Here is a 71,629-nt window from a genome sequence, read left to right on the forward strand (position 1 = left end):
TGCCACACTTAGTAGGACACGGCTACCATTTTTATGTTTCACATTTAGAAAACCACCCCTTATGCCAGCAGCCGAGCTCTGTAAGTCACCATACAATGAAGAAGAGACTGTCTTTGACTCCATGGATTTGCTACTGGGCATGCTGAACAGCTTGCATGTCAACCAACATCTCTCCCTCTCTCTGTGTTTTCTTGCAGCCTCAGGCAAAGAAATGCAAGGGAGGAAGGAAGAGATGTAAGGAGAAAACCAGTGATCCATCTTCCTTGTCGTCAGTCCCTGAGAGTTATCTGTCTGGAATGCACCAAGAAAACCTGATTGAAAGATATTTTCCCAGGGCCGGCGCCGTGGCTCACTTGGTTAATCCTCCGCCTATGGCACCGGCATCCCATATGGGCGCCGGGTTCTAGTCCCAGTTGCTCCTCTTCCAGTCCAGCTCTCTGCTGTGGCCCAGGAAGGCAGTGGAGGATGGCCCAAGTGCTTGGGCGCTGCACCCACATGGGAGACCAGGAGGAAGCACCTGGCTCCTGGTTTCGGATCAGTGCAGCTGGCCATAGCGGCCATTTGGGGAGTGAACCAACGGAAGACCTTTCTCTGTCTCTCTCTCTCACTAACTCTACCTGTCTAATAAAAAAAAAAATCTAAATGTATTATCCCATATTCCAAATCATTTCCACAAATAATGGAGGCTCTTACAAACATTAAATCATATATATATATATACACACTTTTTTTTTTTTTTTTTTTTTTTTTTTGCTTACAAGGTACTTCCTACAGCTGAAAAAGAGTCAGTTTTGACTGCAAAGGACACCAGTGACACTGGGGCATTATGGTGAAGAAAAGGAAAGGCGAACAGAAATCTCAGGTATGTCTCATTCCCACACAACACCATCCCAATCTTGATACCATGCTACCAACAGGGAGGCCTCAGATCCCTGGTTCCAAATGGCCTTTTGTTATATTCTTCCCAGGGCAAATCCAAGTCAATTTAGGAAGGAGTTCTGATTTGGGTCATTAACCATCAATTGTCCTTGAATTTGGGTCAATAACCATGAACTCTTCAACTAGACAAGGAAACCTCTCCGAAAGGGTGATGTTTTACTTCCCTTACATGCATGGAATGCCAATTCAGAACGACAATGAGACCCAGAAATTGGCTGTGATAAACATACCTTTTGAGAGAGCTCAATTTCTCCAAGGATGGGGAAATAATTCTTAAGATCCCAAAATAGAATGTCAATTTCTACCAGGTCTTAACTCTGTTCCCCCACAGCTTAGCAAAACAACCCACCACCTGGGGCCTTGTCATCCTATCAGCTCAGATCACTGTTCCTTTAGGTACCAAAGCCTCCTTTTCCTGGGAATCTACAAGGCACTCAAGGCTCCTTGAAGATTTCAGTGGGAGCCCCAGCCGCTGCTAAAAGAACTTCTCCAATCACAATAGAATCCCCTTAACTCTTTGATCTTCCTGTCCATTGATTCCGGACTTCTGACTCTAGGAATCATTAAGTGGTCTTTCCTCTCGCAGATGGCAAACTCTGTCATTCCTCATAATTGAGTGGGCACTCGATGAATGAATGCTACAGTGCCCTGAGAAAGAACACACTTCCTATTGGCAGCAAATCCAAGAGAAAGTTCCTAAGAAGAAAGGACTGTCAATTACCACTTAGCAAGCCTGAGTTGGCTCCACAGAAAGCGCAAACAAACCCTTAGCAACTTGCTCCCCCTACCCAGAGCAGCCACACTGCCCTCCAGTCACCTGGCACGCCGCTGGTCTCACAGAGGCGCTCCACAAGTCCTTGCTGGTAGATTGATTCCTTCGGGCATGAGACTGGTGATATGTAATCCATCACCTGATAGGTAGACGCCAGCTGGGTTCCTAACAGTCTGGCTGGTGCCCAGCTTCTGACCTCCCAGGATCCTTGGCTCTCTTACAGATGACAGATCAAGCTGAGCGTCAGATGCTGGGCCAGGAGCAGGATGCGCAGAGGCCCCTGGGGGCTATTCTGGAACACGCGGAGGGGATTTGCTTTTGCCTCTCCTGCAGGAACCACAGTAACATTCCTGAATCCCTAAGGGTGTAGCCATGTTCAGATTTCACTGTGCGGTTTTCCTTCTCTGCACCTCTGGGCCAGGGCTTCCAGTTTGACAGCGAGCGATTCACAATTCGAATGTACAGCAGACTGGTCTGGGCAGCCTACAAACGCTCATGCCCTGGTGCCGTGACCAAACATCACACTTAATGGCCCCAAGTGAGGTCCGGTGTTGATGCTTCTACAAGCTCTCTAGGGATACGTAAACTGCCTTGCAATCGGGGTTGAGAACCACTGCTTTTTTTTTTTTTTTTTTTTTTTTTTGACAGGCAGAGTTAGACAGTGAGAGAGAGAGACAGACAGAAAGGTCTTCCTTCCGTTGGAGAACCATTGCTTTTACATGGTCAACTCCTGGGCCTATTCTTATGCCTCTCTTCTATATTATCATCGCCCTCATCGTCATCACAATAAGAAAAACGTCATTAACAGTAGCTAACACTCACCGAGCATTTATCACATGCCTGGCACTGTTCTAAGTGCTTCATTTGTATGAATGCACTGAACCTGCCTAAGAAGCAGGTACTCCGGACATTCCCACTTTTTAGGTGAAAAATCTGAGGCATAGCGAGGCTAAATAATTTGCTGAAGATTTTACAGTAAATAGTAGAGCCAGGCTCTGAACCCAGGAAGCCTGGCTCTAGCACCCACTCTCCAAACCATTAACCCACATTGTCTCTCGCATTCACACAGTGCACATAGACTTTCAAGGGTCACCCGGGTGCCCTCTTGATCTTGGATGGTACAATCACCCTCTCGGATGGTCTTATTTCCAAATATGCACATTTGATCCCAGTGTCAAAAACCTTGAATGGCATACTAATTGCTTTGGGGACAAAAATATACAAATAAGAGGGTCTCTCCAAAAGCATCTTGAGGGGTGAGGTTTGGCCAAGGGGTTAAGACACCTCTTGAGACAGATTCCACATCAGAGTGCCGAGTTCAAATCCTGGCTCCTCTCTCAACTCCAGCTTCGTGCTCATGTGCACCCTGGAAGGCAGCAGGTGATCACTCAAGTGCTTGGATAATGTCACCCACATGTGAGACTCTGCTCCTGATCCAGCTTCCTGATAACGTGCCTGGGAAAGCACTGGAAGATGGCTCAAGCACCTGAGCCCCTGCCACCCATGTAGGAGACCCGGATGGAGTTCCAGACTCCTGTCTGATCTGGCCTGGCCCTAAATGTTGCAGCCGTTTGGGGAGTGAACTGTAAATATTTCAATTCCTTCCTTCAATGCCTGCCTGCCTGCCTGCCTGCCTTCCTTCCTTCCTTCCTTCCTCCCTCCCTCCCTCCCTCCCTCCCTCCCTCTCTCTCCCTCCCTCCCTCTCTCTTCCTCCCTCCTTCTCTCTCCCCCCACACACACCTTTCCTTTCAAATAAATAATTGAGAAGGGGAAGGAAACATATTCATTAAGATACTCAATCCTTCATGGAGCTCAAGCAGTAATGTAAGAATTTAAATCACAAGAAAATACTAGATACTCATGTTTAACTATGCACCAAACTACACATCTCCTAAAAGTTTAGAATGGAACCATCAGCAGCAGGCGAGGTGCTCAGCCCAGGCCAAGACACTGGCTAGGAAGCCTGTGCTGCCATACTAATTGCCCAGCTCTGGTGCTGCACCCCACCCCGACTCCAGTTTCTTGTTCCCGCAGACGCTGGGAATGCCTGGGTGATGGCTCAAGTACTTGGGGCCCTGCCACCACGTGGGAGACCTGGAGTGATTTCCACCTGGGGAGTGAGTCAGTGGATAAGAGGTCTCTCCCTGTCTCTGTCTTCTCTGTCCTCTCTGCCTCTGGAAACTTTTTAAATGCAATGATTACGACAAAATTGGACACACTTAAACAACTTGATGCATCATCACAACTCACAGATTAAAACTCTGAAGTCCTAATAAGCGAGGCACAGCTCGTTAGCTTAGTCCAGGGTACAAAGCTGCTAGTTCCACAGAAACTCCGGTCATAACAGTGTTTGAAATGCCATCAGCACTACACTCCAAAACCTCCTGTAAATCACATTTCTATTAAATGACAACAATCAAATTTAGGACCAGAATCATTGGAATTAATTATCTGAGTTCCCAGAAAGTTAAACGGTCCAGCATCTCATTTCTGAATTGAAAAACAAACTGAACTTGACCCTTAGCAAAAATAAAGGAGACCGATGAGTTCACAATGGATCCTGTATCGTGTCCTATATGATCTACTGCCAGTTAAAATGTAAACTACTTGTAATTGGCTTTATAGTGAGTTAGCTGAGGGCATAAGCTATGCTGATAGGCTTCTGCGTCCCCAGACTGCAAGCATCAGAAAGCCCCTGGGAACTTGTTAGAATTGCACATTCTTCCCATTGCATCATCTCCCTGCACACACACGTGCATTTTCATATAAAATATTAATTTTTTTCAATTACATGTGATGTTGGTATTTTCACTCAGCCTGTGGATTGTCTTTCATATTCATTGTGATGCTTTTAATCAAAAGAGATTCGGTTGGTGGTGGTGTGTTTTGTTTGGGATTAACCTGTTTAAATGATAACCTAGTCAAATTCATCATGTCTTATCTTCTGGCTTCTGCTTTTTACCTCGTTCAGTAACATTTGCCATTTTCAGAGGTCTTAATGGTATTGTATATATGAGTGCTTGTCAAATAAATGTGGCTTTTTTTCACATTTAGATCTTAATCAGTTTGAAATTTGTATTTCTAGGGCCAGCTTTATGGCATAGCACATTAAGTCACCACTTTCACCATCGGCATCCCATGTGGGCACCTGCTTGTGTCCACTCCACTTCCAAGCCAGCTCCCTGCTAATGGCCTGGGAAATGCAGGGGAGGATAGCCCAAGTGCGTGGGCCCCTGCTACCCATGTGGGAGACCCGGATGAAATCCCTGCCTCCTGGCTTCAGCCTCACCCAGTCCTGGCTGTTGTGGCTGTTTGGGGAGTGAACCAGCAAATGGAAGTTCTCAGTCTCTGTCTCTCTGTGACCCTCTCTCTGTAACCCTACCTTTCAAATAAGTAAATCTTCATTAAAAAAAAAAGAAGTTTGTATTTCCATATGGAATAGAATAGACATCCAATACCATTTCTTTGCTTTTTTTTAAAAGATTTATTCTATTGGGGTGGGCGCTGTGGCACAGCAGGTTAACGCCCTGGCCTGAAGTGCCGGCATCCCATATGGGCACCAGTTCAAGACCCAGCTGCTCCACTTCTGATCCAGCTCTCTGCTGTGGCCTGGGAAAGCAGTAGAAGATGGCCCAGATCCTTGTGCCCCTGCACCAACATGGGAGACCCAAAGGAGGCTCCTGGCTCCAGATCGGCGCAGCTCTGGCCACTGCGGCCAATTGGGGAGTGAACCATCGGATGGAAGACCTCTCTCTCTCTCTTTGGCTCTCCTCTCTCTGTATAACTCTGACGTTCAAATAAATAAATAAATCTTTAAAAAATTTATTCTATTTATTTGAAAGTCAGAGTTACAGATAGAGAGGGAGAGACAGAGAGAGATCTTCCTTCTGCTGGTTCACTCCCCAAATGACCACAGTGGCCAGGGCTGGGCCACACTGATGCCAGGAGCCTCTTCCAGGTCTCTCACATGGGTGCAGGGGCCCAAGCACTTGGGCTGTCTTCCACTGCCTCCCCAGGCACACCAGCAGGGAGCTGCATCTGAACTGGAGGAGCCAGGACTTGCACCGGAGCCCACATGAGATACTGGCATTGCAGACATTGGCTTTACCTGGGGTAACAATGCAGGTCTACCAACACCATTTCTTTCTCTATAGATAATCTATTTTCCTCCAGTATTATATTCAATGTAAAATTATTTAGTGACTGATTTGTAATACTACTCATATCCTATATTAAATTCTATATATGTAAAAAAAAAATTTCATGCACCACCCCAGAGCTAGTAAGTCAGAAACTCTCACAGTGGGACCCTGCACGCTGCTCTTTGAAAAGTCCTCCAGGAGGTTCTGATAGAAACTAAAAGTTGTGATGTACACCTGCTCGCCCTCCGGCTGGGACCTAGAGAGGGATGAATTGCCCATGCATCTTATTGGGTTGTCACGGTATTAGCAGATGGCGGGGCCCCGGGAAGTCACCATGACAATATCTGAGACGGGGTTAGCTCTTTTCACTTCTCACCTGCTAGGCTGAGGCTGCGGACCTTCAATGCTGCACGGCAGCCAAGTGGTCTGGAGGTTACTTCTGAGGCCCATGTCTATGCGTCCAAGGGTCCTGAACAAGGAAACGATACACATTAGCCTTAGCATTTCCTATGGGCCCTGAATCACGCCCTTCAGAGACACTGCACAAAGAACCTTACACACATGTCACAGAAGTGAAGCCACCGTGCAATTCAAACCTGCGTGGAAGCAGTCGTTCTTTGAAAGAGTTTCTTAATCAGTGCTAATGGCAAGAATCCACTGGAACAGGTAGTTCCCTGAGCTCCGCCCTGGACCTGCTCAATCAGGATCACCAAGGGAGGGCCCTGGCAATCTGTACTTTCATCAGACATCGCCAGTGATTTATATGGATCATATGTGTCTGGACAGCATTATTCAAAGAGATAAAGCCAGAGGACTGGGGAGAAGAATCTCCAGGATGAATTGTATGAGCGTGTCTAACTCTACAAACAGTAGCTTCTTCCTCTCTTTTCTTTAACATCCTCCCTTAATACCAGGGCCTCTAACTACTTTTTCTTCCTCTAGTTTTATTCTACTCTGCCCTCCACAAAATTCACCTTTCATACCATAGTCAGAGTGACCTTAAGAGGATGGCAGGCCTCCGCTCAAATTGCTCCCCAGTCTGCCATTGTTCACAGGGTAAAACGTCATGAGCGTGGTGTTCCAGGTCCGCTCAGTCTAGCCCTTGCCTTCCTCTACCTCACCTCCCACCTGAACTCCACCCTCAAGCCACTCCGAATCCCCAGAACTGATGGGAATACACGGCAGTGGGTTGGGTAGGATTTCAGTATGTCTGCAGATTCCTTGCTGGGAAGCTTGCGCCCAGTGTCAGCGCTGAGGTGTGGAACCGTTAACGGGTATAGTCTCGTGAAAGGAGGTTAGCTCACTGGGGCCAACTTGGGACTAGTGCAGTTCTCTCAGGAACCCATTTGGTTCTCACAAGAGCAGGGTACTAGGATAAGAGCCAGCCTGGCCTCCAAATCTCAGGGTTGCCTGCCTTGCCATGTGACTTCTCCCTTCTGCAAAGGACCTGTTCCCTTTTGGTTTCTCTTCTAATTTTAATGCAGTCAGTGGGGCCCTCCCCACAGGCCAGAGGGGGTCACCAACCTTACACTTTCAGCCTCCAAAGCTGTAAGGTAAATAAACCTCTTTTTTAAAATTTATTTATTTATTTTTATTTTTTGACAGGCAGAGTGGACAGTGAGAGAGAGAGACAGAGAGAAAGGTCTTCCTTTGCCTTTGGTTCACCTTCCAATGGCCACTGTGGCTGGTGCACTGCGGCCGGCGCACTGCGCTGATCCGATGGCAGGAGCCAGGTACTTCTCCTGGTCTGCCATGGGGTGCAGGGCCCAAGCACTTGGGCCATCCTCCACTGCACTCCCGGGCCACAGCAGAGAGTTGGCCTGGAAGAGGGGCAACCGGCACAGAATCCAGCGCCCCGACCGGGACTAGAACCCGGTGTGCCGGCGCCGCAAGGCGGAGGATTAGCCTAGTGAGCCGCGGCACTGGCCAATAAACCTCCTTTCTTGATAAAACACTTAGCCTCAAGGTGCTTTGTTAGAGCAACACCAAAGAGACCAAGACACACATGATACTCTTGCCTCTGCCCCCTCCACTCACCTTGGAACCCCTTTGTTCTCTACCCAGTGTATCATCCTGGTTCATGCCAGGATACCCTAAGGTAACAAAATCTCAGCAGATGAAGGTAACAAAGATTTATTTCCCACTCATCCCATGTCAAGGGTTGGCAAGTCTTTCCTGTAAAGGGCCAGATGATAAATATTCTAGGCTCCGTGAACAATATACAGTTGTATGTCCTCTGTTGCATGCCCTTCCTCCTTCCCATTGGTTTGTTTGGTATAACAATTGAAAAATGTAAAAACAACGCTTATTTGTAGGCCACACAAAAACAGGTCACTGACTAGATTTGGGCTGTGGGTCCGATTTGCCAGAGAACGTGTGGACAGCAGGGAACTATTCAGATGAGTAGTTCTGAAAGAATTTAGTCATTCACAATCCTGGGCCCACAGCATAGCCAACTTGAAGGTTTCTTGTCACAGGCAAAAAGATAGGGTCTCACACAGCCACAGAATACTCTAGAATGGAAGTGGCAGCTTGCACCTTCTGCTCAAAAAATAGACAAAGTTCATCTTCCTACCTACCCCACTACCAGTGGACCAGGAGGTGCAATCCTGCCGTGGAAGCAGGGAGAGTTGGAAGCACTTGGTGAAAACGATGAGCGCACTCAGCTCACAAACGCTCTGCAAGGCCTTCTGTGGGGTCCCCATCCTGCAGCCAGGTAAGCTGCTCTTTCCCGCTCATCTTACAGCACCTGAAGCAGCTTTCGACTACAACAGGCCACAGCAATTGCCCACTTCTCTGTCTCCACCGCATCCTGAGCTTCCCCAGAGAAACACCTCCAGATGGCCTCTGCCTCGTACAGTGTGTCTCCCACAGATGCTGTGCTGCTGCAACAAACACGGGAATACAATGCATGTGGAAATGAATGGATCGCCCATGCTTTTACCCAAAACCTTCCGGACTCCAGCAATAGCAGGCTCCTTGAGCCCAGGTGGTTCAACCAAGGCAACCTCTACTCATCATCAAGTTATCTTTTTGGTTACTCATTACTTATTGCATCAATCAGAGACATTCCTCCTCCAGACCCTTTTCTTCTGATAACCAGCACTTCACAGAGCTGCTTCTTGAAACCTCCAAGCCCAGTGATGTCATGTGTTGCTTTTGTTTTCCACCTATAAGTAGAGGCATCTCTGGCTCAGGTGGCCGTCGCAGACGGGCACTGTGATTTTTCCCAAGTTACACAGCCAGACGTGGAATCAATAGTTATGCTTCCTTTTGATTCAACCAAAAAGCTGCAGGACTGAACACAGGACTGCTGCTAAGTTCACCAGGAGTTTATTTACAGCTCTCAGAGAGCTGAAAAGTATAATGCATGCTTGTCAAAGATAAGTCTTACTACGTTCTATCAGTGTTTAGCTTGTCGGGTGCAGTTACCTGAAAAAATTTGAAAAATACTCAGACGACTGCTGAGTAGTGCTGTGCCCTTTTCGTACAGATTTCACCCAGCCCTTCTCCCTCCTGCCTCTTCTGCAAAGTGACTCAACATCACTGACCCTTCTGAACCCCAAGAATACTGAAGGCAGGGTGCACTGAAGGCATGACCATCCCCCGCCAGGGCGTGTGAGGTGAAACACCACCAGCATGCATCTTCACTACGGAATGGCATAAAACACATTTCAGTTCAGTTTCACGTGTAACACGAGCACGACACTGCAGTGTGTATCAGCCATGTAACCAGAGGACTGGATAAAACAGGTTTCAAAAGGGGCCTTGGTGCCAGACCCCCTCTGTCCAGAGAGGAATGCTCCTTCGTGTTCATCTGCCACAATCTGGGTATCTTCTGGCTCCAGCCACAGGTACCCTGACTTGAAACTTCCTCTCCTCCCTGTCTCCAGGGTGCGGTAAGTTCCTATGAAGCTCCTATCTAATGGCTAGCTATGACAAAGGCCCAGGACAGCCAGGACAAGGACACAGCCAGCCAGCGCCCACCCATTCTCAGACACCAAAGGCGTGGAGACCCAAGATGACCTTACTAAAATCTGCCAAGTTTGAGTCACTCAAAGCTAAAACAACTTTTTAAAAAAACACCTAAAACCCCTTTTATTTAAGAAGGTGAAACAACGGGGGGGGGGGGGGGGGAGGGGTCCTCTCTCACTCCACGTAGAAGCTTCACAGACAAACACACTTCAAACAGGGGCAAGCCTGCCAGAAAACCAAAGGAGGCTTTTAAAAGTCAAATGATAGGCTGAGGTACTGCCAGGCACCAGAGTTGCTCCCTCCTAGGGGCCCTGGCCTCTGCTCCTTCTGTCTTTTAGGGAGCCTCCACATTGCATGTTGCAAAGTATATCCAGAATAAACCTACTGGGTCCCTCTTCCAAACAAGGAAAGGTTTAAGCTTTTAATTACAGGCCCTCAAACTATCATTTTGTGCAATTAGCAATTAACTCTCAACACTGATGAGAGAAGGCAGAGCTGAGCGCTAGCGACTCCCCGCCTCCTTATCCCAGACCGGGTTATTTCAGTCCCGTTCTATTCCAGAGGGCAAACCACAACTGCTCGCTCGCTCACTCTTCCGCTCCCTCTCACTTAAAGACACATTTCTGGTTTAGGACAATGGCATCTCCGCGGGCGACGGACCAGGCAGCTGGGACCCCACACCCCAGCCGCGTGAACGCCCGGAGCCCCTCCTGTTCGTCACTTTCCGGGCGGAGAAAGGAGGCCGGAGGAAGATGCTACCTACCAGCCTCTGTGAGGGGCGCGGGCGGCAGCCGTGGACATGCCGGCGGCCCCCCCAGCTGCCGGCCCCGCGAGCCGGCCGCAGTGGCTGTACCAGCGCTAGGCGCTGCGGCCGCGAGCCTACGGTAACGACCGTAGGGAGCGCAAGGCTGCAGCGGCGGCAGGTTCCCTGGATCAGGAAATTAGGACAGGCACCGGGGATTGGAGGCGAGGGCGGCGCGCGAGCCAACCAGCGGCCGCCCCGGGCCCCCGTGAGCCCCGGGCGGACGCGCCGAGCAGCCGGGCCGCGGGAGCAGTCCAAGCGGCCACGGCCACGGCTACGGCCACGGCCACTCACGCAAGCTCACACTCTCACACTCCGGGCCCAGGCACCGGCTGCCCCGGGGCGTGTAAGAGGAGCACGTCGAGGGGAGGGAGGGCCGGAGCCGCCGCGGCCCCCGCCCCCCGCTGACCACTCCCCCTCCCGCCCCCTCCCTGCCGCTCACCCCGCGCTCCAGCCGCCGCCAGTGTGGGTGCTGCACCGCCGGCTCCTCGCTCTCCAGGCTGCTCCTCTGCTCTCGGCTCCCTACCCCCTCCCCCTCCCCTCCCTCCCCTGCCCTCCCCTCCTCTGCAGCGCCTGCATTATTTGCTGCCCGCAGGCTCGGCTTGCACTGCCGCTGCAGCCCCGGGGAGGTGGGAGGGTGGGTGGGTGGGCTGGCTGGTGGGCAAGCGGCCGTGCAAGTTGTCGGGGAGGGCTGCCCTCTGCTTCCCAGCGCCCTCTCCCCTGCTAACTCCTTCCCCCTCCTCCTCCCCTGCCCCTCCCCGCCCCCACGCCTTCCTCCTCTCCGAAGGGCTGGTAACTTGTTGTGCGGAGCAAGCGGCGGCGGCACCATCCAGGCGGGCACCATGGGCACGTCCGCGCGCCGGGCGCTCTGGCTGCTGCTCGCGCTGTGCTGGGCGCTCCGGGAGAGCGGCGCCACCGCAACCGGTGAGTAGGGACGCCCCCTCCGCAGGAGGCCTGGCGCCGCGGCGTGGGGGGCGGGCGGGGGCCCTGGGGCGCCAGTCTCCTCTTGCCCACCCCCTTCTCGGAAGCGCTTCTTGCCTCTGCTCGCCTTCTCTCGCTCCCCACCCTGGCGGCGCCTCCGAGCCGACTGTCAGCGCCGCGGCTGCGGGGGCCGGTTGCGGAGTGTGGGGGTACAGGACGGATTGGGGTGTCCCGAAGCGTCACCTGAAATAGTCTGTATTCTGCTGCCCGCTGTCCCCCAAAGCCGCTGTTATGCATCGTTTTTTCACCACCACCCCGCCTTGACAAGGGCTGGAGAACGTGGGCTTCCGAGCCATTGAACAATGGTTCTGCCTGCCCTGTCGGGCGGAGTGTTAAGGAGGCAGAGGGCCGGCTGGAGAGGTGCATGGCAGCCGGGGGCGCACCCCTCGGACTTCAGTTGGGTGGGAGCAGACGGTGGAGGAAGGGGGGCGCCTGGAGGGGCGCGGGGTGCCAGGTGCCGGCCGGGGCAGGGAGTCGTCCTGCGGCCGTGAGCAGGCGCACGTTCGGTGGGCGGCTGCCGGGAGGCTCGGCTCAGCCGCGGGAAGTGCGCAGCCTGCGCACCCGAATTGCGACTCCCCAGGCCCTGGGCCGTCTGTCTGGCGTGCGGCTTAGAAGAGTGTAGCTTCAACGAGAACTCCCCTCTGGGTGCTTGTCCCCTCCCCTGCCCGCCCCCGGGCTGCGTTCGGAAGCCTCTCGCGTCTCTCCTGTGGCTACACGGAACCCAGACTTAATCAGGTTAGTTTGCAGACCCTCGTTCCCAGTGACGCTTCCTCCAGGGTACCTGAGTCTTAATCTAGCGGCTGTAATTAGCCTCCATTCTGAACAATAGATCAAAGAGTAGTGCAGGGGCTGGTGTGTGGCTGTGGCTGTGAGCCAGGGCGAATGGGGGGGGGGGGGTGACAACTCCCGGGCCCCCTGGGGCTGCCGACCCGGGCCTGGGTTCCCTCGCCCACTTGGGACCTCACAACTTCCCTGAGCAGGCAACTGGAAGCCCCTCCGAGCGGGTTGGGCAGCGATCTGAAGACGCGACCCGGGCGAGCTGACTCCCAGCGCTGGGATGTGGGACAGCTCTGGATCCCGACGCCACAGCCTCTGGCTCGGGTGGCTCCCCCCCGCCCCCCGGCCCCGGGAGGCCCGGGGGCCTACAGTCACGTGTGCGAAGGGAGCCTGAACTTGCCAGCGTGTGATCCCGGGCAGCCTCCTGGGCACTACGTGGGGTTGTGAACGCTCCAAATGCGCCTGCCCTTTGCTTCCGACTGTCCCGTCCCGAGCGTGTGAAGCTGGGACGGGCTTCCCTGCCCTCTGCGATTGGTCCGGCGGCGCGGTCGCGCTGAGCTTGGTCACATGGCTCCGTGGACTAGTAATTTAGCAGCCTGTGAAATGCTAGCTGTTAGGGAAAGTGAGGAGCCCACAGGCTCCCACCGGCCGTTCTCTCTCATGCGTTTGGCTTCTAGGACTGAGAGAAAGGCCTCAAAGTGCAAAGTGAACACAGAAACGGGTGTGCTACCCCAGTCCAGGCCAAGAAAAGCCCCACTTAAGGAGCCTTGCCAGAGGCTAACCTTAGCCATTAATGAGTGAGTGATACTAACTTATTAAGCGTATTCTCAAAATAGTGCCGTGACCTGCATTCTGCTTTTTTTGGTAACCTTTCAGAACACCCAGGGTGACCAGGAGGTGCTGCTAATTACCTGGGAAGGTGGGAGAAAGTGCATTTTTTTGTGGCATGCACTTTCATATTCTTGGAATTTTAAAGGTGCAATGCATCTCCATTGGAGACTAACTTTCCCCAGCAGAATGCTAGGAATGCACCTCACTGTTGAAATGAGTCAGTCCAAGGTGGAGGCGCACTTTGGATGAAGAGCAGGGGAGGATCCCCGTGCTTCCCTTAGTCACATGTCAGCTCTGGGACATGTCCTGAAACAGACACCCGTGCGAACTTGAACTTCTCTGAAGTGTGAGAGGTGGGTCTTTTCCCGATGGAGGGAATCTGGAGTTTCCTGAGGCAGATGTTGACCCACAGCCATTCCAGACTGGCTCCTGGGGCTTTTGTTTTTTGAGATTTGTTTGAAAGTGAGAGCTATAGAGAGAAAGGAGAAACAGAATGAGAGAGAAAGAGGAGAGAGAGAAAAAGCGAGATCTTCCATCTTCTGGTTCATTCTCCAGATAGCTGCAATGGCCAGGGCTGGGCCCTGGAGAAGCCAGGAGCCAGGAGCTTCTCCCAGGTCTCCCACATGGGCAGCAGGGGCCCAACACTTGGGCCATTCTTCAGTGCTTTCCTAGGCCATTAGCAGCGAGCTGGATTGGAAATGAAACAGCTAAGAACACAAACTGGCACCCACATGGATGCTGATGTCCCATGCGGCTTTACCCTCTATGCCACAAGGCCAGCTCTTGGCTCCTGTTCTACGTTCAGATTCCCTTCGGGGCTGATGTTCTTGCCCCTGGTCTTCTACACTTACCCCTTCTCTATACCACCACACTCACGGTGCTGCTCCAAAATACTCTAGGACAGGGCAGGTGGGCACGAAGACTCTGGCAAGGAACGAAAGCGAGGCTAGCTCGACAAGTCTGGATAGCCCTTTGTAATATCCCTGGGAGGGGTCTCGAGTAGTTTCCCTCAAGCTTTGTGGTCAAGATTAAGAGCTGGAGTACCATGTATTCTTTAAGGCCAGTCTAGAACAAGGCAGGTTTTGTGAAAGCTATTGGGCTAGGCCCACCAACTAGCAAGAGTATCAACACTCTGCTCTTGATATGGGGCAGGCTTGGTGTTGCTGGCAGTACTGACAGACCTGGAGGTAAAACATTGGAAGATGAATAGAAACCATTCCTGGCTTTTCCAGGTAGCACCAAGACGACGCATGGTGATGATGGCCATCCTCATGTAAAGCAACACTGGGCACGTGCATAGGTACTGTTTAAAGGAAGAACACCAGCCAAGCCCTTAGGGGGAAGGGACAGTTTCTTAAAGTCTCTAGAAGCTTTGTTTCCTGGGTCACCCTCTTGCCCTCTTCACCTGGGTCATTTTGATTCTTTGTTTTCATTGCTTGAGTGCCCACATACCCAGAGCATGTCGTGAAAGGCCGGAGTCGGCAGAGTTGCCATGTGTTCAGCCTTTAGTATCACAAACCTCATACTTAAGTGCTAAGCATTGCTAGCCAAGGTAACAGCCTCTGTCCCCAAAGGAAGCGAGCCATAATGGAAGTATGTCTGCCTTTTTTTTCCAAAATTGAGTAACCCTAAACTTGACTTCATAAGGGTATTTTATTAAAGCTCTAAAAGAGTTGGAAAGCAGTCCCAAGCTTCTTCTGGTCCAGTAAGGATATCAAAGCGTTAAGACTAACTAGGAAGTGCTAGAGCAGAATACGGCCATAAGAACAAGGGAACAGATAGTACCCAGCTTTGTGGCTTCAGGTTTTGATCCAAAAGCCAGAAGACTTGGCATACAGCATGGAAAGATAGATAATTCATATTAAATGTCTGGGCCCTCTTCTGTTTTTTACAAAATGTGAATAAAATTCTTCTCATTCGAGGGAAGAGTGATCAAGATGAAGCTGTTACCCAGTTTAAGTCCTGCTTAAATTTGCTTTGGATACTGACCTGCCTTTCAAAGTCAGCTTCACAGTTCCGAGCACAAAAGGGTGCTGAGCTGCTGGCTTCAAAACTGCGAGGTTCAGGTTCATTCCCTTCTAGTTTCAGGGACTCTCAAGAGAGTACTTAGGCAACAGTGCAACAGACTACTTTCAGGGCAAACAGTCCAAATATACCTTCTGCTGAGGTTCTGGGGAGACGCCATTATTGAGCAGAAGAAAGGGGTCCAGGGACAAGTGTCCCCTTGGCTTCGGAGTTTTTGACCAGGGAATCTGAGGACTGACAGCCTTTCTGGGATTCACAAACACAGGATCATTAGCTCCAGGAGGCTCTTGCTCTGTAAGTGAAAATCATCTCATCTGTTCTCTGTGCATTTTCCACTCTCAGCCAGTGTCTCTTTGCTAAGCTCCTCTATTGGCTCGCAACAAAAACTCTAACACTGTTAAAACCCATGAGTGGAAGCGTCAGTGGCAACGCAGGAAGTAAATGGGATAGCAGATGACACCTTAAACATAGCAGCTTTCTCCTTTGTGTGAAGTTCCCCAAGAAAGCTGGTTCTGCCCATTACTATGAGGCTATAAATTCAGGAAGAGAATCTGTGTGAGCAGGTGGAGAGATTCTATTAGTGCTAGGTGGTGTGTGAGCAGGGGTGGAAATTCTACTAGGAGTGTCTTGATGGCTTTTAGATAACCTTTGCCTACTTTGTACTATAGATTTTGCTGTATGGGTGGACGAGGGAGTATGTCTGTAGTTAAGTGATAACATTGGGGAAAGAACCTGAGAGATGGGATCACTGGCTAGAGTGGCTGACCTTGCCACCAACATGGGGCATCTGGGTTGGCCATGGTGGTTAGTAGCTTTAGCAATGGTCTTCTAAATGTTCATAGAAAATGTGTATTGTGGGAAAAAAAACTATGCAAAATTTTTTTTGCACCAAAATAAAACTTTCTTTTAATCCTTTTTTTCCATGAACTTTCTGAAGCACACTCCTGTGTATCCAGACACAGTGTGCAGTGTGAGGCCTCAGGTTTGCCGAGCAAGGGAGATGATAAAGTCTCGGTGGTAGCCTACATTTGCCACTCACTCCACAGGTTCTAACCCTTGTATTTCCCCTGAAAGACTATAAATGGAGTTCTTCTTTTACAAACTGCCTCTCATCTTCAGAATTTTTTTTTTTAAAAAAGATTTATTTGGCTGGCGCCGCGGCTCAATAGGCTAATCCTCCACCTTGCGGCGCCGGCACACCGGGTTCTAGTCCCGGTAGGGGCACCGGATTCTGTCCCGGTTGCCCCTCTTCCAGGCCAGCTCTCTGCTGTGGCCAGGGAGTGCAGTGGAGGATGGCCCAAGTGCTTGGGCCCTGCACCCCATGGGAGACCAGGATAAGTACCTGGCTCCTGCCATCGGATCAGCGCAGTGCGCCAGCCGCAGTGCGCCGGCCGCAGCACGCCGTCCGCGGCGGCCATTGGAGGATGAACCAACGGCAAAGGAAGACCTTTCTCTCTGTCTCTCTCACTGTGTCCACTCTGCCTGTCAAAAAAAAAATAAAAATAAAAAAAAATAAAAAAAGATTTATTTTTGTGAAAGGCAAGTGACAAGGAGAGAGAAGTAGAGAAAGGTATTTTCCATCTGCTGTTTACTCACTAAAAGCCCACAACAGCTAGGACCAGGCCAGGCTGAAGCCAGGAGCCAGGAACTCCATCCAGACCTCCCATGTGGGTGGCAGGGACTCAAGTACTTGAGCCATCATCTGCTGTTTCACACGCACATCAGCAGGGAGCTGGATCAGAAGAGGAGCAGCAGGGCCTCAAACTCACACTGTGATTCAGGATGCGGGAGTCCAAGTGTTGGCTTAACCTGCTCTGTCGCAGCACATGCTCTTCATCATTAGCTTGCTTCAGAACGCTTTCCCAAGGTCTGAGTTGTTAACTGACCTGTAGGCTCCCTAAGTAGGCTGTAGACTGATGCCAGTCTTCGGGGTTCATCCGCTTGAAACCACTTGATGGCCATCTATGGAGCACCTAGCATATGCCACAAGGTGCCAGTCTTGGGGGACACAATGAAGCCAGGGTTGCCCCCTTCCTTTGTAGTGGATAGTCTGGTGGGGAATCAGTGTTCCACAGACAGGCTGGGATAGGTGCTCTGAATTGGAGGGAGCAGACACGGTGTGTAAGACTGAATCATAAAAGAGGCAGACAGCAGAGGAAAATCGCTGGTGTTCCCACATGCCCCCTGGGTTACAGCTTATGAATTTCCCTGAAAATCACCAGGATCGCAGGCTTCACTATGACAAAGCCAGAAACTATTCCATGTCTGCAGAGCTCTTGCAAAGGTGGTATGGTTCAAGCAGCCATGCATTGCTGCCAACACTACCAAAAACCATCGAGACGTCAGGAGTAAAATCTGGGTGTGACAGACGCACTCCTAACCTCCCACTCAGCTGCCTTCGCCTCCAGGTCAGAACCTCTCTCCCTGCATGGAAACGGGGCCAGCACACCCACCCTGACACACGCATTCTGACAGACACATGTGTTCTGAGTGTGCTGTTCCTAAATGAGAAAGCGCCACAAAGACGAGGTGAAAATACCTCCCCGGGGCATACAGGACGGGGGGCCTTTGAACCCAGAGTCTTTTGAAGTATTCTGGTGAATCAAACAACTGGTCTCCCTTGGACTTCAGTTCAGAAATGCTGAGAAGAATGCCTGGATGAAAGTCTAGAGTTCAGGCCGGCTTTGTTAGTGACCTAATAAATCAACTCATGCTTCCACGAGTGCTAGCATGGGCACCTGGAGAATGTGTGGGTGTCAGGCACCTGTAGTTTATTACAAGGATAAATATTGGGCCCTGCCTTAGGGGATCTCGGTGAGGAAAGGTGGAAACAGGGAAGTGCGTGCTCAGGTCTCAGTGCACGACACCCCTGGGACAGGCACAGGGCACCTTGGTAAAACTCCCAGTTCTGCCAAGAAACTCATGGAGGGCTCGTTTGGGAGATGCCATCTGAGCCCATCCTGGTGGCTAAGTGAAAAGGAGTGGTCCGTGGCTAGGAGGCAGAGCAGGCATGAGGACAGGTAAAGGCAAAGGGAAGGAAGCAGGGCCCCTTGGAGCTGTGAGGACGTGGGTGATGACCAGCAGGGAAAAGTCTGGAGAAACTGAGCTCAGTCCTAGAGGCAGTGGGAAGCCAGGAGATGCCCCTGTCCTTGGCACTTGAGGCCATCTGCGGTTGTTTGGATCACCGTCTTGATTTAGAGAGAGAGTCTAGCAGCCCGGAGGTAAAGCAGCAGGAGATGCAAACTTAGATTGAGCGAGAGAGGAAGGCCAGAATGTGGCCAGCACTTCATGGCCAGAGGTCAGGGGAGGAGAGTCTGGGCTCCTTTCTGGACCGCTGAGGTAGAGGAAGTGATCCACTCAATCAAAACTATGGCACACAGAGAGGGGCAGATGCATGCTAGAAGAACCTCTGTAGCACGCCCTTCTGTTAAGGCAGCCAAATTTTATGACATAAGGGGCTCAGGAGCTTCAGCCAGGCTGTCGTCAACATGTCTGTTGTAAAATACTGGCGTTTATCTCCTCTGTCCTTCCAGTGATGGGCATGAGGCCTTATGGGGGTTAGTTGTATGCACGGTATTACAGCCTTCAATATGAAAAGGCTATTTCCATTATGAGTGGAATCTGCGGCTGCTTAACCTTAGTGCAATGGTTCTCAAAGTACAGAGTTTCCAAAAATGTTGTTGCTAAGTAAGTTTCATGAAAAACCCATGAATTTCATGATTTTTTGCACCAGAATAAAGTTATCTTTTAATTTCATTTTCCTCAAACTTTTTCAAGTATACATATGGTCTGAGACCAATAGTGTCAACAATATTGCATCTGAAAAGCAAGCTAAGGTCCATGTTCCACCTCCTGAATCAGAATCCCTGGGATGGTCCTAGCAATTCTTTTTTTTTTTTTTTTTTTTTTTTTTTTTTGACAGGCAGAGTGGGTAGTGAGAGAGAGAGACAGAGAGAAAGGTCTTCCTTTTTGCTGTTGGTTCACCCTCCAATGGCTGCCACGGCTGGTGCACTGCGGCCGGCGCACCGCGCTGATCCGGAGGCAGGAGCCAGGTACTTATCCTGGTCTCCCATGGGGTGCAGGGCCCAAGCACTTGGGCCATCCTACACTGTACTCCCTGGCCACAGCAGAGAGCTGGCCTGGAAGAGGGGCAACCGGGACAGAATCCGGCGCCCCAACCGGGACTAGAACCCGGTGTGCTGGCGCCGCAGGTGGAGGATTAGCCTAATGAGCCGCGGCGCCAGCCCTAGCAGTTCTATATGTTAACTGGTCTCTCAGGAGATTCTGGATGCACAGGAGAACTTGAGAACCACTCACAGAAGGCAGTGATTTCCAAGATAAATCAGGTAGAAAGCCTTTGCTCTGACTTGACCAATGTGTCCCAGACAGAAAACCAAAAGCTGTAGTCTTTTGGAAAAAAAAAAAAAAAAAAGACTTGTTGGGGAAATGCTAGCAGCACTTTGAAAAAGTGGGATGGAGATGGGAGAGAGGGCTCCATCTCAACACTAAGGGTGTATTATGAGAGCATCATCTTGACAAGTAAAATCCCAGAATTCTAGATTAGTTTAAGGTGGTTCCACTTGCTAAATTTCAAGTCCACGGAATATTCTAGAAGTACATAGTTCTGGAGTTGAATGTTGTAGTTTAGTCGCATGCTCAGTACAGTACAGTATCTGGAACCAGACTGCCTGGGCTCAAGTCCCAGGTCTGCCCATGGTGATCTTGGGAATATGTCTATACTTCCCTTCTCAAACAGGTTTCCTAGCCTGTGACAGCAGAGTGAAAATGCAAACAGTGTAGCACTAAAAGTTAAATGAGCTAGGAGACATGAAATCTTAAAGCAGTGCTTGGCCGACAACAAAAAGCATTCTATTGTTTCTCCATGATAGTTGAGATGATCTCAGTAAAACGTAAATTGAACTGACAATTGAACTATGCAATTTGCTTGTCTCAAATGGAAGGATTAACCCAAATGTCTAACAGTATAGAGTTGCTCCCTAACTGGTTCCTAATGCTTCAGAGACAGACTTTCAGGCCAGAGCCCAGCCTTTGCACCTGACAACTTGGAACTTCTTCCTTAGCACTCCCTTGAGGTCTTTTGCCTCATATAAACTCTCTACCCTGTAGGAAAACGTCTTTGCTGACTCAGAAATCTTCCTTGTCCTAAAAGAAGTTTTAGTCTATGAATAGAATGGTTGGCATTAAAGGAGCAAACAGAAGACGAGGACTAGACTAAAAATAAATGGCCCCAGGAGTGCCAAAACAAATGAACTGCAGAAATTCCAGCAGATACCAACCACCCTTATACTGCAGTCCTGAGACAGGTGAAGGCCTGGTCCTGGTGGCACCAGCAGCGTGGCAGCAAGAGCCGGTCTGTGCAGACTGCAGGGTGTGCTGGGTTTGATACCCAGACAGGCTCTCCATGGGCATCTGTGCTGTAGCACTTCTGCCAAGATGTCACTCAGAGTCCTCCAGGGGAAATTGGGAGCTCATCCTGAAGTCTTGGTCTTCACTCTGAGGTCTTTGCTGCATTCCTTAGCTGAAATTTACATATTGTTCTTCCATGTTAACCCTTGCAGGGACAGTTAGACAACAGCAGGCTGACCTCTCTATGCATTAAAAACCCTGAGCCGGCACTGCGGTTCACTAGGCTAATCCTCCGCCTTGAGGCGCCGGCACACCGGGTTCTAGTCCTGGTCGGGGCGCCGGATTCTGTCCCGGTTGCCCCTCTTCCAGGCCAGCTCTCTGCTGTGGCCAGGGAGTGCAGTGGAGGATGGCCCAAGTGCTTGGACTCTGCACCCCATGGGAGACCAGGAGAAGTACCTGGGTCCTGCCATTGGATCAGCACGATGCGCCGGCCGCGGCAGCCATTGGAGGGTGAACCAACGGCAAAGGAAAACCTTTCTCTCTGTCTCTCTCTCTCACTGTCCACTCTGCCTGTCAAAAACAAAAACAAAAACAAAAAACAAACAAACAAAAAAACAAAACAAAAAAAAACACCTGAGTTTCTGGGAGCCAGTAAACTACGAACGTGTGTGGGTAGCAGCATTTACTGTTTAGGTAAGCAAGGCTCCTGGGACACGGGCGCCTTGATGTAAGTTTGCAGAGTCTGATTTCATCGATAAAAGTGGACAAAGTGAGCGATGCATGCACACCTCGGGGAGTTCATTCATTACAACTTCAAGTTGCCATGAATAGGTGCAAATGACTTCCAGTGCCCTTGATCCAAAGGGGCAGAGACATTCATTCTAAGTATTAGAACTAGATGGAAACCTAGACCATTTCATTTCTACACTTGATCTTAGCCAAAAGGCCAAGAAGCGATGGCCATTTCATTTCTTAAGGCAGAAGAACCATTTTCATACTAGCATGCAGCATTTCAACATTCAAAATAAAGTTAATAGAAGCATAAGTGTGACTCCTCCGCACCCCCCTCCAAGAGCCCCTGCCTTCAGAGCCTTTCCCCCACTTTGACCACTCCCTCACCGCTGAGGCATTTCCCACAAAACCCTGTGGCTTCGAGGAACAACTGAATTTTACTCCAACTTTTCACTAGAGAGTACCTAGTGCTTCTGTTTCTTTGAGACATGATTGGCGTCAAAGAATGAAAAGAACCTAGGGTTCAGTATAATACTGAACTTGAGACTTAACATCGCTGGATAGAAATAGACTACAAGTTCACAGTCCTGTAATCCCCGAAGCTTTGGAAACGCAAAGCTTCTTAACTCCTTGGGTGCTTTCTGTTTCATGGGACCTCTCTACAGCGGCGGTCCCAGCTGAGTACCACCGTTGGAAAGGGAGAACACTTTCGGAACTTGGGAGCCTTCCAGTCAGGTGACTGAGCGCTAACCAGTACTAGGGAGTACTTTCTGCCTCAAAACAAAGTGCTTAGGGAGCTACGAGGCATAGCCGTAAGGCTTCAGGTCCTTAGCGGCCTCTCTTGAGAGAGTCCTTTATAGAGCCGTCAAGCCTTCCCACTCTTCCCTGAGCCCACTGCTCTCTTTGGCTGGGAGGGCTGTTTTAGTAGCACACTGGACTCCTAATGTCAGCTGAGTGGGAAACAACTCGAGGTGGGGTGCGAGTGAAGGTGAAGCAGCATCATGACCGTCAGGTGAAAGGTAGATGAGATGGACACATCTTGGATAAGAAAAGGTAGAAAGGGAACCTCTATGTGCCTTAGGGTAGTGGAATTAACACTGAAAATGCTAATCCCTGTCCTGAGCCTGCTCAGTATATACTCTTGCCACAGACCTGCTGGGATTTCATTATTGTTTTGTCACTGTTGGTAGCTTGCTTAGTGCTACTAAATTCAGGTAACAGTGGACTGCCTGCCTTAGGGTATTGTATTCACATTTGAATCCCAAGCCAGCTATGGTATCTATAAGCTCTGTATCTTCAAATTCATCTGGGGACAGGTATTTGGCCTAGCGGTTAAGATGCCAGTTGGGACACCTGCATCCCACATCAGAGTCCTTGGGTTTGAGTTTGGGCTCCTAACTCAACTTTCTGCTAATGCAGACCCTCAGGTACTTGGGTCCCAGCCACCCACATAGGAAGCCTGGATTGAATTCTAAATTCCCAGCTTCAGCTCAGCCCAGTCCAATCCCGGATGTTGCACACATCTGGGCAATAAGCCAGTGGATTCAGGAGCTGTCTGTCTTGTGCCTCTTTTGTCTGTCAAATGAAACAACCAGAAACTTCATTTTTAGGGAGATATTGCAGGTGCAACATGCTGAAGTACAAAATCACCCTTTGACATCAGCTTTTACATCTGAGTATGATGATACGGTTCTGTGTTTGACTATGTAGGTATGAACTCAGTGTTTTTGTCTCACTGTGACTTGACCTTTGGTAACTAAAATCAGCTCCCCAGTGCCTTTCAGCCCTCCGTGGATTCCCGCTGCAGCCCCAGTACTCTTCCCAAGCATATTCATAGCCATGCTCTCTGACTTTATATTTCTATTTTAGTGCTCAGAGTAGATTCTTATCACTCCAGTTGACCTCAAAGGCAGTGAGGAAACTGAACTCAGCAAACAGCCTCTGGAAACGTGCACCCCAGCATGGAGAACATGCACAGTACTTGCGTGTTAAGAAGACAGAGGCAGTGGAGCAGAGGGGAAGAGACAGGCAGGTGCCTCCTGTCGGCAGTCCAAAGGGAAGCCTTTAGCCTAGCGGTTAAGACACCTGTATCCCGTGTCAGAGTGCCTGGGTGGAATATCTCACTCCAGCTTCCTGTTACTACAGACTCTGGGAGACAAGGGGGATGCCCCAACTAATTGGGTTCCTGCCACTGAGGTGGCGGGATCTCATTTGAGCTCCTGACTCCCGACTTCAGCCGGGCCCCGTCCTGGCCAGTGCAGGCATTTGGAGAGTAAACCAGCAGATAGGAAAATGCTTTCTCTGTCTCTCTAGTAAATACATTAAATGGTTAAATTATCGTAGTTTGGCACACACAAAAAAGACTGAAATCCTTGCACAGTTTTTCATAGCATGTATTTTGCAACAACTTTTTGATTACCCACTATATGCACGGATTTCAAATGCTTTTTACAAAAAAAAGAAAAAACCCCTTATTTCAAAATTCCATTTTCAACAAAACTTTAGAAGTCCCCTTGTATAAAGACAAACAGGTGGTGCTTCCTAATAGCCATCACCACACTCCTCTTGTTCTCTATTCCAAATTCCTGGTATCTTACATGTAGATTGAATAAATATTCTGGAACATAGATAGAAAGTGCCCTTAAGCCATACTGCTCTGTAGCTGGGTCCTAGCTTGGCTAGTCTTCGGGGAGGAGAATGGTAGATAGTAGCTCAGAAGGTGATCACATCTGTGTGGTAATCCTGATTCATACCAAATCAGAATCTCGCTGGGAATTCGTCACAAAGCACAGAATGCTTCCAGACAGCAGGGAGGAGCTGATGCGAGGGAGACCAACTGCAGTATTGTGCACGCAACACAAGCGTCCCAGTCTGTGCTAGTCTCTGTATTATCCCTTCTTACGCCAGCAGGCCACAGCTGCAGAGGCTGAAAGGTGGCAGGAAATCGCGAGACTTCTGCCTACAAACCCCTGCGTAATCAACCCCAACTGTAAGAGTCTACTGGTTTTCTTGAGAACTTGTGTACATTTGCTTTGAGCAACCACATCTGTGTCATTTGTCTCGTATCTCAAAGAAATCGCACCCTCCAAAGGGACATCACTGTGAATGATAAGAGACACCTGCCCAGTAGCTGTGCCAGGCACAAACTGAGTGTCCTGCTTAACAAGTCTTAGTTCATACTGTTGTGTGACTTAAATCTCCAAACACTGAGCCTGGGAAAACCGGCAAAAACCAGGTCTGTGTCTCCACCACAAAATTAGAAATGATCTCCCTTTGCCTCTTAACTATCTATACTTGCTTGACACTTTTAATTTTTCTTGGAGCTGTCTTGCAAATGTGGTTTTCCAACTAGAAGTCAGTTTCTTTTTTATTTTTTAATTTTTTTGACAGGCAGAGTGGACAGTGAGAGAGAGAGACAGAGAGAAAGGTCTTCCTTTTGCAGTTGGTTCACCCTTCAATGGCCGCCGCAGCCAGCACGCTGCGGCCGGCGCATCGTGCTGATCTGATGGCAGGAGCCAGGTACCTATCCTGGTCTCCCATGGGGTGCAGGGCCCAAGCACTTGGGCCATCCTCCATTGCACTCCCTGGCCACAGCAGAGAGCTGGCCTGGAAGAGGGGCAACCGGGACAGAATCTGGCGCCCCGACTGGGACTAGAACCCGGTGTGCCGGCACTGCAAGGTGGAGGATTAGCCTAGTGAGCCGCGGCGCCGGCCAAGACGTCAGTTTCTAAGATGTGGAACCGTGTGTTAAACCTCAGTTTGTACCCTCGCCTTGCTGCCCGTTTATTTTGCTTGTAATGGGAACATTATTCATGAATAATAGTAGGGATGTGGGCAAGAAACCCAGTAAGGGACTAGGATTTGGCTGTGTGATTATTGCAACACAAGAGGCTGAAACAAATGAGAGCTGAGTCCCTGGGTAGATGTAATACCCTTTTGGACAGAGTGCAATCTGGGTTCCTTCTATCTTGGCTCCCCTGGCCTGAGATCATTCTTCCAGCCACCACGCCTAATTTCAGACAAAATAAAAGGAAAGAAATGAGGCTTCTGTGTTTTTTAACAGTACAGTCATGGCATTGCTTAGTGATGGGGATATGTTCTGAGAAGTGAGTCATTTGGTGATTTTGCCATTGTGTGAACATCATAGAGTATACTTACATGAACCTAGATGGTGTAGCCTATTACACACCTTGGCTGCATGGCACAGCCTGCTGTTACTAGGCTACAAAGTTGGGCAGTTTCCATACTAAACACTGCAGGCAGTTGTAGCAGTGGTGTTTGTAAACATCCCTAGACATAAAAAGTACAATAAAAATGAAGTATATAAATAGAAAATACAGTCCACTTGTATAGGGCACTTCCCATCCAGGGAGCTTGCGGGACAGGAAGTGTCCCTGGGGGATTCAGCAGGAGTTCAACGTGATCTCCTGTATGTAGGCTACTGTAGACTTCACCCACTGCAAACCTAGGGTACCCTCAATTTATATATTTAAAAAAAAACTTCTAGTAAATGAACTTTGACTGATAGTAACTTCTTACCTTATAAGCCTTACAATTTTTTTGGCCTTTTGATGCTAATAAAAACTTGGCTTGAAACACAAAAACACTGTCAAGCTGCACAAAAAGATTTTCTACTTTCTAGCCTTATTTTATAAATTATATTCTATTTCTAACCATTGCTACTTTTTAAAACTCTGTGTTTAAAAACTCACTCACACACACACTGGGCCTCGGCCTCTACAGAGACAGGATTGTGCATCCCGCTGTCTTCTGTGTCCACATCTGTCCCACCGGCTGGTCCTCAGGAGAAAGCACAGGCAGGGAGCCATCGCCTGTGCTAACCAGGCCTTCACCTCCTGAACAGCCTGCCAGACATGGTTCTGGAGCAGGTGTTGTGCTTTTCACAACCGTGTCCATGGTGGTTTGCTTAGTGTCTGTTTTCATAGATGTACATACAAACTGATATTGTACCATGAACTCTGCTCTTCAGTAATGGTAGCCTTAGAACTTATTGAGGCCTGCAGAAGTTTCTGCTAACCCTTCGCAGTGAGTTCTCTTGGGGGTTCTTTGTTTTCTCATGCAGTTTGCTTCACTCCTACCTGTTCTTCAGCCATGCATTCCCAAGGCACTAGGAATCTTTCAGCTCTGTTATAACCCGGTGGTACCATGGATGCCTATGCAGTCCATCGTGACCAAAGTCTCGTTAATGCAACTCTGCTTCCTAGAACTTGTGTGTTACCATTGCTGTTTCCATTCCATAAGCCAGAACTTAGTCTCTTGGCTATCCCTCCCTGCAAAAGAGGATGGGAAATCTAGTGTCTAGCCGTAGCATGTGCCCAGCCAGGCGCTCAGTGACTGTCAGTTGCTGCCTCAAGACCCTCCCAGCTCTGGCCTCCAGCCTGCCAAGTCTGCAGCTGGCCCTCTGAGAGGGTCGCTCCCCACGGGGCTGGAGTAACTTGGCTCTCTAACTCATCACCCTCTTGTGTTTACTTTGCTAAGTGTTCCTTCCTGATTCTAGGGAGAAAAACCAAGTGCGAAGCTTCCCAATTCCAGTGCACCAATGGCCGCTGCATTACTCAGCTGTGGAAATGTGATGGCGATGAAGACTGTGTGGATGGCAGTGATGAAAAGAACTGTGGTGAGTGCAACGTGTGCTAATCTCACTTGCCACCTGCCTTGCACTTACACATTTTATTGAAATACGATGATGTTATCTTGGTTTCTGCAAATGTTCCGATATTCTGCAAATAAACTCCATTCCTAAGAAACACTGTGAACCCGAGTCCAAAGAATCTCTACTTCCTGGTCCAGAGGGATATCATTGGATGTCTGACGCGAGGTTATCGACTGGAGTATGGAATGTTGCAGGCAGAGTTCCTTTCAAATGACAGGACCTGGTTTATCTTAGATCAGGCAAACATGTGGTCTAGGAAGCTGGGGGAAGGGTTGGGGAGGACCAGAAATAGAGGCACACAGAGAACTGCTTAGAAGTGACTTTTTTTAAAAAAAATTCTCAAATGGTTCTGATCCCAGAAATCAAAGAAAGCATGGACACCACAAAGCCCCCTACAATTTCAGAGCGTTGATTAACCCCTGACATGGAAACGACAAGCCAGCACAGATCAAAGGTCAGATAAGGATTCTTTTTATAGTTCTCTGTCTACAATAGTGGCTAATTCTAAAGCATTAAACAGGGCGGAAGACAGTGTCTTCCCAAGAGAATAGGAATCTAACCTCATAGCCATTGATCAGCATCTATCACAAGATCCCTGTGAGAAATGCCTGTGTCTGCAGTCTCTGTAGCCTCATGTCAAGGTCACATTTAGGTACCTTGAATACGTGCTGAAGTTTGCCTATGACCCTTTTGTCCTTTGTTGTACAAATCCTGCCACAGTGTTGTGTGTGACTATCGGTGCTAGCACTGTCATGACTTTTTGAAAGATGTTAAATGCAGATATTCACTATAGAAACTAGAACTACAAAGGCCAAGTAGGAGCGAAATGTAGGTTCCGTCACCGGCCATCTTCTCTGCCCTTATATACTTCACGTATCATTACAATGCCTCATGTCTCTGAGCGATACCATGTTTGTTTCCATGCCGATATGCAGATCAGGAGCTCTTTCAGAATCATAAAAAACCCATTCCACAGTCTCGGGGAAGAAACTTATTTCCAGCCTCAGGACCAAGAATAGTTCTCGTGTGCAATCATTTGCATTTTTAACACCAAGATTTTAATCTATTCCACAAGACATTGAGTTCCATGCTATTTCTGGGTTACCTAGGTGATGTGGTTCTCTCACTCAGGGTTTCACTGGAAGGTCCTCATTCTTGTTAACTCTTCTCTTGGGGGAGCCATCCCTCCTCTATTCTGAACTGTGTATTTGCAAAATGCATTTCTTTTTCTACAAAGTCATTCTCTTCATGCTGTGGAAGTCTTCTTTTATCATCAAACCAAGTCAGTAGAAAATGTCCTGGGTCATCGCTGACTTCTTCTGGAGTAGCCTTTGCCCAGACACCCTCTGCTGGTCACATGATAGGGGAGTTTTAAAAGAGAAGGAGGTGGGCATGCACTACATTAAGTCATTCAAAGTGGGGAAAGCCAGATAGGTAAGTGTGCTGTAGAATATTTGTGGAAAACGGAATTAAAAGATTTATTGATCATGGTGCAAAAGAATTTGACATCCATGTTTCATTTTTCATAATATCTATTGCCCATGAGGTTCAAAAGACCCCTTCTAGTCACGTTGCTGCCTCCCAGGAGTGAGGGGAGAGGGGGAAGTGGAAGCATCACTCAGCGAAGCTCTAAGTGCGGATTCTGGGATGTCCCCTCTATGAAACAAAAGCTACACAATTGCTGAAAACCTCCAAAGCCACCTCCTATTTTTTCTAACCCTTTGATATGGAATCTGCTTACAGTTTTCACTGGGCCCCTTCTTTTAAGGTTTTATGTATTTGAAAGGCAGAGTTACAGTCAGAGAGAGAGAGAGAGACAGAAAGATCTTCCCTCCATTCTTTCACTCCCCAAAGGGCTGCAACAGCCAGAACTGGACCGATCTGAAGCCAGGAGCTTCCTCAGGGTCTCCCTTGTGGATGCAGGGTCCATCTTCTGCGGCTTTCCCAGGCCATGGCAGAGAGCTGGATCGGAAGTGGAGCAGCAGGGACACAAACTGGCGGCCATGTGGGATGCTATTGCTGCAGGCTGGGGCTTAGCCTACTGTGCCACAGCGCCGGCCCCCTGCTCCTTCTTGAAAGCACATCAACTTGACTTAGATTCCATAAGCTGTGTGCTTCTATTGGTCCCAATAACTCATTCTTTCCTAAGTGTGAGGCTGAGCTGCTTATTCTGTAACTTGGATGTCTTCAGTATGTCACTGGCAGTTCGCTTCCTCAGTGGCACATCCAGATTTTTACCCATTTCTTACCCTCCCAGTTTCTCTGCAGATGAGAGAGAGATGAACTCCCAAGTTTTGTCTGTCCTAATTTGCTTTGCTCACTTGTTTTAGGGCCATTCTTTCACATCCTCGTGACATTTTCTGCTATGTAACATCATGCAGTCTCCTTATAATTCGTTCCCATACTGTCTTTGCAACTTCTGAAGAATACCAAAGACTTCAATTAAAGCAGCTAACCTCTGGCCTCTTCCTCCACACTCCCAGAACACAGGGTTTAGACAGCACTAAATCCGTTAACACTGGGGTCTGAGCATTTGGGTGATTTTAGAAACAGGTATGAATCTAAGAGTGAATGTGGCCTTTCTTGTTTCCTTGGCTACACAATTCAAGGAAATGAATAATGCTTTGTGAATCATCCAACTTCGTCAGTGTCATCTCAAGTTCTAGACCCTGACTATCATCACAATCTCTTCACTATTTTAAGCTACACCATAGAGTTCTTCCCGGGTTAAATCCCTAACTTTGTAAATCTTCAGCAAAATGTACACTTGTAACTGAATTGCCGTCACTCAGTATCTGTGTGAGAATATTTTCAGAGGAAATTCAGGTGGGAAGAACAGGCACACGGGTAAAGAAGAGGATCTGACAAAGACAAGCCTAGGGAAGCCTGTGTGGCTACTTTGGCAACACTCTTCCAGCTTGGACAGTGTAATTTGTTGTATTATAACCATAAATGTAGGGGAAAGGCCTGCCCCAGGAAGAATTAGCAGTGGGATGAATACCTTGCCTTAGGCTGTTTTAATGCTAGAGTTATGGATGTTAGCCCTGGCAGCTTCAGTACCTTTCCGCTGGCTGATGTTAGCCAACCCTTTGGCTGGAAGGGCTCAATTGTCATCTGCCTTGAATTCTAAGTACACCTATCTCTTTATACTTGCCTTTAAGTCACCTCCTTTTCCTACTGGGTGCCTTCCTGTGCCTGAGCACACTGCTGGGAGCGGCCCTACTTGATATTGGAGTTTGGTCTTCTGTAGCTATATTAAATAGATGGGTTCAGTTGCCCTTAGAAGAGGGTCTTGATGAGTTTACCTTGCTGTAAGAAAAAATACAAGAGACCGGATAACTTAAATACCAGAAATTTATTTCCCATAGTTCTGGAGGCAGGGAAGTCCAAGATCAAGGTCCCAGCAGATCGGATGTCTGTGGAGGACTCTTCCTAGTACATAGACGGCCTCACATGGTGCAGAACAGAAAGCAAGCAAGCAAGCTCTCATGTTCTTTTCATAAAGGCGCTAATCCTGTTCATGAGGGCTTCCCCCTTCTCAAAACCCCTGCGTCTAATCCCATCACACCGAGAGCTAGGATTTCAACATGTGAACTTGGGGTGGAAACATTTAGTCCATAACAAACAGGATACTATGACCTCGCCAGAGGTTGGGGTGTTTGGCTCTTTTACTGCTGTGGTTGGAACATGGTTTGTCCCCTCTGAAACTCACGTTGAAATATGACTTCCCGTGTGATGGTGCTGAGAGGCAGTGGAATATTTAAGAAGTGATTGGATTCCTGAGAAGCACTAAGGATCAGGTTAGCTACTGTGAGAGCAGATTGTTTTATCTCTTCCATATACCGCTGCTTTCCATTCCACTTTACCACCACGGCATGGCACAGCACAGAGCCCTCACCAGAAGCTCAGTAGATGCTGGCACATGCTCTCGTACATCTCAGCCTTCAGCCTTGAGAGCCAAAATAAACTTTATGAATTATCTGTTCTAGCAAAGGAAAATGGACTATAAAACTTACAAAGTACTTGAGTGACCTGGAAGAAATTCAGAAAGAGAATTCAACTGTTACAAAAAAAAAAAAAAAAAGAAGTTGATTGTCAGGTATCCTGAGTTTGTAAAATAATGGGCCATCTTTGTCTGATGGGGCCACCTTGGTCTTGGCTTGACTTTAGTATCCTTCAAGTCTCTCAAATGAATGGTTTCCTCCTCTGGAACAAAAAGAATGTTTTTTTCTCCCAAATTGTCCTAGATTTTGCCAGTTGGATAACCATCAACTCAGCTTTAGTTTTAGAGGACAACACACTAAAATGTAGTTTTAGCTCTGATGTGAAGGGAGTAGGTCTCTTGTGTGGGTGACTTCAAGTTTAATCCTCTAAATAAACTTTTGTAGTAAAGAAGACATGTGCTGAGTCGGATTTTGTGTGCAACAATGGCCAGTGTATTCCCAATCGATGGCAGTGCGACGGGGATCCTGACTGTGAAGATGGTTCTGATGAAAGCCCAGAGCAGTGCCGTGAGTGTGACTTGCTTTGGACTTCAACTTTCCCAAGTCATCGTTGTGTGTCTCATTTTTCTAAGCACTGTTGTATTTACTACCTGGTGTTGGTTTTCCTTTGCCTGCCTTAAGGTTTAGGCCAATTGACTCCAAGGTCAGTTGAGTTATTAACAGTTGATTAGTCTCCTTTAAAGAATGTTCTCCCTGGTCTAACAAGACTGACATTCTCTTGGGTAGCTTCAATATTGGATATTTAAGACTGAAGCCAGCAGATTTGATTAAGAACTCCTTGACTAGGTGCATAGATTTCAAATGTTGGGTAATAATGACTCTGAGCAGATGGTACTCTGGTCCTGGAAGCTAAGTCAAATTGTGAAGGTTCCCTATGGGACAAATGAAAGCTTTTAGAAGCAAAGATTCCCATTTTATGAGAAAGCTATTACTGAATAGGTAAAGTGTCTAATAATAGGGTGATTTGGTGATTTTAACAAGCATGCAACCTACAGTTACTAAAACAATAGGTATACATATGAATGTTTCTGTCCTTGGGTGAATCTACAGTCAAAAGTCTATGAGGCCATTAAGGATGATGGTTTGGGATCATGTAAGTTAAAGTCATTTGCATGTCAACCTAAAGAAAGTCTTAGAGTTCTTTTTGAGGCAATCTCTAGAGGATTGTTGAAGTGCTTAAAGAGGAGGGGTACCATGAAAAAAGTTTTGACCAGAATGTAATTATAAATGAAAATAAAGCAGGAAAGAAGACAAGGCTGTTACTTTCAATTTTCTAGGTAAGAAGTCAGGGTGTAGTTGTAATGTTAATCAAGTCAGGTGAGTTAAAGACCTGTGAATTAAGAGAGAGTCTATAAAAGATTCAGCCTCAAGTTTTAGTGGAGAATGATCTGGTGAAGTTGAGAATTAGGGCATGTCCCTACTCTGCAAGATGTAAATATTAGGAGATGAGGAGGGAGGCTTACAAAGGAATTCAGGCGGTGGAAGATTTCATAAGTGTTAGATCAGCTGGCCTTTAAAGAATTTGGGATTAGGTGATAATGTCTGCATATGGCCACTTGATATCCAACAGATAAATAATGGTCCAGGAGCAGGCCAGCCAGCAAACTTTACTGTGCCAAGTAAAACAAAAGCCAGAACTGAGCACGCCGTGGAACCTTGAAGGGGTGACATGGTCAAGGCTCTTGGGTGCACTGCCAGGTGGCATAGATTGGCAAGGCTTCTAAAGAGTGGAGCTGCTGAGGGATCTCCCCAGGCCTGGAGTAGGCGAGGCAGATCTCATCAGGGTCCAGGCCACTGAGCTACAGGTGTTACCACCTCCAGGCAGCACAGGGAGTCACCAGTTTTGAGGCTCTTTTGAGACTGTATATCATCAACAGATATGAGAACATGCCGCATAAATGAAATCAGCTGTGGCGCCCGTTCTACTCAGTGCATCCCAGTGTCCTGGAGATGTGATGGTGAAAGTGATTGTGACAGTGGAGAAGATGAAGAAAACTGTGGTAAGAAGATCAGTGTTGAATGGCATTTCCCAAAGACCCTTTTCCCCCCAGAAAGGCGGGCAGGGGAAGCCGACTTCAGCATGAAGACACAGTTGCCTTGACTCAATTTTCAGTACCTTCACTATCTGCTCAATGACCTGTCCTCATAACAGCTCAAAAACTCTGAAAGATGCTCACATAGTGACTGACCATTGCTTGGTGTTTCTTTTAGGCAAATAAAAAGAAGAAGGTAAGTGCATCAAGGTATCTACATGTAGAAGTAGCTCAGTGAAGCAGCACTCGTGTAGGCTTTTGTCTCTGTTAGGACAGTAATTCATGGGCCTTCCTCAGGTTGGCTCAATAAAACTAGAAGGTATTCATAATCCAAACTAGACTGGCACATTGCAATAAATTACTTGAGTATCAAACAAGCTTTTCTTATCCCCCAATGTTGTAAAATTTGCAAAAGTTCAATTGGCACAGAAGCAGGAATTAACATCTTGCTAGGAACTGCTCCCAAGAAAAGCCTACCCAACCTTTGTCTCCTGTCACAGAAAGCTAACTCTGTTTCCTATTCTTTCATGTTTCTCTTCCTGGAAAATCTATAATAAAGTGTTACATGTCAAAGGTGAGGCCCTGGGAAAATCTCTAGGTTGAACAAACATTGCTTTCAATGCTCTTTCAAGCTACCGCCCTTTTTATAGGGCCTCTAAAATCTACAGCTCCCAAGTGTGACGAGCGTGGGCCTCCTGACACAGTAGGATACGAGGGAGCTCAGGAACTTTACAGGTGAAACACCAGTCTTGGACGTAGAAGTCACCTCCTTTGAGGTCAATACCACTGCACCTAGTCTAATGAGTTTTAGTGTTCAGTCCTAGAGTTGAGCTTTATGGATTGGCAAGCCCTGGAGCTGCCAAGTGTTTCCCATGTAAATCTAGTCTTTGCTTCCCAAGAGAGTCCTGGTCTCCATCCTAATTGCCACCATATTGTGACCTTAATATGTTTGGCAGGACTTAAAGTACAAACTGGCTAGTATGAATAGCTTATCGTTATTAGCATACCTGGTTGCTGGATTGTGATGTTAGCCCTAGGAGTGATTTTTGAAAAATGCTAAGTGTTTAAGTGTTTATTTCTGATCTTCGTTTAAAGGACCAAAAAGGAAGAGCCATGTATGGTGGCATGTGGCTTGCTTCTTTTTGTTGATAGTGTCCTAATGCTTGTTTTATTTTTATTTTTATTTTTTATTTTTTGACAGGCAGAGTGGATAGTGAGAGAGAGAGACAGAGAGAAAGGTCTTCCTTTTGCCGTTGGTTCACCCTCCAATGGCCACCACGGCTGGCGCACCACGCTGATCCGAGGGCAGGAGCCAGGTGCTTATCCTGGTCTCCCATGGGGTGCAGGGCCCAAGTACTCGGGTCATCCTCCACTGCCTTCCCGGGCCACAGCAGAGAGCTGGCCTGGAAGAGGGGCAACCGGGACAGAATCCGGCACCCCGACCGGGACTAGAACCCGGTGTGCCGGCGCCACTAGGTGGAGGATTAGCCTAGTGAGCCGTGGCGCTGGCCCTAATGCTTGTTTTATGAGGGATCTTCAAAAGTTCATGGACAGTATATATTATGAAAAGCTTATGCATGAATTTCAAACAATTTACACCATGGTAAACATTTCTTACTTCCATTTCCATGTACTTGTTGAAGTACCTTCATATTATCTCACCTGTTTACCTAATGCATGGTACTCTCAGCTAGTGAGAGAATCTGACCTAACCAGCAGCATGCTGATAATAGGGATAGCACAGTCTCTGCCTTCCACAATGAATTCTCTTGTTATTATTTGTTATGGATCACTGTCCCTTTATGAGTTAATTGTGGTTCTCATCGAGTCTTCAACTATTTTCTTGGTTCAGTATTTCCAGTTTTAACTTATTTACAATGTGCCTGCTTTTTTTTTTTTTTAACACGGTGAGGCTGTTTGCTAACATTCCAAGAACTTGTTCTTCATATCACTCCACTTTAGCTTTTAAGTTAAACTAGGAAGATAAGAGTAATGGTCAAAAATCGGTAGATTGGATTTGGGGCTAAGAGTCTTGCGGGGACCAGTCTTGATGTGTTTTCCATGGGACCTCCTCTCTCTTGCTAGGCAATGTAACGTGCAGCTCTGACGAGTTCACTTGCTCCAGCGGCCGCTGCATCTCCAGGAACTTTGTGTGCAATGGGCAGGACGACTGCAGCGATGGCAGCGATGAGCTTGACTGTGCCCCGCCCACCTGCGGCGCCCACGAGTTCCAGTGCAGCACCTCCTCGTGCATCCCCATCAGCTGGGTGTGCGACGACGACGCGGACTGCTCCGACCAGTCCGATGAATCCCTGGAGCAGTGTGGCCGCCAGCCCGTGATCCACACCAAGTGCCCTGCCAGCGAGATCCAGTGTGGCTCCGGCGAATGCATCCACAAGAAGTGGCGATGCGACGGCGACCCTGACTGCAAGGATGGTAGCGATGAGGTCAACTGTCGTAAGTAGCTCTGTCGTCGGCATGGCTCGTTCGGTTGTCTTCCACGTGTCAACCGGAGAGGGCGTGGCTGGCTTCATCCCGTGGTGTTCCCTCCCATTGTAGCTTCTCGAACCTGCCGACCTGACCAATTCGAATGCGAGGATGGTAGCTGCATCCATGGCAGCAGGCAGTGTAACGGTATCCGCGACTGTGTCGATGGTTCGGATGAAGTCAACTGCAAGAACGGTGAGTCTCTTCTCATCCTTTAGGAAAGGGGCAGCTGCTCCGATCAGATCCACTAAGACAGTTTGCTTCTGTGTTTCTCTTTGTAGTCAACCAGTGCCTGGGCCCTGGCAAGTTCAAGTGCAGAAGTGGGGAATGCATAGATATCAGCAAAGTGTGTAACCAGGAGCAGGACTGCAGGGACTGGAGTGATGAGCCCCTGAAAGAGTGCCGTAAGTGAAGGGCTGCCCGGGCCGTGGAGCTGGGCCCTTGGATGGGATCCAGCGCACCCCATGTTGGGAGCTTGTGGGATGCCTGGTCAAATGTTCAGTGAATTAACCTGCAATCATTAGGTTTAAGAATAAGATTTTATGGCTTAATAACCCAGGGAGTTGCAAACTAGTTCATTACTGACCTTCCTTAAAGTTAACTAGTCAACCTCAGAGAAACTTGAACAAACACTGCTTTACAAACTGCTCATTTGCCAAAAAGATAGGGTGCATGCCTTCCTCAGTCCTGAGATGTGCATCTGTAGAACAAATGGTTAAGTCTTAGAAAACGTGGGGGTTTGATCAGGCCAGCTAGGTAAGTTATCACAAACAATATGTATTTGAAATGTGAATAAGACAGATATTGACTGGGAATACCTTGGCACATGACTTCACTGCATTTTTGTTCCAGATGTAAACGAATGCTTGGTCAATAATGGTGGATGTTCCCATATCTGCAAGGACTCGGTTATAGGCTACGAATGTGACTGTGCGGCTGGGTTTGAACTCATAGATAGGAAAACCTGCGGAGGTGAGTGCGAGAAGAGAAGCTGACCCCGCAGGGTGTTGGGAAAGGGCAGTCTCTATCTAGTAAGGTATAGGAACAGCAAGACTAATTGTAATTTCCCTCCTAGATATTGACGAATGCCAAAATCCGGGAATCTGCAGTCAAATTTGTATCAACTTAAAAGGCGGTTACAAGTGTGAATGTAGTCGTGGCTATCAAATGGATCTTGCCACTGGCGTGTGCAAGGCAGTAGGTAAATGGACTTGGGCTGGTGTTGCACTGGTACCTTTATGAGTAAGTGCTTATAAAAGGTACAGCCAGTGACTACAATAATCAAATAGTATTTGAGAGCAGGGCTACTAACCTCCTGGTGCAGTAGTACAGGTTATAAAGCAGACTGTGCCCCAAACACTTGCCTGCCTTGGTCCTTCCTTTTGCATATGAATACGTGGGAGAGTTTCAGGCTTTCTGCTTCCGAAACATGAGTGCAATTTACATAGCTTGCTCATCAGCCACTTTGCTGTGGAATGCGGTGACCTGGGGACAGCCTTCCTGAAGAGTGGGAAGCCCTTGCGAGTCCCAGGGCAGGAACTCCAGGATGGGTAGCGCTGTGTGTCCAGCACTGCCTTTATTTCTGAAGTGCTCCTCCGCTAAGAGGAGGTGACTTAGAAGGACCTTCCCTTCTTGCAGCCAAACGCAGTAAACCTGACTCCTGTCTTGCAGGCAAAGAGCCAAGTCTGATCTTCACTAATAGAAGAGACATCCGCAAGATTGGCTTAGAGAGAAAAGAATACATCCAACTGGTTGAGCAGCTGCGAAACACCGTGGCTCTTGATGCTGATATTGCAGCTCAGAAACTGTTCTGGGCTGACGTCAGCCAGAAGGCCATCTTCAGGTAACTTGCACTTCCGTTCTTGCTGTCTTGGCCTAAGTCTTGGGCACTTGCCCTGTGGGAAGGTTTGGAGCAGTTTCTCTTGGCTGTGGCTCCAAGCTAGCAACTAAGTACCCGGGAATATGAAATCTAATGCAGATTCTTCCATTATAAATTTCTCTCAGTTCCTAATTAGAAACTAACCACTGTTGACGAAGTAAAATCTGGCTACAGCCGTCACGCCCTAACAGATCGTCATTCCTCATATTTTCTCCCATTTCTCTAGAGTTAGTTGAGAACTTTCCACTATTACTACAAATAGAAGTGGGATTGAATGCTATTTCTTAATAGGAACTGTTGAGACTCAGATGTGTTGTTACTGAAACAAATAGTTTCACTTAGAATTTTGTTGTGCCTGAGTATAGAATATTTATCAGCGACTAGATACCTTGTGATATTACTGGCTTAGCATCAGTGAGAAGCATGGTTAAAAAACATGTGTGATGAGCTATGGTATTCTAATAGTCCTTTCTACACAAAGTCATTGACCATTTTGCAAGCAAAATGTCCGTTCTCTTGGCTCTAATGGTGACAAACTCTTAAATGTTTTGTGACCTATTCTGTTTCAGTGCCTCAATTGATGACAAGGTTGGTAGACATGTAAAAATGATCGACAATGTCTATAATCCTGCAGCCATTGCTGTTGATTGGGTGTACAAGACCATCTACTGGACTGATGCGGCTTCTAGGACTATTTCAGTAGCCACCCTAGACGGAGCCAAGAGGAAGTTCCTGTTTAACTCTGACTTGCGAGAGCCTGCCTCCATAGCCGTGGACCCACTGTCTGGGTTTGTATTTCGTGTTTTCTGTCGCTTAGCCCTTAGGATGTTATCTGTATAGGTCAGGGGCTTTCTTCATACATGAATTATTCCTAAACCCTCAAGACTTTTTAGTACCTGCCCCACAGAGACAGTAGTACCACAGCTGAGTGACCCTGGGACGGCCTCATCTATATGACAGGTCCTGCTTGTCTGACTCCCATATGTCTGACTTCTGCTTGACATTAATGAAACAACCTTTCTGGTTTGATGTGTACCAAAAGCTATATCTGGACCCTTATGCCCACCCAGCTTCCATGCAAGTGATATTTTTGTCTGAACACCTGGCTGGGTTAACTCTGCACAATCAAACCTGAATAGCGGCCGGTGCCATGGCTCACTAGGCTAATCCTCTGCCTTGTGGCACCGGCACACCGGGTTCTAGTCCCAGTCGGGGCGCCGGATTCTGTCCTGGTTGCCCCTCTTCCAGGCCAGCTCTCTGCTGTGGCCAGGGAGTGCAGTGGAGGATGGCCCAAGTGCTTGGGCCCTGCACCCCATGAGAGACCAGGATAAGCACCTGGCTCCTGCCTTTGGATCAGCACGGTGCGCCGGCCGCGGCGGCCATTAGAGGGTGAACCAACAATAAAGGAAGACCTTTCTCTCTGTCTCTCTATCTCACTGTCCACTCTGCCTGTCAAAAACAAACAAGAACCTGAATAGCAGCATAAAGAGTAGGGATTTTGAAAACTATTCAACAATTTCACTTAAAAGTACACATTTTCTGAAAGTCCCATTAATACCAACAGACCTTTCTAGAAACATTGCACTGAAGGGTGTCCCTGAATTGCTACTAAGTAACAGGGAAAGGCAGGCAAGGGAGTTGATCAAGGCTACAGTCATCCCAGTTGGCCCCCATGAAGCCTCGGTAGAGTACAGGCAGGCAGCCCTTACTGTAAACCTTAGAGATTAGTCATCTCTCAGGCCTTGTAAAGAATTGGCCTTTAAAAAAGAAAACAACATAATGCCTTATGACTGTGGGCTAAAATTTTTATGTTCAACTGATACTGATGAATACAGTTACTAGTGAGCTTGTAGATTCTTAGTGTTAAATTTTATTTACCCAGAATATAACTTAGATCCTTGAGTGTTACATATTTGTCTCTACAGACATTCAGTCCCTAGAACTTTCTGCTCATTCTTTAGGCTTTTCTTGCAAGCTACACCTTATTCCTTCTAAACCACTAAGGCTTATTATTTCTCATCAAATTCTTTCTAGATTTGTTTACTGGTCAGACTGGGGTGAACCAGCTAAAATAGAAAAAGCAGGAATGAATGGATTTGATAGACGCCCACTGGTGACAGTGGACATCCAATGGCCCAATGGAATTACACTGGGTACGTAAGTGCTTCCTTCTCTGTCGCCACTTCCGCTGTCTTCATTCATCTCCAGGGTTAGTTCTGGACTACCACAGACGATTCTTCTGGTTCCTCCCATGAGGGTAATTCTAAAAGTTCATGGAAAAAACTGTGAGAAGGTAAGTATTTTGGTGCAAAGAAAATTGAAATCCTTGCATGGTTTCTTTCATACTATGCATTTTTCATGAACTTTTGGATATACCCCTGTGTAATGGCAACTATGAGTGAGAGCAAGTGAATAACACAAGTAGAACAGTACAGTTAACAAGTTACATGCTCCATCATTACTGGCCTGTTGCCCATAGGGGCTTTATATATTTCAAATTCAGTCTTAGGAGACTCATACTAAATACCTCAGGCACCTCTAAAACTTTTCTTCTAGTTTATCTGAGGAGAACAACAAAATAACCCACTTCTTCTACTTCCTGTCGGCTCACATGTCTGAAGTCAGTTACCCTGTGAATCTTAGTTACCATTAGTTCCCCCCGAATTGAATGTAAGTTCAGACTGCTTCCCAGGGTTCGTGGGAACCCTCCCCACCCTACCCTGGCTCATTGGGAACTTTTGCTGGAGAAGGAACCATGAACATGAAAATAGAATATTCTCTTGCCTTAGCTATTTTAAATGGAAGCCAGACCTATAATGGCTTATCATACAGTGTCAATTCTTCTCCTACCTAGACCTCATCAAAAGCCGCCTCTACTGGCTGGATTCCAAGTTGCACATGTTATCGAGTGTGGATTTAAATGGCCAAGACCGCAGGATAGTACTCAAGTCTCTGGAGTTCCTAGCTCATCCTCTGGCACTAACAATTTTCGAGGTAAGATGAGTGTCTCACATCTAACTGTACACCTTTGACTTTGCCAACGTGCTACACGTTTTGAGGAGAAAGAATGGATGTTGGGGAAGGAGGGTAGGGAAAGGGAAAATGACTTAAAAAATGGTTTACACGTAAAACCTGGGAGAAACTAGATATACGAATTGCTTGAAGTACTTCAAGAAGCCCAGACTTACTCTTCTTACAGCTTTACATCTAATGTCCAAGATCAATACCCAAAAACACAGTCCTCTACTGGCCAGTGAATAGCAATTATCTTAGATAATGACTTCATCTTAAGTGTACGTGCTAATTGGGGGGGTTCTGTTTTAGGATCGTGTCTACTGGATAGATGGGGAAAACGAAGCAGTCTATGGTGCCAATAAGTTCACTGGATCAGAACTGGCCACTCTAGTCAACAACCTTAATGATGCCCAAGACATCATTGTGTATCATGAACTTGTGCAGCCATCAGGTAATGTGCAGGAGCCCTGTCCTGGATGACACCGTAAGGGCACAGCATGATTCAGAAGCAGCAACTCAACTTCCACAGGGAATCGTTGCCTCCTGTAGCCCTCCTCAGACATGCCACACCTGGGCTCTGGCATCTTTCACTTACGTCTTAACCCAAAGGGCTTCACAACTTGAGATGTGATCTTCCTTCTAGCCCTGAGTGTCACAGCTTTTATTGGGTTTGTAGGTGGCCGGGTGCTCCCTATGTCTACTCGTGTCGTCTTCCCTCTATAGATGTTTGTGTCCAGGTCTCTTCTTGAGAGGACACAAGTCATTTTGGATTAGGGCACATCCTAAGGGGCTTATTTCAACTTGATCTCCTCTGTAACTATCCTGCCTCCAAATAAGGTGACATTCTTAGTTCTTCAACATGTGAACACTAGGGTGGAACACCATTCAGCCCTGATGTTTACATCTCCTTGTTTTTTTTTTTTTTTATTTTTTTTTTTATTTTTTTGACAGGCAGAATGGACAGTGAGAGAGAGAGAGACAGAGAGAAAGGTCTTCCTTTGCCGTTGGTTCACCCTCCAATGGCCGCCGCGGCCGGCGCGCTGCGGCCGGCGCACCGCGCTGATCCGATGGCAGGAGCCAGGAGCCAGGTGCTTTTCCTGGTCTCCCATGGGGTGCAGGGCCCAAGCACCTGGGCCATCCTCCACTGCACTCCCTGGCCACAGCAGAGGGCTGGCCTGGAAGAGGGGCAACCGGGACAGAATCCGGCGCCCCGACCGGGACTAGAACCCGGTGTGCCGGCGCCGCTAGGCGGAGGATTAGCCTAGTGAGCCGCGGCGCCAGCCTACATCTCCTTGTGACACAGCTTATATAGGATTGTGCAGATTCTTAGAAACATCTCGTCATATTGTGCCATACTCAAGTTGCCTGGCTGGTCTAAGCAGTCTTCTTAGACTTCTCTGTAACTGAGTCTGCTTCTGCTTTATAGGAGCAAGGCGAGACAAAGCCAGGAGAACTAAGTTTCTGTCTTTTGAACCTTCCCTGTAAGCCTTGAACAGTAATGACACTCCCCTGCTTGCATTTGCTGTAGTCAGAAGTTACAGTCTGCCTCGAAGCACTGTCTTTGAACCTGGTGTCCTTAGCACATGCTACCTGCTATTCATTAGTCAAGAACTGCATTGAAGTTATGACAGAACAGACAGGTCTGAATTCCTTAGGACATAAGGAAAGATTCAAGTTTGCACCACTTAGAGCAAGGTTCTATCTACAGTGCTGTTGGATACCTATTCTTAAGGACTTTTTTTTTTTTTGACTAGGTAAAAACTGGTGTGAGGAAGACATGGAGAATGGAGGGTGTGAATACCTATGCCTGCCAGCTCCACAGATTAATGAGCACTCTCCAAAGTATACCTGTTCCTGTCCCAATGGGTACCACCTAGAGGAAAATGGCCGAGAATGCCAAAGTAAGGACTTTCTTGTTTTAATCGCAAGCAAAACATACAGCAGGCAATGTGATAAGACACTAGCTATGAAATTTAAGAATTCTGTTTTAACTAACACTTAAAATAGATTTGAGAACGTATCTGTTACTGTTGCATGTCATCTGTTCATGTCAAATACTTCAGAACTCACTTTTATCCCACTTCAACATTAGATAAGTTTATAGATGACCAAAGTGTCAATATTTGTCATATGTATTGGTTCCAGTTTAGTCCTGAAAAAGCAGTTAGCTAGCCAACTTACAGATAATGAAACAGTGTGAAGATTTTCCTGCAAAGAGGATAGAGTGAATTATGCTTCAGGAACATAGGGACAACAAACTTCATGGCCTCAGTGGATGACACCCGCTTACTTGAGTTTTCTGGTCTTAGCTTTTGATTCAATGGCAAATTAAATTTGCTTGTTCTGATCAAGGAACCCACATGGTCAGGTTTTCTTTCACTTCATTCTGGGTCCATGGCAGGGACTAGTTCACTTGACAGAGACAGTAGTTGCAAGACAGTCTGGTGTGCCTGGTCTACCAGGGCATCCTGAGAACATTTCTAGTAACTTCCAGGAGCCTCGATATTTAGGGGGATCATCAGTGTGGCTGTGCATCTGTTTGAACTGTCAAATTCCAAATGCTGACTGTTCTGCCCCAAGTTTGATGTATCTCTGTTTTGGCGTGAGACTGCCGTATCTCTCAGTTTTGATACACCCACCATGTAACTTAGTTCAGCAGTGGTTTGTGTATTTCCCCTGGTTTGAAAATAACCTTTTGCATGGCTTGTCTGAACTGAACAGTTAGCCACTCTGGAACCTTGGCATTAACCAGGTTCTTGGTTTTTATAATTCAGGTACTGCAACTACTGTGACTTACAGTGAGACAAAAGATACCAACACTACAGAAATTTCACCAACTAGTGGACTAGTTCCTGGAGGTATTGGGTTCAGTACTGCAAACTGTTAATCTCAACTAACAGCCACACTCTTTGTATCTATAGCTTAAAAATTAATGCGGCCTTAACTCTTAGTTCTGCCCCTGACTGATAACCTGTATTTAAACTCCAAAGACTCAGAACCTGCATATCTTAGCCTGACCTGACTTATTAAGGTTTATGCTAGATGATTGTTAGTGAATGGCTATTCCAGTATGTGACTGAAGTGCTTCAGTGCTAGAGTTTGTCCTGTATACACTTTTAATAGATGCTGAACACTGATACTGGGTACAAGGTGTGAGGCTCTCTAAGGATGGGTAAAATTACTAAGTCTGAATTTAGGTCATTGTAAACCGATTCCTTATATTCCCCTGTAGAGATCAATGTGACCACGGCAGTCTCAGAAGTCAGTGTTCCCCCAAAAGGGACTTCCGCTGCCTGGGCCATCCTTCCTCTCTGTGAGTAGATCCCCTCTACATCCCTGTCTCATCAGCTGCTTCGATACTAGATGGATATTTCCGATTCCGCACAATGCCCTACACTACAGTAGCCCTTGTGACACTCAGTTACACTCACCCCCTCCCCAACATGGTACACTCATTCAAGGGTCCAGGCCTTCCTCTTGAGTGCTGGCCTTAGCTCAGTATCTGGCAGGAATAAATGTTCACATGAATGGTGCCTCCTGCTTTCTACTTAAGTGTTGTTAGCCTGGCTTATCCGCTTTCATAGTAAGTCAGTTTAACTAGAGTACTGTTCCCTTTCCCTTTAAGATATGTATAATGCCATGGTGGGTGTCTGGTGCACCGGGGATGCCCACATCCCATGTCAGAGTGCCTGGTGCATGTCTTGGCTCCTCTGCTTCTGATCTGTCTCCCTGAAAGACCTCCCTGGAAGGCAGTGAATGGGGGCTCAAATATTAGGTCTCTACCACCAATTTCCAACCCAGGGTGAAGGACCTCTAAGGCTGTTATCAAACCTGTGAATTTGTAGGCGCTCAGCTACACACCAAACCTGAATAATTCTCCAGAAGCTTCTGCCATTTTAATTCAGGCAGCACCACTGAGTTCAACCTCCTGACTACTGATATTCCAACTTCAACTTCCAGTTATCCTAATCTCATAAAACATGGAACCTTATTAATGCCAGTTATTGTGGATTGCTGCGCATTGCCTTGTTTTGCATGTTCTCAAACTAGACCCCACTCAGTCACCTCTGACCTCTCTCAGTGCTCTTAGCGATGGCAGCAGTGGGTGGCTACTTGATGTGGCGGAACTGGCAACACAAGAACATGAAAAGCATGAACTTTGACAATCCTGTGTACTTGAAGACCACAGAAGAGGACCTCTCCATTGACATCGGCAGACACAGTGCTTCTGTTGGACACACGTACCCAGCAGTAAGTCCACTTTCTGTCTTTGCATGCCTTGGCTTGAAGTGAGAACTGTGAGAGGGGGAACCACTAACCCGAGCCGTGGCTAACGGGGCTGGGAAGAGACCTTGGGATCTCGGCGTTACCACACACTTCATCTGCCACCTGAATTGTGGACAGTCTAGCCCACACAGGTCAGCGCACTGATAAGCATCCAGCCCACACAGAATGACAGATAGGCCATGGCAGGGCTGGTGGTGTGGTGCGGTGGGTTGAGCTGCTGCCTGTGACACTGGCATCACGTATCGGGAGTCCCCATTTGAGTCCCAGCTGTTCTGTTTCCGATCCGGCTCCCTGTAAACAGGCCTGGGAAAGCAGTGGAAGGTGGCCTAAGTGCTTGGATGCCTTCCACTCATATGAAAGACCAGGATGGAGTTCCTGGCACCTAGCTTTGGCCTGGCCCAACCCCAGCTGTGTGGCCATTTGGGAAATGAACCAGCAGATGGAAGATCTCTGTCTCTCTCTGTCCCTGTCACTTTGACTTTCAAATAAATAAATCTTTAAAAAAAATAGGTCAAGGTCCTCACAGTACTATTTGAACTATTTGTGGTTACTGAAATGACATGTAAATAGCAGCATGAACCAAGAAGCTCCCTTTTGAACTGGGAAATCTGTTGCCTACTCTTGTCTAATTTAATTTTAATTAAATTAGCATATCACATATAGGGGAGCTGTATTAAAAGCAGTGTACTAACATTCACTTAGCCAACATTACTAAATGCTTTACTCAGAAAGCATCCCATCCCACCAAGAAAAGCTTTGTGTCAGCCACAGTTAATCGCTTCTTCCGATGAAAAGCAAATGAGTTTTTGGCCATCACTAGGAAACAGGCCGGACAAAACAAGTGCTAAGCCCTCATCTCTGAAACCCTCTGAAACCTGGGACAGTGGTTAGTTCCTGGCACACGCGTGTTTTCACATTTTTCTCCAAGACTTACAATCCCTATGTAGAGCAGTCAGAATCAGGCATGCTCTTTTCTCTCTACTAAATAGGTATAAGCTGACTACCTCTTATCCAAGGTGTTCCAAATTTGGACTGTTTTTTTGGATTTGGGAATATTTGTATGTGTACACATACATTCATTGAGAAATACAAAAAATTAGATTGCTTAGGGATAGGACCCAAGTCTAAGATGAAATTCACTATGTTTTACATATATATTATATATCTGTATATATGTTTTACATATATAATATACATATTATATATACACCTATATACATATTACATATATAATATATAATATACATATTATACATATATGTCTTATATGCACCACCTGAAGATCATCTCATGTGATATTTTTAGTGCACCTGTGTTTTGACTGTGTGCCATCACATGAAGTCAGATGTGCAATTTTCTACTTGTGGTATCATGTCAGTGTTTCAAATGTTTCATATTTTGGAGCCTTTTGGATTTCAGATTTTTGGGCTGCAGTCGTTCAGCCTCTGTGACTGAATTCAAGTTAAATGCCTGAACGATGCAATTAATACTATTTTGTTTCTGACACACCTTCTAAGTACTCTGGATCTTTGAATGACCGACTCGAAAGCAAAGTCCCTTGCAGAGACCAGGCTCATTCTGTACTTTCTCTTTTCTGCAGATATCAGTTGTAAGCACAGATGATGATCTAGCTTGACTCCTGTTCATGACCTCTGAGGTCTAACCCAGTAACACCCCCTCTCCGGAACGGTAACCGGGCCAGCAGCTGAAGTCTCTCTCTTCCTGCCATCTGGAAGAACGTCAAGATATCTTTGCGTGGATCAAGCTTGTGTACTTGACCGTTTTTATATTACTTTTGTAAATATCCTTGCCCACATGCTACTTCAGCTTTGGATATGGTTACCAAGTATCTGTAATCTATGAATTTCTAGACAGTATTGCCGCCTCTGGCCAAATATGCACTTTCCCTAGAAAGCCATATTCCAGCAATGAAACTTGTGCTATAGTGTACACCACTGTACATACAGTGTATAGGCCACCTGTAAATACTCCAGAGAACAATCACTATTCTTAAGCACTTTGAAAATATTTCTATGTAAATTATTGTAAACTTTTTCAATGGTTGGGACAATGGCAATAGGATAAAACGGGTTACTAAGATGAAATTGCCAAAAAAAATTTGTAAACTAATTTTGTACGTATAAATGAACTCTTTGACCTCAAAGGAGGTTTACAAAGACTGAGTGTTCAAACTACTGTATATTTCTTCTTTTCAAGTGCTCAAACATTAAACCAAGCAGTGTAACCATGGTTTGTGCCTATTCCTCTAGGGTGAAGTCCTCAAACGGCCTGAATAGTATGGAATGTTCTCTCTCAGTGTATGAGCTGTCACTCCTGACATTGTATAAACCTGTCATTGGGCTAGTTTCTCTTACAACCAAGTACTAACAAAAGAACGAGGTACCAGTTGATGTTTGGTTGTTATAAAAAGGCTCCAGGGTCTTATTTTGCGAAAGTTTAGTTTAGTCTGTAGCTAGAATTCCTCTTGCGTGGGAGAGAATTCCTTTCTTTGTTAACATGTTTCCTAATGTGGAAATATATGCTCTGATTTCTATGAATTCTACTTCTTCGTGCTTAAGTCTGTGTGTTCCATGTTCTGTCATTACATGCAGGTCAAGGACAAGTGCCTTCTAAGGCATGGGAAAAGGGTTTGTTCTTCGGAATGTCTAGACTAGCTTACCAGGAAGGGTGGCTAGGGAAGATAGCAGGTGGCAGCATTCTGGCGCCATCGGAGGCAGTGGTTCTCAATGTACTCCAAGGCACAGCAGCAACTGCGTCACCTGAGAGCTTGCTAGAAAACCTAAGTGTGCAGGCCCCTTCCCAGACCCGCATCAGAAACCCTGGGGGTGGCACCCAGGAATCTGTATTTTCAGGTCATACTGAGGTTTCTAAATAACTAAGGTTTGAAAAACACTGTATGAGCTCCTCTATTTTGGGGCTGAGATAAATGATGGATTCCTTCTGTGGACAGTTTCTGGAACTTTGAGTGTGAAGAACAGAAAAGGAATTGAAATAGAAGAAAAAGTGGTGTGGGTAGTTGAACGAGTTTTCCATCTGTCTGGACATCCCTTCCTTCCCATGTAGCCTCAGGATCCCTGGAAGCAAGGGAGGTGGGGTGCACCACGGAAGGTTGGTGATTCCCCTGGGACTGATGCAGTAGCCAGGTAATAAAAAGATGCTGTGAGTAGTTAAGTGGATTGGTAGATGACTCAGAATTCACTTGTGTATGGAATGTAAGGCAGTTGAAAGTTTGCTCCTGACCAAGAGAAGGAGCCCAGTAACCCTAAATGAAAGGCAAGTTGTTTCTGTCATCTTACCTGATGGATGCCCCCTGGTGATTGAGGACAAAGGGTCAAAGAGAAAGGATAAGCTTGGGCCTTGTTTGTTTTGTCCACAGAAGGTATGGAGGTCGAGCGAGCATAGAGAAGGAAGAGGCTGTAATCATCAAGGTAGGACTGCCTGCTTTCACCTCTCTCTTGTGCTACAAATAGTCACACTGAACAGTGAACCCACTCAGTGCGGTCTGCCAACACACAGAGACTCAAGTGCGCACTTGGTAAGTGACACAGCATTCGCCAGATCTAAACTCTGTAGGCCATTTGTTGCCCTGCTGTGGTACAAAAATCATTGTTGGCTTTTTTAAATTGGAATAATACGAGATGCCCTGTTAGGTTAGACACCAGCACTTGCTGCCACGATAAGGACCATACGGTGTCCATCAACCATCTGGCCCACAGTCACATGTCTACCAGTAAAGCAATATTTGCCATCATTGTATTCTGGGTTCCAGTCCCTAGTGTGTTCTTACAGATTCTGGGTACTAATTTCCAATCCCCAAAGAGTCTACAGCATCTCCTTTTGGAATCTTGTTTTCCCCACTAAGAAGCCAAGGTAGAATGCATTGCACCTGCCTTAAGAGCTACAAACTCACTTGGAGAAACAAACGAACCCGATGTGTCTACTGAGATAAGAGTATTTATCCAGCCAGAGTGCTGTCCACTTGGCTCAGCAATATCGTTCCCGAGGGACCACCGCCTGGGCTTTATTACCCAAACAAGAACGTAAAGAATGCCGGGTGAAATGCGCTGGAGCGGGTCTGCCGTGTCCCGAGAGTTTAATGTCGCGGGAGAGAGTTAAGAGGTAGAGTACAGAGCTCAGCAAGGACTAAAGCGGATATTTAGAGCTGAATGAGCCTGTTACACAAAGTGACTGGAAGTGGACTCTCCAGAACCATAAGAGATTGCTGCAGAGGGTTGATGAGAGAGGAATAAACAAATTGGTAGTCTCTGGTAAAGAAATCCAGCCACGTTCCTGTGTTGTACCTTTGTAGGTGGGTTCTGCAAGCTATCTGCTTGGCAAAAAATTAGTCCCAGCTGTTCAGCTGGCTCCCTAAAAGCATTCTTAGAACTGCTTGAAAGGTTAGTATCAATGTTAAGTCTTTGAGTATTGATGAACACGCAACCAAGAAGCGGGAGCCTTTAACTACGGGACTCGCTTCTGTTGCTTTTCTGATGGCATTAGCTGTCAGAGAGCCCTCATGGAGGACGAGAAGGCAGGCTCTCACCCTGAAAGCACAGGGCAGGCCCAGCACTGCCGCCTGGGTTCCCAGCACTGGGACAACGGGAGACCTATCTAAAGCCTGCCTGTGAGCTATCCTCACTGCAAGCCACCAGATTCTGGTGGGGTTTCCTCTTGCAAAAGGGGTCTAACTGAAGTTTTTTTCCCAGGACTATTACCCACGAAGATTTTATTCAGTGAAACACTTTGGAGCCCAAACAGAAGCTATACCCTTTCCTTTTCACGGTGATGAAGCCTGCAGAAAGCACAGATGCTTCTGCTGACTCAGGTCCAAGGGCAGAGAGTGCAAGCTGCCATTTTTGACCCTGACCTTGAGCCCTTCAGCTTCATCACCAAGTGTTTCCCACTGAGTCTTTGGGAAAAAGAATTTTTTTTTCTCATGCTGCTCTCTCTGCTTCTGTCACCTCATAGACCTGGACTGTAGGGGTTCAGGAATACAGAAAAATAGAAATGCTTTCGGAGTAATTGTTTCCACATGCGGTGCAAGGAGGGTAACAATGAAATAAGGACCAATTTTAGATTTCTCTCCAAGTCAGAATGGAAGTTTCCAGGTCAGATAATTTCATGGGAAGGATCATCACTCGCCTTTGCATACACTTCATTCACGGCCACCTTCACACATGAAAGGCCGACTACGAGTTAGCAGAAAGGCCCGGATGAGAGACTCAGGGGTCCTTAGACAAGCTACTGAGACCCACATTAAAGTAGTGGCCCATCTCTCCATGGTGTAGCATTTTGGGGCCTGGCTCACCTAAGAAACATGCCTGACAATTCTACCTATGGACACTGAGGCTGGAGCAAGACAGGCTGAGGGCAGCGGGTTCGGGGCTCTGTGGCTTCCCTGGTGTTACATCCAAAATGGTTTGCTTCTTCGGTGTGCTTCAGGGATAAGTCAGGTGGCTGGCGGAGTAGGTCTATCGAGAAATAGTAGGCAGCATAGTTAACAGCGTGGGCGGGCGACTGAGCCTTTTTGTACAATAGTACAATAGTAATGACACGGGCTCTGTCTCCCTGTGACGAGGCCACAGCGAGGGAGAGGCACACAGAGCCCAGCATGTGCGGGGCCTACATCTCGACTCAATGTCACTGTCCCACAAGGCCTCTGCATCTCCTCTGGGGCAGCCCAGGATCTGGTAGGTGACATCCCTGCGAGAATTACAGGAACTCACCTCCCTGTGGAGTGTTAAGTGCCTTCAGTCCCCTCTCCCTGACTAAGGAGGTCAAAGCTGCAGTTTCTGGAGTGCCATCAGATTGTGCAGTAAGAAGGCTTAAGCATGATATGGGTGAAGGCTTAGAAATATAGCCGGTATGGCAGGGATGCCCCTCAGCTTTTGCCATCTCTCTGTGTCATCTTGAGACAGATATTTGGGGGCCTGTAGAGTTTCTGGAGGGTTCCAAAGCACTTCAAGTCTCCCTTATCGTCTTACCATGTACTCAATGGCATGCCCGATAAATTCTCTCATGTCCTGTAGTTGATCTTAATGAGAACCCTAACAGGTAAGTTTCATCTCCGTAACTCATTCCAAATCCTATGTGCTAGTACTGCCCTCCCCTCCCCTAGAAGAGGAGGCAGTGCTGTGCGAAGGCTAGGCTGGGTGTCACATCCTGTGTTTGCTGAGCCCTTCTACCACTAACTGCGATACTTCAGCAGTTTCTGAGACACCCCTTCCAATACAGGGAGGCGTGGAAGCGAATCTCATGCTAGCACCACCATAGCAGGTCAGCACAGAGCAACTCAGTTCTCTGTCACACTTTCAAGATGCTAGGCAGTCCCGGTTTTCCTTGGCCATCCAAGTGAAGTCAAACTATCCTATCAGATTGCAAACAACAAAGATTCCCTTGGGGAGTTTGTAGACAGGTAGCATCATTCCTCTTCATAAGGTATTGGGGAAAACAAGCTGTAACACGATGATTCTTAAGTTTTAAGGGTCTCCTAAAGGGAGGGACATGGCCGTGGTGACAGGAAGAACTGTGCCTTGTCTACTGAGTTATGATGCTGTTACTCTGGGATTGGAACTTAGGTATTCTAGAATCTACCCCGAGCCCTGGGTATTTTTCAATTTTCACACATGCACAAGAGAAAAAGTATTATTTGAACAAAATAACTGGCTTTCAGAAAACCATCTTGCCCTCTCTAAATGTCATTTGAAACTAAAATGTGATTTAGGAGCATGTAACGCCTCGGGAGTCAGGTGCATACAACCAAATGGTCAGGCTCAGGGGCTTCGGGATTCAAAAGGCACACGTGGGGATACATTCAGTCCTGCTGACCTGTACATAAACATTTTTCTTTTTATTAACAAACTGTACATGTAACTTAAATAAAAGTTTATTTTTGAAATTATTGGCGTGAGCCTTTCTTTCTAGAAACTTTTCATGGAATCTTTTCACTCAAATCTATCTCATCTGAATCATGGGAGACCCAGTCACTTCCTTTTTGGGAAATGATAAAAATCCCAGGCTCTGGATTCATCAGGCCAGAGGAATGAGCACCTCCCCCATCTTCTGCCTTACATAGCAAGACAACGCCTCACCCTAGGCAGTGTGTGACCCTCTCCACTCCCCTATCCCTCCCCCTCCTAGGAAGGAAACAAAACCGAAGGCTGCTGCTATCAATGACTGTTTGTGCACGTCTTCCAGCCTGTGCACAATTGCGAACAGGCAATACCTGGCTAAGGCGGGGTGCTGGAGGCTGTGGGACAAGACAGGCCTGGACAGACCTGTCAAATCCTATTGATGCTCTCCCCTCATCAGCACGTAAAGGGTCCAAGCTGAGACACATTTATAGAAGGCTGCATCCTTGTGAGCCTTCAGAATACTCCACCTGAAGCTTCCCTAAGTAATGGTCTCTAATTATTTGGATTACATTGGATGCTAAGTGTTGAGTTTGATTCAGGTGATCCAAAAGAGTATTAAGAAAATCAAGGAAAGAAAATAGATTGAGAAAAATCTCAAAGTTTAGCAATTGGGTCCTTAAGGAATTGGCCATTGAGTTTTGGAGAGGCTGAGCTTCCTGGCTTTGCAGTGACCAGGATGTAAGTTTCGCTGTTCTACTTAGCCAGCTGTGGCCATGGCTGACTCATGTAGCCTGTTAGTCTCTGTCCTTGTCTGAAAAATCAAAGCAGTCACCTCCACAGGGAGACCACAAACACAGAGTGCCTCCCAGGGTGGGCGTGTGGCACCGCAGGGCGGTGCAGTCACCACTTCAGACACCCACATCCCATACCTGAGCTCTGCTCTGCTTCCAATCCAGCTTCCTGCTGATGCGCACCCTGGGCACAACAGAGGATGGGTCAAGTACTCGGGCCTCTGTCACACATGTGGGAGACACAAGAGTTCTGGGCTCCTGGCCTAGCCCTGGCTATGGTGGGCATCTGGACAGTGAACCAGCAGATGAGAAGGTGTCTCTCTGCCATTCAAATAAAATAATTCACTCGAGGAACAACTGCTATTTTCCTGCTAGCACCAAAAATCATCATGATTCCTTTTTTAAGAAAAGTTAAAATCCTTGACTTTTGTTCATTTGGGGATCTTTGTTCTATAGCTGCGCATTAAAATCCCATTTGCAAGTATGCCTTGTTAAATTTGCCCTTGAAATGTTAGCATTTGGTAATCTTTTAAAGTCCAAAGCATCAAGGAGATTAATCGTCCTGCACCCATTAGCTTTGTAGAAGCCTCCTGTGTGTGACCTTCTGCTGATTAAACAGCACAGGTGATTGGCTTCCGGTCACCAATTAGCCAAAGGGGGCTTTTTAATCAGCCGGGGAAGACAGGTTAGACTCTGCACCCCTCAAGAAGGTGAACTTAGCAAGCTCTTTGGGTTTATTGTGCTTAGCAAATGTAATTGGCTCATCATCTAGGACACACTGAAGAATGCTAAATTGTGGGTCTGAAGATCTACTGAATGCTGCATTCTGATTCAAAGGGCAGAGGTGCCTTTTCATCTCTTAGCTGCTGATTGTATGTTTTTTATTTTTTATTTATTTATTTATTTTTTGGACAGGCAGAGTGGACAGTGAGACAGAGAGAAAGGTCTTCCTTTTGCCGTTGGTTTATCCTCCAATGGCTGCCACAGCCGGCGCACCGCGCTGATCCGAAGCCAGGAGCCAGGTGCTTCTCCTGGTCTCCCATGCGGGTGCAGGACCCAAGCATTTGGGCCATCCTCCACTGCACTCCTGGGCCACAGCAGAGAGCTGGCCTGGAAGAGGGGCAACTGGGACAGAATCCGGCGCCCCGACCGGGACTAGAACCTGGTGTGCTGGTGCCGCAGGCAGAGGATTAGCCTATGGAGCCGAGGCGCCAGCCTGATTGTATGTTCTTAAATTCACCCATTTACATATGAGACAGGCTCAAGATTAGTTCTCTAAAGCTGAATGCCGATTCCCCTTCTGGCCTGGTTCCCTAGGAAGGACTTCGTCATGCTGGAGGATGGTTGTAGATGACTAGATAGCAGTTGGCATTCCTCCCTGGGTCTCAGAAGACTTAGCCTTCCTAAAAGCTTCCATGATGATTTTATAATTGACATGTCCTAGAGTGAACACCAGTTTGGGGAAACATGCAAGAGTTTCCTGAGTTTTAGTGAACCTGATCAAGGACACACGGACAGATGCTTCCTAAGTTATCTGTACCCATACACACACACACACCCATCTGCATTGTCTTGTCCTCCCTCATTTACTCAGCTCCAGTCACTGTTCTGGGTCCTGGGGAACCTGGGAGAACAGGAGAGGCGAAAGCCCTTTCTTTTGTGGTGCTTGTTCTAGTTCGGAGTCGGGTACTCAACAGTATAATATGCCAGGCAATGGTAGGGCTATGAGGGAAAGCAAAGTATAAGGGACGAGGCATCGGTAGAGTGTGCTATTTCAGATGAAGTGATCAGGGAAGCCCTCTAGGAGGTGACTTGAGCAGAGAACCCAGAGGAAATACAGGGTGAGCCTGCCAAGGGAATACAACATGGCGGAAGAGCATGCTTGGTTCCTTTGGGAAAAGCAAGGGGGCTTTGTAGCTGGAGGTGGCACAGGCAGAGTGGGGAGGGAGAGAGAGCAAGGATTAAATGATAGCATCCTCCAGGGCTGTGACTGAGCCTCGGGAGTTTGAGTGGGTGGGACAGCGCTAGAGGGCTTGGGGAAGTGCAGTGGCATCCAATTTTAGAAGGTTTGTTCTGGTGTAGCAGGTAAAGCCGGCGCCTGCAACACCAGCATCCCATATGGGTGCTGGTCTGTGTGCCTGCTGCTCCACGTCCGATCCAACTCGCTGCAAATGGCCTGGGAAAGCAGTAGAAGATGGCCCAAGTGCTTGGGCCCCTGCATCCATGTGGGAGACCAAGATGAAGCTCCTGGTTCCTAGCTTGGGCCTGGCTCAGCCCTGGCTGTTGTGGCCATTTGGAGGGTGATCAGGTGTATGAAAGATTTCTCTCTCTTCGTAACTCTAAATAAATAAATCTTTAAATATATGATATAATTATATATAACCTTTATAATTATATATATAATCTTTAAATTTTATATATGTACACACACACATACACACAAGTACATGTACAGGTAGAAGAGTCACATTGGCTGCTCTGTTTCGAAGACGGTGAGGAGGCAGGAGTGAAACAGGGCAATAAGTTAGGAGATGATGGGAGCACCCCAGGTGGAAGGCTGTGGCTCGGGCCAGGATGACGGGGCTGGCACTTGCAGCACATCTCACAAGAGAGCATGTGCACAGGCCGTCTCTCTGGAATAGAGAATTCTGCATGCTAGATGGCCCGCTGCCCTGGCCAGCAGAGTCTTGCAGGCTCCTTTGTCAGCTGTGCCCTCCACCTGCAGGCTATGAATTGGGCTTCCCCCATGCCTGGGCAGGGATGAAAGGTACAGCACTACCCCTGCGTGGGAAGACTCAGCCTGTCACTGCAGAACCTGGGAGGAGGGCCATGCTTCTCCCTACACAAGGGAAAGCAGAGCCTGCAGCATCAATCCCAGGGCACAAGGGTGCAAGGGCTTCAACCTTTCAAAGGCAGACCTTTCACAGCCTCCCCTTCCTGTGGCCGGTGGAGCCCCTGCAGGAGCACACCTGGCAGGGTCGTGCTGCTGTGGGCTTCTGCACCAGCTCATCGTGGATGCTCTCTGGAGCCGCATTTTCTAGGGACGGCCATGTTTTTCAATGTGATAGCTTTGCAGGGATCTAGTATTTTCGATCCAAATGCTTTCTATTTCCCTTCACCCACCTGCTCCCTAAAGGCACTGGACAATGATCAAAACTACTTCGCCTACAGAATTTTAAAATCCTGGTATTTCTGAGTTCAAAGAGACCCAAGGGTAGCGAGTTGGAGACTTGTCTGATAGAGGAGGTACAGTTCCCAGAGGAGAACGCAGAAAATAACTGTGTAAAGTGTCCCAGGAAGGACACCTCTTCAGCAGACAGAGCCTCAAGTTGTCCCCGCAGCAACCGCGCTCCCCTAATCACCCTAGGAATTCAACAACAGCTTGTGAACCTTTCATTCAGCAATCAGAACAGGATTCTGTTTTGGAAAACAAAACTAAACCTGGAGGACAGGAGAGGATTTTTCCAACATGTTAAGAAATGAGGTGAGTCCCTGACCTACAGCCATGCGTGTCATAGACCAGAACCCAAGCAGGAACACACAGCCTGCGGGCCCGCGTTCAGAAAAGGAAGCCAACCTTGTGTATCTCGGCATCGGATAAGCTCCAGGAAGAGCTATGCTGAGAGTCGGGACTACGTGCCACGCAGCAGGCACCGTGTTCCCAGCCCTCTGAGGTCTGTCTCCATTCCCAGACTGATAAGATTCCAGGGGGCTCATTAACATTGCCACTTCACCAGCACGCAGTGTACCAGCTTGTATGCACTCTAGTTCTCCAACTAAGCCAGGAAACTGGCAGTGGAAAAACATGATTCCAAACCAAAACTAACCGTAGCTTCCTTTGCCCTGCAGCAGGGCTGGGAGTGTCCCCTAGGGAGTAAGATTTCAGTTTGGCGATGAAGGAAGGAACATCTTTGGATGTGGCAAAGGAGATGGTGAGCCAAGTTTGGGGAGGGGCTGTGGATGGCTGACGGAGTGTGCATCTATGAGGAAAGCAACCAGGTCACAGTAGGGGAGGGGGGGTGTCGGTGAAGCAGCGAGGGACAGGAGAGCGCAACTCCGGGCTGTGCCATCCAAGTTTGGGGTTCATGGTGGCCACAACAGGAACAGCTGTGGACGGCTGACATTTCCTGTACTGTAAACCCCTTCAACCTCCCCGAATTTTCAGTAAAAGCCTGTGGCACACGCCACCAACTTTAATAAAGATCAACAAAAGGAGCCCTAGAGAGGACTGGCCCAGCAGCAGGTGCAAGCAGCTCAGAGAAGCCCCTTCACTGAACTCAGTCACTGCAAGAACTTGGGGCCCAAGAGCAGGGGCACCCCGGGGTTGTCAGACCCCTTGGGCTGGGACAGTGGGCTTTCTGCAAGATGGGGATTGGAAGCACAAGCCCGGATTAGCTGCAGCTGGAGGGGCAGAGTGACTCCAGCAGATGCCCCGAGTTGTTACAGTAGATGGGATCACATGGCATGGAAATGACACACACCTAGCACGCTGCCAGCCAGTGTACACAGATGATAGCAATGATCTGTTAGGGCTCAGAAGGTTCCAAACTACGGAATCACCCTTCCAAAGCCCAAGCGTGATCGTGCCATTCCCTATCTTAGCTGACGTCATGTTGCCTAGAGAATGAAGACCAAGGTCCTTTGGTGCAGGTCTGAGCCCTGCTGCCTGGTCCTCCTCCGCCCAGCAGTTGTGTAGGCCACACCTGCTGCTTTGGTGATAGCCCAGTGTTTGTGACCCTTCTCCCTGCCATCTCCCCATGCCACTGTTTCCTACACGATGGGGTGCTGTATTCATGCTCTTCCTTCCGCTTGGAACGCCTTTTTCATCTTCCTGCACCTGCCTCTTCGTTGTCTTCCAAGTCTTGGCTCAGGTGTCACCTCCTCCTGGGAGCCTTCCTTATTGTGTTGATTTAGGTCATGTGTCTCTTATCTAACCTAGCATATAATTTTACAGTTCAATATTTGTTATATTGAGATTCCCTACCTACATATGTAGCTTCCAGAATGAATTGAAATACAAGCTTCCAGTCATAGCATGAAGCTGGACTACTGTAAACACCCAGATACTGAAGCCTAAACTAACTGTATCCCAGGATTGCAAGCCGTAGATTATTTTGTAAATGCTTAATGCCTCCAAAGTGAGCATTGTCTAGAGAATTCCCCTAAAAGGTCGGCGCCACAGCTCACTAGGCTAATCCTCTGCCTGTGGCACCGGCACACCAGGTTCTAGTCCCGGTCGGGATGCCGGATTCTGTCCCGGTTGCTCCTCTTCCAGTCCAGCTCTCTGCTGCGGCCCAGGAGTGCAGTGGAGGATGGCCCAAGTGCTTGAGCCCTGCACCCCATGGGAGACCAGGAGAAGCACCTGGCTCCTGGCTTCGGATCAGCGTGGTGTGCCAGCCGCAGCGGCCATTGGGGGGTGGTGTACCAACGGAAAAGGAAGACCTTTCTCTCTCTCTCACTGTCCACTCTGCCTGTCAAAAAATAAAATAAAAATAAATTAAAAAAAAGAATTCCCCTAAAAGGTTATTTGCCTATTCCAATGATGTTCTTGCATCTCACCCAAGGCACAGGTCCTTTTGTGGATTTCTGTTCAGGGAGCACCCTGCAGATTTTGCATACAGAGCACTGTAGCAAATCTTAACACCCGTGAGAGTAGATTTAATCTTTGAAACAGCAAAAGCTGTTGAATTCTCCCATCAGGGAACACAGCAACTTTTCATGCTGGTTAATGGCATTTTTAGAACCTTCCTGGCGATCCTAATGAGGAACTCTGACAGAATGCACTTACAGCCCACAAAGCTGTCTTTGGAATAAACATATAAGCAGCTGAGGTAATGACAGCAAATGGGGCAACACTCATCCGGGTTACTACACAGTGGAGAGAGGGGACTGCTTCGAGTTACCCGTAACTGGACGGCCATCCCTGGTCCTTGTTTTGTGTTTAGAATTGATTCGCAGCTAACTACCCTCATCGAGCCTGGATCCAATAAAACCCTTCCTGAGTTCTTAGCCTTGCTTCCCGAGTATTCGGAGTGATCTTGGAGGAGCCTGTGATGTACTGAGCTGCCTGTACCTGCTGCCTGTACAGCAGGATCGGAATACTCTGAAGCACACAGAAACGAGGGAGTTGAAGTCCCTGCTATGGTTAATGGCTAAGTAACAAAGCAAAGCTGTGCTCCATGAACCCTGTAAGACGGCTTCAGACAGTACATAGAAATGTGTATTACAAAAAACCTCTACAAGGATGTTAAAAAATCAAAATTAATCCATCATTTAAACCCACTTTTCTACCAACTTTGGGAAGTACCTTTGGTTTAGTCCATTTTCTGTTGCTGTAGCAAAATACCTGAGGCTGGGTACTTCATAAAGAGGAGAGGTTACTGTAGCTCACAGTTTTGGAGCCTCAAAGCTCCAAGGAGTGGAAAAGGACAAAGGGGCAGGCTGCCTGCGGAAGGAGCCACACATCCGCTCTTTTCTAAGTTGTTTTATTCTTTTGATTTTTTTAATTACTAAGCTTTATGACTCCGGGCTTGTGCAATCAAGACTCTCACGCCAGCTTTCTGCTCCTTGACAAGAAAAGCATGCCTGATCCCATCACAGACACACTTCGCACTCGTGGAACCACCACGGGCCCTGGTGACACAGGTTTCCATATTAGCCAGCCTCGTAAGAACTCGAGGTTCTTGAAGTCCGGCTGGGCACCTGTCACAGGCAGATTCCGGTGCCTCCGCAAGTGTGTCGGCAGAAAGGCCAGGATTTCAGGACCGTCTAGTTCCGTTGGAGGCTGTGGTGCAGGAAAGCCTCCAGCAGTGTGTGAAGTACTGCACCAGCCCCAATGCCTGCAACCGCAGCCCAGAAAGTGCAAGAATCCAGTCTTGCAAGAACTCAGGCACTGCAGCAGACCAGCAATGAGCCCTTGGGAGAGCAGCACCCCCACCGGCCCAATTTCCTCTTACTCAACCCCACCTCTTCATGGTTCCGACACTGTCCAAGCCACCATGCTGGGAACTAAACCTTCAGCACACGAACCCTTGGGGACAAGTAGTATGCAAACCATAGAAGGTACCCAATGAAGGTGACAAGCAGGCAGTAAGATCTCTGAGAGCTCATGAGACAGAGAAATCTTCGTGGGCTGCCTCCATCAGACAGGATGGACTGTTTTTGTGCCCACCAGAGTGACGGTTCCTAGAGAAACAGACCTCCCTTAGAAATCTGATGAAACCAAAGGACCCTCCTAGGAAAAAGAGTCAGCCCTTCATGTGCAAAGATTCTGCGGCTGAGGACGCGCGGGCAACAGCTGCTTGCTGACTTTGATTTAATTGCATCTTTATAGTACACATGCAGACTGTTTTCCTTGTCACGATTCCTAGACCAATGAAGTACAACAACCATTTATGTAGCATTTGTATCATATTAGTTGCTGTAAGTACAGGCTGAGTATCCCTTATAATGCTTGGGACTAGAGGTTTCCAGATTTCAGGGTTTTTTGGTTTTTGAATGTTTGCTTGTACAAAATGAAATATCTCTGAGGCAGAACCAAGCCTAAGCATGAAATTCACTTAGTTTCATGTGTCTGAAGCCTAATGCACTTAATCTAAAGTTAACTTTATATTTTTAATAATTTTGTGCACAAAACCGTTTCATGGTATAGAATTTCCCACTTGTGGTATGACGTCAGTGCTGAGAAAGTTTTCAATTTTGGAGCATTTCAGGTTTTGGATTTTAGGGTTGGGGTGCTCAGCCTGTAATCTAGAGATGATTTAAATTATACAAGAGGTTATGTGTAGGTTGCATGCGAATAGGAAGCCATTTCACGTAAAGGAATTGAGCACAGGCAGATTTTGGAATCCACAGGAAGTCCTGGGACCAATCCACCAAGGGATGACGGTACTGAAAAAATTGTACATTTTAGTTCAGAGGTCCCCATATCTCCTGATGCTTACCTATGCCTCTAAAGATGTTCACCTCTCAGGTTAAAAATCTCTAATTTGTTCATTTAAATAACTTCACATTTTTAAAACTGTTTCCTTTTGGCTAAGAACCTACTAATAAATTCTCTGAAATGCCATTTATAGAATTAATATCTTACTTAAAAGCAAAACAAAACAGTCCTTTCTCTAAGGAATTGCCACATTTGCAAGTATTACAGGGATGTAATACTGGCTTGCCTTGTGTCATACGCCAGGTTTGCGTATTTTCATTCTGCAAACTAGTGACGCTTCATCACCCCATATGGACTTTTACTCTAAAAGGACAGTGTGCCAGCGTGGTCAAAGCCTCAGAGCCACAGTTAAAGGATTTCAAATCCGATCTCAGGTTTGCCACTCACTGTGTTATAAGTCTGGTAAATTCTCTTCTATCTCCCAGCCTCCATTCCTTCCTCTGTAAAATGAGCCAATGATAAAATTTGACTTAGTCACTTCACAGAGCTGTTAAGAAGACCAGATGGGGTAACAGATGTGTGCTATCCAAATGCGAGCTTCTTGTTGTTGTTCAGGGTTGTCTGAATGGAAGACATTTGCCATGTGTACATTTTGCAGGTTCACTTCCCGGGAAGAAATTTTATTCAAGTCTGACATCACGGACTTTCACCTTACAATGAAATCACTGTGCAGGATGTTTTGTGTTTAAAATAACACCACCCATATTGACAATGCCAAGTCATTCATGCTCACGCCAAGTGCCAGCCATTCTCTAATCCTCTAAATCTCCCAGAGATGTCGACGGTGCTTCCCTCCCAACACCACCTCATTACAGGGGGAAGATGTGCACGCTTTACTGACAGATTAACAGTGACTCAGTACACAAGGCTATGGTGAGGGATGCTCGCACAGGACTTCTATTTTGGGAAATACTTTTCACGAGCTGGAAGGGGCTTGTACAATACAGTATAGTGTCGGTCTTAAAACAGATCTATGTCACTGCTTGTTCAGTTGGAGTTACTAAGCTTTGGAGCTGGCACTGACCTATCCTGTCCCGAAAGCTGATGCAATGAAGTGAAACTTACTGCTAGTAGCCCTCGCAATCAGATGGATCAAATTGCAATATTGTTCTTGAAAAATAATCAACAGTACAGAATGAAGTATGTTGGAGGCCGTGCCCAGAACAGGAGGCTGTCCTTGTGCAAAATGACACATCTCCCATGTTGGGGGTGGCAGCAATTTCACAGAGCTGTGCTATGAACACATCCCTCAGATTTGTGTTCCTTTATGACTCTAAACCTGTAAAGAAATCTAAAATAATCTTTGAAAAAAATCCTGCCACTTAGAAATGCTGCAATCTAACTGTGGTGCTGGCACTTCAATAGCAAGCGTCAAGCCAGCCGGCATTTATATGGCTGAATCAGAAACAGGAGGGTTTTCAGGGATGATGTGTGCAGCCCTCTCCTAGCCTCTCCATCAAGGGGGAAAGCTGCTCACGGACCATTCCCGGTTTTCATCGATGTGGGTCACTCTCCCTTCTGTGTAGGGAACTCCCCCAAGCCTGTGAGAAACCACACTGAAGCTGTATCTGCAGGAACCTGGGAAATGAGAATATAATGTTTGCTTCAGTGTCCCCCTCCTCCCACTGCCTCCTTGTCTCCTGCCACCACTGCCACATTCATCTTCCCAATACACACTTTGCTGATGTCATCATTGGATTGTGAGGAACGCCTTGGGGGTTGCTGACCAAAGTTCAAGCCCTTGAGTCTGGCCGTCAAGGCTCTCCAAAGACCTGGCAGGCCAATTCAGTCCAACATTTAGGAAAACAAAAATACCAGGGCTGGCACGGTGGTACGCCATGCATATGGGTGCCGGTTCATGTCCCGGCTGCTTCACTTCCAGGTCAGCTCTCTGCTGTGGCCCAGGAGGGCAGTGGAGGATGGCCCAAGTGCTTGGGCCCTGCACCCGTGTGGGAGACCAGGAGAAGCACCTGGCTCCTGGCTTCGGATCGACTGGGCTCTGGCTGTTGTTAATTCACCTGGGCAATAAACCAGATGATGGAAGACCTCTCTCTCTCTCTCTCTCTCTCTCTCTCTCTCTCTCTGTGTGTGTGTGTGTGTTTCCTTCTCTGCCCCTCAAATAAATAAATCTTTAAAAAAACAAAAAAGTAAAAAGAATACCAAAATATCATTTCTTCCCAATCTCTTCTAGAAAATTGAAGACGACACAGTCTTTCTCAACTCATTTCAAGATACTTACATGTGATACCAAGACCAAACACGTCACAAGGAAGCTGTTCAATATAGCTCATAAGCATAAACATAAAAAGTCTTAGAATTAGCAAATCATGGGGCTGGTGCTAAGCCATAGTAGGTAAAGCCGCCACCTTCAGTGCTTGAATCCCATATAGGTGCTGGTTCAAGTCTCAGCTGCTCCACTTCCCATCCAGCTCTCTGCTATGGCCTGGGAAAGCAGTAGAAGATGGTCCAAGTGCTTGGGTCCCTGCACCCACATGCGAGATCCAGAAGAAGCTCCTGCCTCCTGGCTCCTGGCTTTGGACTGGCACAGTTCGGGCCATTGTGGCCAACTAGGGGGTGAACCAGCAGATGGAAGACCCCTCCCTCTCTCTCTCTGCCTCTGCCACTCTGTAATTCTGCCTTTCAAATAAATAAATATTTAAAAAAAATTAGCAAATCAAATCCAACAAATTATAAAAAGGATAATACACATGGCCACATGGAGTTTAACCTAAAGATGCAGGGTTGGTTTATCACTTGAACGTCAATAGATGCCTTTCTAATATTAATAGATATTCTCAGTAGATACAGAAACAACATTTGACAAAAATTCAACACACAACAGCTATTCATGATAAAAAATATAAATGGAAGGAAACTGTTTTCACTTCACAAAGCACATTTACAAATGTTTACAGCAAACATCACACTTAATGGTGATGGACTCAATGATTTCCTCGTCAGATCAGCAATAAGAAGACAAGAATCTTAACAAATTGACACTCTTGTTTATGGCATCAGTAATCACCCTAGGCTCTTGTCATGAGCTGCCAAGGCTATGGAAGCTTCTTGAGTTCACTGACTTGGATCTTATTTAGACAAGGCCATGGTCAAAGTGGAAGTTCTCTCCTCCCTTCAGAGAAAGGTACCTCCTTCTTTGATGACCCATTCTTTCCACTGGGATCTCACTCGTGGAGATCTTTCATTTAGGTGTTTTTTTTTTTTTTTTTCACCAGAGTGTCTTGGCTTTCCATGCCTGAAATACTCTCATGGGCATTTCAGCCGGATCCGCATGCCTTAAGGGCTGATTATGAGGCCAGAGTGCTGTTAGGACATTTGCCATTCTATGGGTCTGCTGTGTATCTCACTTCCCATGTTGGATCATTCTCTCCCTTTTTTATTCTATCAGCTAGTATTTGCAGACACTATTCTTGTTTATGTGATCCCTTTGGTTCTTAGTCCTATCGTTACGATCAATTGTGAACAGAAATTGATCACTGGGACTAGTGAGATGGCATTGGTACATGCCACCTTGATGGGATTGAATTCGAATCCCCTGGTATGTTTCTAATTCCACCATTTGAGGCAAGTCAGCTTGAGCATGTCCCGAATTGCACATCTCTTCCCTCCCTTATTCCCACTCTTATATTTAACAGTGATCACTTTTCAGTTAAGTTTCAGCACTTAAGAAGAATTGTGTATTGATTACAGTATTCAACCAAAAGTATTAAGTAGAACAAACAAAAAAAATACTAAGAGGGATAACATATTAAGCTGCTCATCAACAGTCAGGGTGAGGGCTGATCAAGTCACCGTTTCTCATAGTGATAGGGTGATTACTGACGCCATAAACAAGAGTGTCAATTTGTTAAGTCAACAACAGGAGTCACTGTGCACTTACTCCTCATGTAGGATCTTTGTCCTTAGTGTGCTGTACATTGAGATTTAATGCTATAACTAGTACTCAAACAGTATTTTTCACTTTATGTTTCTGTGTGGGAGCAAACTGTTGAAATCTTTACTTAAATGTATGCTAAACTGATCTTCTGTATATAAAGAGAATAGAAAATGAATCTTGATGTGAATGGAAGGGGAGAGGGAGTGGATAAGGGGAGGGTTGCGGGTTGGAGGGACGTTATGGGGGGGAAGCCATTGTAATCCATATTCTGTACTTTGGAAATTTATATTCATTAAATAAAAGTTAAAAAAAAAAAAGAAGACGAGAATCTTTCCTCCTACCACCGCAAATCATTTCTGTGCTAGGGATTCAAGCCAGTATAGTAAGGCAAGAAAGGAGAAACCAAATGCATCTAGATTAGAAAGGAAGAAGTACACTTTCCTATGAAAATCCTATGAAATCTGAGAAAAGAGAAATCCTAAGATTAATAAGAGTATTTAGCAGGAACAGGATGCAATTGCAATTTATAAATATCAACTGTCTTTCTATAAACTAGCAAAGTTTAGAAATTGAAACTTAAACAATACCTTACCTCATCAAAAATGCTAAATATTTAGAGGTGAATTTGACAAGATATGTAGACCCAAAAACAAGAATGCAGACTAACTTGATGAATGTCACATGTACAACCTTAAAAGTACATGTTGCTGAGTGGAGTATTCCATAAATACCAATTATGTCAAAATAGTTGATGGTGCTCTTCAAATTTTCTATATCCTTGCAGACTTTTGGTCTGCTTGTTTTATCGGTTACTAAGAAAGGTGCCAAAATCTCTAATTATAAATGTGGACTGTCTGATGTTTTTTGCACTTCTATCAAGTTTTACCCATGTATTTGATACTCTGCTTTCAGCTAAGATAATCAGTTCCACATCTGATAATGATAACTTGTGTGCATTGATACCCAATCACACACATGCACATCCCTACCGATAACTGCCATTTATAAATGCAAATGAAAATGCCCCAGACAAAATCCTAGCAAGTAAAATGCAAAGATATAATAAAGGGCATAATCCACCATGACTAAGCCATAATTCTTAAGCTATGTGATATAGTATTAAGTAATCTAATATGGCATATCAATACATTAAGTGACAGTAATCATAGGATAAAAAGTCCAAAAGGCATTCAGTAAAATTTAATATGCAATTTTAAATAAAAACTCTTCAAAAACCAGATTCACAAGGACATTCATTACACCAATAAATATCTATCACAATCTTTAATCAATAGCCAATTTTATGCTTAATGATAAAAATACACTAGAAGCATTCCTTCTGAGAATCTCCATTAATAAATTTCTGTTTCTCTCAAAAAGGTTTACAATTTGTGCACATTCACTGTCCATGGCATTTCCCTCCAAGCCCCACGGTTCTTGTGCTTCCTCAGTTCACTCCAGAGAAAGTAGCTGCAAATACTGGACCTGTCACAAGGTTTATATTTCGCTTCCAACTTTGGTCAAAGTCATGGCAAAAGCCACCTTGATTTTTAAAAGTAGAAAATAAGGGGGCCGGTGCCATGGCTTACTTGATTAATCCTCCGCCTGTGGTGCCGGCATCCCACATGGCCGCCGGTTCTAGTCCCAGTTGCTCCTCTTCCAGTCCAGCTCTCTGATGTGGCCCGGGAGGGCAGTGGAGGATGGCCCAAGTGCCTGGGCCTCTGCACCTGCATGGGAGATCAGGGAAAAGCACCTGGCTCCTGGCTTCAGATTGGCATAGCTCCAGCCATGGCGGCCATTTGGGGAGTGAACCAATGGAAGGAAGACCTTTGTCTCTGTCTCTCTGTCTATAACTCTGTCAAATAATTAATTAATTACTTAATTAAAGTAGAAAATAAAAAGCCAAAATGATTGGGAAAGCTATTTCCATGTAGCCACATGAAATGGAAGCTTTTTTGAAAAGGTAATTTTCTAGTCTTATTTTTTTAAAGAGTTTTAGCCCCTAATTTATCTTTTTAACACACCCTTTGTCATACAACTGGAAAGAATTATATAGATAGAAATTCTACAGTGAGGAGGTTGTTAGCTGGGTTTTAATATTTAATCATATTACACATAATTTATGACCTTTACTTTTCACTTAGCCATATACTGTGATTATTTTCCTACAAAATAAGTATGTCTTAATCATTATTTTACAAGCTATATGTCATGATATCATTGTAGCGTAATCTTTTTTTTGTTTTTTGTTTGTTTGTTTGTTTGTTTGTTTTGACAGGCAGAGTGGACAGTGAGAGAGAGAGACAGAGAGAAAGGTCTTCCTTTGCCGTTGGTTCACCCTCCAATGGCCGGCGCGGCCGGCGCGCTGCGGCTGGCGCACCGCGCTGATCCGATGGCAGGAGCCAGGTGCTTCTCCTAGTCTCCCATGGGGTGCAGGGCCCAAGCACTTTGGCCATCCTCCACTGCACTCCCTGGCCACAGCAGAGAGCTGGCCTGGAGGAGGGGCAACTGGGACAGAATCCGGCGCCCCGACCGGGACTAGAACCCAGTGTGCCAGCGCCGCTAGGCAGAGGATTAGCCTAGTGAGCCACGGCGCAGTGGCATAATCTTCTTAACCTTGTCCTGTTGGTGAGCATTCATGTTGTCTCCAGTTTCCCCAAACTTGCCATTTTAACAAATATTCCTACTTCCTCCCACCCACACAGCAAATAGGAAACCCCTGACATTTTTCCCTATAACCCAGATTACTCTCTCCCTAACCCTGATAGAATCTTTCAAGTTTACATACTAGACTAGATAAATCAGAAGAACTTTGGACAAAGAATTGGAGGATGAAGTCGGGGGTCAACATTGTCCAGTTTCATAGCTCTGATTCCCTTATAGCCTGTGGGGAGCAATCCGGACTAGACTAAGTTACTCGAATTAAGACTTATTCTATGCATCTGCTCTCCCACAATATGGCGCTGGGAGAGAAGTAAACAGCTTCTGCACAGCTGCCTCCAGTTCAACTAATAAACTGTAGGACTTGCTCCTGATTGGAGGAGAGCGGCGTGCTCGGCGTGTGGGCAGCCGAGTTAGGATTGGCGGAGGAGGACTATAAAGGAGGAGAGAGACGGCATGCACCGGGAACATCTATGGGGAACATCTAAGGGAACCCGTGCAGCCCCCGAGAAAGCCGGCCGGCGGTGTGCCGCTCCCCTGCGGAAGTGGGGAATGCGGCCAGGGGGAACTGCCCTTCCACGGAGGTGGAAGGGATAGTAGCCAACCCGGGAAGAACCAGCAGCAAACCCGGGGAGGGCCGAGCAGACGAAAGAACAGCGCAGGGTCCTGTGTCGTTCCTCCACTAAGAGGGGGAGCGACAATAGCCCAGCATGTTTCTGCTAGATTTTTGCTCTTGTCTGCATACACACCCCGGGAGATTAGAGGTTTTCATACGACAAGGGAAAAGAATCTGTGATACCAAATACCATGCTAGGAATTCTAAAAACAGATCCCAACCTAAAATCACGTGTAACAAACCACCAGTCAACAAGCCTGCACAAGCACAGAGTTTCCATCAGCATTTTAGTCCCTCACTTTGAAGTCTGTTCAGACTTCAAACAGCCAGAAGGTCATCTAGTACTTCTAAAAGTCTTCCAATCTGAAAAGTGGACTAAACTGAACCAAGAGAAAAGCAATAACTGAAGGAAGTATGCAAAGAAAATCTCTGTAGTTCATAGTTTTAAGACACAAGACATTGCCTGTATAAAACAAGAATAGGACACTAAAAAAAATGAACAAGAAGAATTCTTGGAAGTTAAAAAAACACTATAGCCAAAAATACAAAGCTCAGCAAAATAATTCAAAGATAAAACTGAAAAAAAAAATCCAAAAAAATAGAACTTATGCCCAATCCTCTTATCAGACCTTCCAAATCAAATATGTGGGTGTGGAACCAGGCATATTTTTTTTTTAACTCTCCAAGTTATTCTCGTGTGCAGCCAGGGTTTAGAACCACTAGGTTAAGAGCAGTATGATAGGCTTTTATTCAGTAGAATATTATGCATCCAATAAAAATGTTTTTTTGAAAAAAAAAGTAGAACAAAATTCAAAGAGGGAGAAAACAGGAGACAAAATTCATGACAACTAGTGGATTGGTTCAGAAGGCCAACCATCAGAGAGTTCCAAAGAGCTCAGAGAATATGAAGCGCAGAATATCAAAGAAATGAGAATTCACTGTAAGACAAAGGTATCCATGATTGTCTAACACAATAAACAGCTTCAGGCACATCATCACAGCACATCCAAACACTGAGGACACAGTGGATACCACCAATATTTCCAGAAAGGAAAACTGACCACAAGTAAAGAGAGGTTAGACGACGGCGTATCGTTAAACTTCTCAACAGCACCAGACACTACAAAAAAAGAGGGAACAATGGTTTAATAATATGAAGATTAGCTAAATCTAGAATGTTATATTCAAACTACCAACCAAATAGGAGAGGAGGTAAAATAAACATTTTCACACCTGCAAGGTTTTAAAAGGATTTATCAAACAAACGCAAAGTTAGGTAATTATTATTTCCAAGGAAATAATAATTATTTATTTATAAGAAGAACAGGAAGAATACACTAGAGTTAGCTGGGAATAAGACTTTCATTGTTATAAAAATGCACATACTAATTATTAATATAATCCAAAGTTATGCAATGGAAGAATATAGGGAGGGGGAATATGGAGGCAGGGTACCAGGAGAAATTTGTAAAAATGTAAATGTATTGTATGTATTTAAAAGGCAGAGATAAAGAGACTCATTAACAGAAATAGTCCATTCACTGGTATGCTTTCCAAATACCTACAAACACCGAGGGCTCCAGGCCAAAGTCAGGAACCTGGAACTCAATCCAGGTCTCTGGTGCGGGACGAAGGGACTTAGGTACTTCAGCCACCATGTGCTACTTCCCAGAGTGTGCACTGGCACGAAGTTGGAATAGGAATCAGAGCTAGGGCTGATCCCAAGCACTCTGATATGGGATGTGGTTGTCCCAAGTAACACCTTAACCATTGCACTAAATACCACCAGGGGAAATTTTGAGTACACTTTTCTTATTTTATAGCAACAAGTCCAATGAAAACACTGAACCAAAAGCCAAGATATTGGACTAAAAATGTTATCATTTAGAAAATGGTAGGGAATATTAGCAATACGAATCCTTAAAGTTAACAGTACTTGTGCCTGGATTGTTGGGATCAAGGGTAGGAATGTGGTGAGAGAGGAGACCACTGATCATCATTATAATCGTTGTAGAACTTGGAAACTTCACACTACACATACATATTTTTTTGTTTGTTTTACAATAGTAACTTTAAAAGGGAGAGTATGCTTCCAGAGATTCAGAGGCAAAAACACACGGGGCTGAGGAAGTTCCCTTATGTGTTGGTACAAGAAGATAAAAATATGCTCCAAGAAACACACTGGAGGCTGAATTCCAGCAATGCCAGAGTTCAAAGAGGAAGCTGTGCTCTGGTTCAGATGGCTGCAAAGACGCTTCAAAACATACACCTGTCCTAGGAACTCCTTTCTCCACAGGAGCTCTTGCCTGAGTTCAGCCAGGCTGAACACCATGTGTCAAACATCTAAGCCCTGGACCAAAGGAATACATTGTGCAAAATCAAAGAAAAAATATGGCCAAGATAAAAGAGAATGGCAGAAAGACAAAGTCAGAAGATGCTGGGATGAGGAGGAAACAGAAACATCATGAATGAAACATTTATGAATGAATCATCATCAGTGACCATGCCCAGCATGGGTCAGGCCCTGCGTTAAGTGTGTGACTAACACAGCAATGTTTATCCTCCTATCACAGTTATTAGGTATTTCCTGCTCTCTACTCCATGATGGAGAAAGCTGCAACTCTGAGAGGTGAACTCACTTGACCAAAGCTACTCCATTAAGGATGTGGGGCTTGGAATTGAGACAGCTCTGTCTGATGCCAGCCTTCTGTGCCATGACAAAGGAAAAGTGTCAGAGAAAAATGATAACATTTCATTTGCCTTCTGGGCATATCAAAATGCCACATTTTTAAGAATTGTGATAATATATAAATACAAAAAAAAATTGCCATTCCAAAATTTACCCTTCCAAAGTGCACAAGTCAGTGACATTAAGTACATCCCTGGTGTTATACAAATGCCATTAAATGCCATTTCCATCCATTTCCAGCCTTTTTTATCCTTCCAAGTAGAAACTTTAGATCTATTCTATAATAATCCGATTGCCTCTCTCTCCAGCCCTAGTAACCTCTATTTTGCTTTCTGTCTCCATGAATTTGTCTACTCTGCTTACTTAGGATATATGGAATCATACACTGTCCTCTCTTGCCTAATTAAGTGTAATGTTTCCAAGGCCCACTCATGGGCCTGCATCAGAACTCCATTCCTTTTATGGGCTTAATAACATTCTATAGCACGCACAGACCACTTGTGGTTTACCCTTCCTCTGTGGCTGCACATCTGGGCTCTTTCCTTCTTCTGGCTGTGTGAATACCGTTGCCATGAACATCACCGTACATGCATTTACTCAAGGACCTGCTTTAATTCTTTGGAACACGCAAGTCATTTTAAAGCCCGGTCTTCTCTTTATTCATTGTTGTCTAAATGTTCCAAGTTTTCTCCGAACTCTGTCCCTAAATCATTCTTCCACCTCCACTCTGTGCTTCAAACCTCTCCAGTCCATGGAGGAAGACCACAGGAAAGCTGGCTTTCCAATAATTCCTTGACTCTCTGGACTGCTTAATTAATGCTCAATTCATCTTCATTCATTAACTATTTTGAGCACTTCTTCTATGCCTGATACTGTGCCAAGAAAATGGGATGCTTCTGCCATCATTCAGTGTACATTTCACTTGCTGATTTTTCTGCTCCACATTTATCAGAGCATTTCCAAAACACTGGAATGGCTTTTCCAAAATGCAACGCTAGGGGCAGGTTATGTGGTTGCTGCCTGTGATGCTGGCATCCCGTGTCTGAGTGTGGGTTCAAGTTCCAGCTGCTCTGCTTCCAAGAGGATGATCCAAGTACTTCAGCCCCTTCCATGCAAGGGAGGGACCTGGTTGGAGTTCCTGGCTCCTGGCTTTAGCTTGGCCTAACCCTGGCCACTGCAGCCATTTGGGGAATAAACAGCAGTTGGAAGATCTCTTTATCTGTCTCTCCCTCTCTCTGTCACTCTGCCTTTCAAATAAATAAAATAAATCTTAAGCTAAAAAAAAAAAAAAAGGATGCAGCTCTTAACATGAGTGAAAGGATGGAAGACGTGGCCCTGATGAAGATTCAGTGTCCTTCAGAAAGGAAGTCTGAGCCCCTCCTCCATCCAGAGGAAGCGATGAACACAGGGAAGCAGCAGGAGGAGGAAGAAGCAGGAG

At 46.7% G+C, this 71,629-nt stretch overlaps 1 protein-coding gene across 5 annotated transcripts; it reads left to right on the forward strand.

Annotated features, from left to right (window-relative positions):
• Positions 1-10,843: 10,843 nt before the first annotated feature.
• Positions 10,844-51,644, forward strand: VLDLR (very low density lipoprotein receptor). 5 transcript variants are annotated; one of them, XM_008255864.4, is made up of 20 exons: positions 10,844-10,976; positions 11,418-11,554; positions 26,862-26,981; positions 31,406-31,528; positions 32,899-33,021; positions 35,140-35,511; positions 35,614-35,736; positions 35,823-35,945; positions 36,394-36,513; positions 36,617-36,742; positions 37,213-37,384; positions 37,990-38,208; positions 39,455-39,573; positions 40,275-40,414; positions 40,745-40,886; positions 42,190-42,336; positions 43,210-43,293; positions 43,668-43,748; positions 44,517-44,686; positions 46,323-51,644. In XM_008255864.4, exons 2-20 carry the CDS (start codon positions 11,473-11,475, stop codon positions 46,356-46,358), a joined length of 2,622 nt encoding a protein of 873 aa, XP_008254086.1. In that variant the 5' UTR covers positions 10,844-10,976; positions 11,418-11,472; the 3' UTR covers positions 46,359-51,644.
• The last annotated feature ends 19,985 nt before the right edge of the window (positions 51,645-71,629 follow it).

This window comes from Oryctolagus cuniculus, chromosome 1, assembly GCF_964237555.1.
Source record: "Oryctolagus cuniculus chromosome 1, mOryCun1.1, whole genome shotgun sequence".
In the NCBI taxonomy this organism is placed as follows: Eukaryota; Metazoa; Chordata; class Mammalia; order Lagomorpha; family Leporidae; genus Oryctolagus; species Oryctolagus cuniculus.

Bases quoted from the DNA above. Each gene is read 5' to 3' on its own strand.
- VLDLR (XM_008255864.4), top strand. From the start codon at position 11,473: ATGGGCACGTCCGCGCGCCGGGCGCTCTGGCTGCTGCTCGCGCTGTGC. The intron at 11,555-26,861 runs GTGAGTAGGGAC...TCCTGATTCTAG, and splicing joins GAGCGGCGCCACCGCAACCG to GGAGAAAAACCAAGTGCGAA. The intron at 37,385-37,989 runs GTAACTTGCACT...ATTCTGTTTCAG, and splicing joins AGCCAGAAGGCCATCTTCAG to TGCCTCAATTGATGACAAGG.